This window comes from Chelmon rostratus, chromosome 19 (assembly GCF_017976325.1).
Source record: "Chelmon rostratus isolate fCheRos1 chromosome 19, fCheRos1.pri, whole genome shotgun sequence".
NCBI lineage: Eukaryota > Metazoa > Chordata > Actinopteri > Chaetodontiformes > Chaetodontidae > Chelmon > Chelmon rostratus.
In genome coordinates this window covers 11,065,444-11,125,991 of record NC_055676.1, presented here as the reverse complement: position 1 = coordinate 11,125,991, position 60,548 = coordinate 11,065,444, and the positions used below count along the sequence as shown (strand labels likewise).

At 44.0% G+C, this 60,548-nt stretch overlaps 1 protein-coding gene across 3 annotated transcripts; it reads left to right on the top strand.

Moving 5' to 3' along the window:
- The first annotated feature begins 7,894 nt into the window (after positions 1 to 7,894).
- sh2d3ca (SH2 domain containing 3Ca) lies at positions 7,895 to 60,139 on the top strand. Of its 3 annotated transcripts, XM_041960299.1 has the most exons (16): positions 7,895 to 8,058; positions 8,911 to 9,192; positions 9,284 to 9,803; positions 15,054 to 15,093; positions 48,207 to 48,335; positions 50,438 to 50,587; positions 51,527 to 51,804; positions 51,925 to 52,002; positions 53,079 to 53,206; positions 53,285 to 53,657; positions 55,273 to 55,402; positions 55,642 to 55,757; positions 56,193 to 56,364; positions 56,469 to 56,580; positions 56,674 to 56,880; positions 57,749 to 60,139. In XM_041960299.1, the coding sequence occupies exons 1-16, from the start codon at positions 8,040 to 8,042 to the stop codon at positions 57,922 to 57,924; spliced, it is 2,910 nt and encodes a 969-aa protein (XP_041816233.1). In that variant the 5' UTR covers positions 7,895 to 8,039; the 3' UTR covers positions 57,925 to 60,139. The 3 variants fall into 3 exon arrangements, with proteins under 3 accessions (XP_041816233.1, XP_041816234.1, XP_041816236.1); XM_041960300.1 differs by lacking the exon at positions 51,925 to 52,002; XM_041960302.1 differs by lacking the exons at positions 7,895 to 8,058; positions 8,911 to 9,192; positions 9,284 to 9,803 and adding an exon at positions 12,808 to 12,868.
- Positions 60,140 to 60,548: the final 409 nt, after the last annotated feature.

The window sequence follows — 60,548 nt, the reverse complement described above, 5'->3', positions numbered from 1 at the left end:
ATTTTGTTCAAGAGGAGTTTATTCATCTTGTTCTTCAGTTTTTTTCAAATGAAACAGCTCGTGTCTGTATCATGCGCCTTCCTAATGTGCCTTAAGTGATGGTTCCGAAGTAAAAGCATCCCCAGCCCAGTGTCCACGGTAGGAAGAATGCTAATTCAGATTCCTGGCTCTCCTCCTCCTGGTCTGCAGGGAGACACAAGCTGCCAGAAATCAAAGCTGGCACAGCTCCTGCAAGCTGGAGTGTTCTCAGGTCTTGTATTTTTCCCAAAATAACTCACTCAGCGAACATCTGAGCATCAGAGGGAGAGAGAGCTCCGGTGTCCCTGTCTGCGCAGAAACATGCCACATCACTCACCTTTTGTTAATCTTACTCAGGATGACACCCTAATCCACGCACCCACAGCCACACAGTTTATTTCGCCCAGTGTACTTCATGACTGATTGCTTTAAGTACATGCATGTCTGATCTACAAGACTGTAGATAAATTGACTTTGTTCATTAATATGTAGGAGTCATTAAAACCATTGACAGGTTATGATTACTCATGCACAACTTTATTTGCCTAATTAATGGCTTGGTGATGTGTTTGATCCCGCCGTGCGTAAAGGAGATTAGGTTTATACGAGGTTTATTAGGTGTGTTTCTTAAATGTCCGACTGTGTGTCATGCATTACAGTTCATCGCTTCGACTGGACCTCTTTCTAATATGAAATTCAATTATCTTTGGCGCCCCCTGCAGTTTGAAACACATGATGACACATTTTAGATATTTTCACCCTTTTTAATCCACAATCCAATTACATGTATGCTGCACATTTTTTTTGTAAACATGCCGATCGAAACCGGTTAACAGTCAGTTGTGTGAAAGCAGTGGCAAATTAAATCAACAGTAAGATCACGTCTGCATTTTGGAGTCCTGACCTCACAGCCACTCACAATATACGTTTCCATCACTTACGGGGACATTATGTAGACTTTCATTAATTTCCTGAGACTTACTCTCCCCATAACCATTACCACTACTTAAAGCCAGTGCGTTTGGCATGAACGTTTCTCAGACACACTGTTTCCTTCGCTTTAAAGAACCTGGAAGCAGAGCAGTTTCTCTGCAGATACTGCAGAACGATAAAAACAGGTCAAACATTAACAGGAATCTTTGTCACTCCTGCAGCAGCAGATGGTGTCTGGAGATGTGCAATGCAGCTACAATATATCTGAAACTGTGGGAGGACAAAAAACAACTGATAACACTACCCTCAATTAGTAAGAAAGTAAATACATACACTCAGTGAACACTTTCATAAGTATACACGTATGCCATAAAGTACACTTATTGTGTCTCTAATGGTCAGTTTTTGTGGCAAGTCAAAGTCCTCACAAGTACAGCAAAGGATGTATCCGTGCAGGCCGGGATAAATGTGCTTGTGTGTGTGTGTGTGTGTGTGTGTGTGTGTGTGCTGCCTTAATTTCACCTTGATGACAAACAGGGCTTCAATAATTCAGTTCTCTGCCTCGCCTGTGTGTGACAAATAGAGGCCACATCAATACAAAGTGACAAAACCTGATGACAACCCAATCCGAAACACTGTTGTCCTGACCTTTTCCTCCCCCGCCCTCATTTCAGTTTACCATTGTTGTCTTTTGCGGCATTTCTCTTTTATAGGACAGTATATAATGATAAGTGGCAGCTGGAATGCTTTTAAAATGGGGGCAGATGCTGTGACACAAAGGAAAAGGGAGACATACAGTAGAGACACGGTTGCCTGCACGCAGGACATAAACAGAGAGCTTCAAATATAGATAAAATGTGGAGGAGATTTGAGCTGAGTGGAGGAAAACATGCATACTATATATAAAATCTACCTCTCGCTGCATCCTACCGATGACTTTTCAATCTCCAGGGACGAAACAAAGAGTGTTCAGTTATGCAGCAGCCAGGATGATCATTCTTTGTCCAAAACCATGTTCATTACTTCTTCTGCTGCATTTTTATTCCAGGACTTCATTGGTCATTCATTAACAGCTACGAATCATAGGATTACTGCAGTTTATGAAATCTAAGCTTTTTAAAAAATAGATTAAACAACCTAAAAGTATTTAAAGCTCAATGAACCTTGACTAGCTGCAACATGAAAATGTTTCTTATACATTCATGCGTCATTCATAATTATTATTGATAGTCTCACATATGATATCATATTATTCAATTATCATTTTGTCTGCAGGACCCTAACCCTTTTACTGGAGTGTTTTTGCATTGTTGTTTCCCACCACTGCAACGGCCTACAGCTTTCAGAGCGTCCTCAGTAAATCAAAGTGAGAGCAGTTGCCATCGATCATCCACAGGTAAGCTGACAGCAGGATCGTCCTGAAGGTCCCAACCGCACTCTAATAAAGACAGTAGACAGTAATTCAGTTGGTCTTGCAGTAAAGTCGGGATAGTTGATTTTGTAATTTTACTTAGCATGAAACACATAGCGGAAACACAGCACATTGCACAAGTGATGCAGACATAAGTTTAGAATTTACATTCAAGGAGTCACAGCTCAGGGTAATTCACTCATGTACTGTTTAGGTGCTGCGTGGAGCGGTGTTTTGCAAATGTATTCTAAAGTACAACCGGCAAGATAATCAGAAAGTTTCTCACTATAAACCAAATTATCCCTGAGAATACAATATCAGCACTGCAAGAAACCCATACAGCCGTATGTTTTTATGTGTTAGAGAAAAACATTGTTTTATTTCTGACAACAGAACAGCAATGGAGGGTAGTAGGTACCTACCCGCTGTTAAATTATATTACCAACCTACAGTATTATTTTCTTATGTCTGGCAGCATGCAGCAATTTTACAATCATAAATAACCCTAAATAACCACGAAGTATGGAGCAGGTCCTCTTCTACGGACTCCGCCATGTTGCACCGGCATGTTTCTGCAGTAGCCCAGAACAGCAATCTGCAGCCTCATCACCAGGTGGTAAATCCTGCATACTGGTCCTTTAAGGTACTTCAGGCTGTAACCTTTTATATGATGGCCATGAAGAAAACATGTGTACATACTCTTCCTTCAGTCAGTAGAGAAACACGTCAAGCTTTTGTACAAACGGACCCAAATGCTAAAACTCAGATAAAGGAGGCAGGAGTTAAGTAAAAACGGTCATGGTTTTGATAAGGTCTTCAAAGAATGTCCATCCATCCATCCATCCGGAAGATAATGGGCATCCATTATCTTCCGCTTATCCGGGGCTGGGTTGCGGGGGCAGCAGTCTAAGCAGGGATGCCCAGACTTCCCTCTCCCCAGACACGTCCTCCAGCTCTTCCGGGAGGACCCTGAGGCGTTCCCAGGCCAGCCGAGTGACATAGTCCCTCCAGCGTGTAAAAACGGTCCTGGTTTTGATAAGGTCTTCAAAGAATGTGCAAAAGACAAATTCAGAGTTTCAAGAGCTCATGAGGCACAGACAGAGGGGGCACAGACTGAAGCAGGTGACAGTTTGGTACCTGAGCACAAAAAAACAAGAGTCAGGAAGACAGGTAAGCAGACAGGGAAAAGATATCAAACATACTTAATCAGTCCATCTGCGGTATCAGTTGTTACCACATACATGAACTGACGATTTGACAAATACTGGCCTGAAGCACTGGTGCTTATATACTGTGGCAGCAGGTGAGTCTTGATTGTCCGATTGAGAGCAGGTGTGCTCAGGAGAGGAGGAGGCCGGACCAAACCTGTCAGCCATGTACACATACATGACAGACAGCGGAGAGACAGACAGCAGACACGGGGAAACACAAAGACACAACTGGAAAAGGGGATAACGCTGCACATCCCCACAAAACAGTTACTTATATTTGGTGTTATAATCACTGATGGTGAGATGTGTGACAGTCTGATGAAGGATCAGAACAGTCTTTACAGGTAAACTACTGAGATGTCATTTTGTTGATAAAATATGATAAAGTGAAACTAAGCAGAAGGTGGGAGGGACGACGGCGTTTGCTTCTTTGTCTGAGTGAGGTTTCAGTTTTGTGTGTATCAGCGTGGCTTCGGGTCACAGTGACTGATATCCGTCATCGCACAAGGGGGCAGTTACTGAAGGCTTGTTTTTCACTGAGGTAAAATTAAAGCAACACACGCAGGCATAACACACACACACACACACACACACATTCACTGTAGCAAATTACTTCTGTGGAAAAAACTGGCAAGGACACAAAAAACACATGACTTCAGTATGTGCGTGTGCTCACGTGTTTACGACAATATATGATATTTATCACTTCACTCCATTTTCCCCCCATTCTGAGAGATTACAGAGCAGCGGTCAGCAGTCACGTCCAGTTGGTTCAGTCTATAGGTGATCCAAAAAGACTATGTGCTCGCCTCGGACCTTGCTCCCTAAGAGGACCTTGCTGATGGGTACGTGGCATCACCCTGAGGGCTCAGCCATCCGGTGGATCACAGAAAAATACGGCATCACAAAATCACATTCACATTCACAATCACATTTATAGTAGAAAAATGATTATGTGGGATATGCTATAGAGCACATATGTCAAAGTCAAGGCCCGCGGGCCGGATGCGGCCCGCAAATGATTTATATGTGGCCCCCCAGATGATATTTGATTAGTATTAGGACTGGCTGCAGCCGCCCGCTGGTGTTTTGCACGCACCAATACTACATTCCCCACAATGCAACGGTAGCCCGTGAACTCACTGCAGCGCAGCAAACGGGCCTCGGCTTCATTATTCATCAGCAGCCAGAACAGATGTTAACTTTCAGTTACCCACTCCCCAAAAAGGAAAGTATTGTTTTGTCTGTGTCCTATAGATTTTTGTATTTTAATTTATTTAATTTATTTAGATTTATTTTTCAATTGAACTCAACTTGCCTGCTGAAAATGTTTTCCCCTAATTACTGACAGAGCCATAAGAAAATATTGCTTTATTCATTTAATGCACAGGACTTTTTTTCTTTGAAGGAACTTTGTTTTTGTCTGTGTGCCTGTTGAAAAATGTTTACACTTGAAATTACTGACAGAGCCATAAAGAATATTGATTGTTCATTTAATCATTAAATAATATACATTGTGTTAGATCTTAGTTTAATAGGCTATGTGCAATTATAAAAATATGTTTTAATAAACATTGAACCGGTCCGGCCCTCGGCTTGTAGCAAATCTGTTTCTTTGGCCCTCGGTGTATTTTGACTTTGACATCCCTGCTATAGAGTATATGTATGTATGATGGGATCAAATGAACCGGCTGTTAATTATGCAACTATTCCAATTCCTCCAAATGAATCATTATGAAATGTTAATAGCGTTAATGACTTCTAATTGGGAATGTGCCAGGCTAATTCATCATTACCTGTCTACATCACACATACTGCGTGTATCCACAGGAATCGGTGGTGAAGCACATATGGAGGAGAAGCTCGTGTGGTTGTAACTCTGTTTTCTTTCAGGGACCTTTGGTGCCATCCAGAGGACGATGAAGGGAAGATACAGGAGGATCTTCGTCTGTCTCTGTATAAACTGTCCACACTGACTCTGAGACGTTCACTGAACCACTTTACACTGAGTCTACAGCTGCTGCCTGAAGGGAGCAACTTCAGGAATAAAATGCTGAAGTGTGTTGACAAAATACAACCAATCAATGTGATGGGGAAACAACTGAGCAGTGAAGTGTTTTGGTCTGAACTATGATCTTCAGGGCATCTTTGAATGGAAAAACAAACCCTTGTTGCTCTTTGAGGTTGCGGGATGATAAACATATTAAAATGATAGCATTAGCTCCCGTTTCAGCAGCAGATATTAGTAAAGGGGCTGGAGATTGATTGGTTTCATGTTGCTTTGTCATGGATTTTACTTCATTCTACGTCTTCACAGCTCACTGTTTCTTCACTACATATACCGGTGTGATATAGTGCTGACAGGAAGAAGCTTTTGTCGAAGCTGCACACCCAAATGTCGTCAGGAAGTGAAAACCCGAGACATATCTCACATGCTAAACACTGTATGACTAGTATAGACTATACAGTAACTATTACTCACGTGTATTACTGTAGCAGCAGCTTGACTGATTCGACATTTGAAATAACAAACCACAGTAAAGTTGAGTGCATATGAATTTTTTTTACAACCCCAATTCCAAAAAACGGACGCTATTTAAATTCAGAACAAGCATATAGTCACAAATATTAATGAAAGTGATGAGGTAAAACATTAAATACAGTGTTTTTGTTTTTAATCGAGCATATGTCAAAAAGGATTAGAAAGTTATCACATGCTGTTTTATTTATGTTTTACACAGCTTCCATTTTTTAGAATCAGGGTCTAAACACATAAAGGTGCACCTATACATATGTGAAATGTCAAATAGAATTGAAAAAGTGAAATTCTATTCTGTATTATGGTGACATGGTAAGAGAAATGATGCAGTAAATGCAGACAGTAAACAAACGGGGGAAAGAAACAAAGCAACAGAAGAAAGAAAGAAAGAAAGATTCTAACAAGTTCATTTCCTTTGAAGGCCAAGCTTTTCAAGATTATTATTATTATTATTTTAAGTGGACAAATGTTGAAATGATGACATGAAATTGTGGTCATGGTTGAAAGAAACCCACACTGACTGCTGGTAGGGGACTGCTGGTCTCTGGGGTTTAAAGTCACACCATTCTAGTTGCCATTGTTTCCCCTGAAGTGCAATATCTCGAAGACTGGACAAATCACCTTGTCTATCAGATACAAGTTTGTTCCAGCTCCTTCCCTGTAGTTATAGATTTATTTCATGTATTATATGGAAAACCAAGACTCCATGTTTTTCATAACTGCTCTAGTCCATCACATTTGAATATTCTTTTGCATCATTTTATACACACATACACAAAATGCAGCCTGAAATATTTGGTATCTTTAAAATCTGTTTCTGCTAGCACGCAAAATAAAGTTTGGTGGGTTTGAAAACTGCTGCACAGCATGATGACGTATCCACCGGTGGGCTTTTCAGGGGGTTTGAAAGACGGATGATTCTCAGATGCCGCAGGCTCGTGTTAAGCTTTTTGGAGTCATTTTGAGTCTAATCAAACATAATTGATGCCAAGCTTCAACTTAATCAAACCAAATGACTCGCAGCTCTCACACACTTGCATCAGATATCCAAGGAGATCACCTGAATAGCTGTAACTGCGATGCTTGCATCCTGTGGAAACAAAGACATACACGCCAGAGCTACTGCAGTAAACGCACAAGAACAATTAACATAACTCAGAAGCATTAGCATCCAGTGTGACTCACAGCCCCAGTCACAGAAATCAAATGCAGATTCTGGTTGCACTGCAGAATGTCCTGCAGTAAACAGAGACGTGCTGACACCCACCACATAAATACTCTTTCACATTTAATTGAATCAGACAGGCCTCATTCATTTCTTCTGAAACGTTAGGTTACCTTAGAATTCCCCTCGTTATGCATTAGTGTGCAGCAGCATTATGACAGAGTAAAAATGTCCACCCCCATCAGACATTAACTATGTATTTAAATGGCATGAAAGGACTCTTCCCAGGAAGTAAATAATCAGTGATATCAAAGGTCATAGTCATTATAACCTCTGGATGAGTTTATAACCAGCTTTTTATTTCAGTGGGACAAAAGTCACCAATCATCCTTCGTGTTTTACAGTTTTTGTTTTTTTCTCTGTCAAGACTTCCACCCTCACGTTTCACATATTCACATTTTTCTATCTTACCCTTTCAACCGCTGTCACCTCTTTCCATTTCCTCTTACCATTGGTCGTCTCAGCCTCACACAGGAAGTGTCACGTCTGCCCTGCCCCTGTCGCTGCCTCTCATCTCTCAGTTTTGACTCTCTCATGCATGCAAACTGTGTGCAGCGTCTCACCCACAGGGAGGAACTGTGGTTCTTCTCTTCATCAAGAAGAAGCGATCCTCCCTATCTGGCCCTCCTGTTCTGTTCCACTGCAGATGATCCATCTGTCACCCACCTGCAGCTGATCTTAGACCCACACTGCAGCCACAACATGAGCATACGGAAACTGAGTGAGTACTTGTGTGTGTGTGTGTGTGTGTGTGTGTGTGTTTGTGTGTGTGTGCAGAGCAGCTGTACTTTGTTCGCATGTTGATGCATACATCGCCCGAGTGTGGGCAGTTAGGTTAACCAGTGGTGACTGTCAGGTACTATCAAGTCACTTTTGCAACATTTTGGTTGCAGTTGAGTCAATGAAGTTACCCAGTGTGTCTTATATTTAATGCATATACACTCTATCAACTGTACACTGTAGCTCTTCTGTAAAAGCAGGTCTCTCATGCAAAAAAAAAAAAAAAAACTTGCACGCTTACTGGTATTGACACACACAGACAGCCAAGCAGGGCCATATGCACACACACAGCTGCAAATGGTTGACTGCTTTTACATCTTATCTTTAGGGAAACATGTTCAAAACACTGGCTCTGCAAAGGGGCTTTTTGCTGTAGCAGCTGGGCAGAGAGAGGAACTTGTTTATTAAGGCTGCGTTTTTTTGGTTTTGCCACTTGGGGTCAGCGGAATAAGCTGAGAACACACCATCTCACACATAAACAGACATAGTTGTTCTTACAAACTATGTGTACATCTAGCAGAAACAAGCAGCATTATCAGACCAATATTCACGCTCCTTTTATCTTTGTTTTTAAGTCTTTCTATGGCAGCAATGAGCTAAAAAAAAACAACATGCAAAGCTGTGTGGACATGAGGGAATGTGCAGAGTTGGGTTTGTTCGGTTTGAAATGAGAGAGGGCATACCAACACCAACAAAAGACAGACGATTCAAAACAGGGCGATGGCTGAACACATGGCCCAATATCATGCTGTACATTTGTTACCACATGTTACCCTTTTCTAACCCTCTGAAGGTTTCAAGTGGTTTGGCAGCCTCACCAACCTCTCTTTTCGCCGCTCCTCTGAGAAATCAGACTCCAAGTCGCCTCAGTTGAAGCCTGGAGCAGGAGCGGGAGGTGCGCCCGGAGATGATGCTGTCACCACGGCGATCCTGGCTCCAGTTGTTGAGACAACAGTGGATGACATGGGAGCCATGCGTGCTCGCACCTCCAGCTACGTCCGCTCCAGTGAGAACTACACGCACATGGGTACGCTGCCACGTCTGCTGATGAAGAGGAGAGACAAGAGTAATAAAGGTAAAGCAGCAGAAGTCATGAGCAGTCATTTCTTATCTGTTTCTTCATGTCTTTGTCTGCTTTGTTTAATTCTGATGCCCCCCTTCTCCAGGAGGCTCCAGCAGCAATAAGAAGAGTAAAGACAAGAGCAGCATCAGCAGAAGTCAAAGCCAGCGGCCTGCAGGGCACCAGGACCGCGGGCCCCTGAGGGTCACAGTCGCCTCATCCACAGTGGCCCGGGATGAAGCTGGAGGTAAAGCTGACACTGGGCTCGACCAAGACTCTGTCCCCGATCACAAAACCCAGCCCGGACCTACACCTGAAACCAACGTCACAAGCACCCAAAACACCATCTCTGGGCCCACAGCTGCAAGTGAAGATGTGTCGCCATCTGGTGGCTCAAGTGCTGCACTTCAACCAGAGATTTGTGACAAGAAGGATGCCACCCAGGCTGGTGAAGACTTGGACCCTGAAGAGACTTCCTCCCCTCCTCTCAGCCAGGAGGATGATCACACCCACAGGGAGAATGGGTTAGAGTCTGGAGCTGTATCTGAACCAAAGGAGGAGGCGGAGAGCAGAGATTTGACAGGAGGAGCAGAGAAAGGAGACCACAACTCAGACAGCATTTACAGGTAATTCATTTTCCTTCAGATTGATTTTTCTTAAATGTGAACGTTCCTTTCTTTTTTCGACTTTAAGGCATTGAAAGAGGAAAGGTTATTGATAAGGGATGCGGGGAGATGTCATTCTTTTAGGGGCCCATCCTGTTACAGTTTACTCAGATTTTCTTGGTATAAACAGTAGGTGATGGTCTGACAGGTCAATGTTTTAATGAGACTATGCCAATGTCACAAAGAAAGCTTCTATGAAACTACAAGCTCATGATTTCAGGCTACGTGTAAATTGATGGTTGCTTGTCTTATGATAATCCCCCCTTCATACTCAACACTACATATTATATTTTGATTCAACAATAAGAATCTTCATCTAAGACTGGACTTCCAAACAAGGAAACTGTGTAAAGTTGGGCACTCACATAAGTTCTTAGCCGTTTCACCAAAAAATGATTTTCCCATCTTTAGTCTTTACATGATTTCATTGCTGAAGAGGTAAAACTATCTAATATTTTACAAAAAAAGGGAAGACCTGCTTTTTAAATGCATTTCCTGAATCATTTTTTGTTACCTTAGAATGAGCTCTTTATAGCTATAAAGGGAGTGAGTCTTCTTCTGCGCCGCCTGCAATGGTACACCACCATGTTTCTACAGTAGCCCAGGACGGACAAACAAAACACTGACTCCTGAGTTTTGTGAGCAGGTTCTCCTACACCCTTGTGATTGATGCCATTTATTCATTGTGTTATTTATTATTTATTATTTCAGACCACCGGGTGTAGCCCGGGTCACTGGGTCCCATTCAAAAGAACGATTAGTTGATCAATAGAAGCTTGAACGTGGAGTCATACATAACACGTGTCGCATGTCCACATAGAACACAATGGTAGTGTCAGTGTCCTTCACATGTCTCTCTCTCTCTTCTCCTGTATCAATATGGTAACAGGGGCAAAACAATGAGTTTCAAATACTTATTGATGCTGAAGGTGTTGATACTTCCTCTTTAGCTCAGTGAGGAGGTTAAGCATTTGATTTATTGATTTGTTTGCATCATGATGGGCTCATCCTCGGTTATCAGAGCCTATACATAAGCAAACGTGGCAGAGCAAGCATGTTCGAAAAAATCCGCTTAGTGAAACCTCAGGGGAGAGACCTGCTGTAGTTTGTAACTTAGAGGGTTACGAACTGCTGACCCTCAGTGGTGATAGCAGGTTAGTGCAGCAGAGAGGGCAGCATGTGAAAAGGATGCTCACCTCTGTAGTCAGTGTGTTCTCTGCCTCCTTGTTAATAGCCTGAATTATATATTTGAATTCACTTCTTTACAAACTACAGCAAAACAAAGAAACACAGGCTAAGGCTGGTGTATTTTGGTGCAGTACACCCACGCCCAATGTCCTCTTGTTCCTCTTAAAAGCAGAGCATTTCTTTTTATCACAATGCTGAGTGCCACACCTATCACAGCTGTGGTTGTTTTTTAGGGAAGCTTGTTTCTTCTCATGGTGTGTTTCCTTCCCTGTGTTGCTCTCTTCTCCTTCTCCTGATGTTGACACTAGCCACCTGCAGCAGCTCTGTTGGAATCGGTTGGATGCTGATTTGAAAACTCGCGCTAAAGTGTCATAAAGTTTTCTGCTGAGCTGAAACCTCTGAGACAACTGATGTCCATGATCATTCTATCGTGTTCGTCCCTTTTTTTGTGAAGTATCACAACATGTGTGCTGATGCCTTCAAGGAACCATTGCTATTGGAAATTCATTACACCATATTCGTGTCATATTGCTAATCATTTCATCAAGACTACTGATGTTGCCTTTGCAGCAGAGGCACCTGCTTGCTGTCTGAAAGCACCTTGATGTTGCTAAATCCTAATTGGTGCATGGAGACCTTTTCAAATTGAGCCCTGAGATGAAAACAAACAAAGGTATCAATGACATCAAATTAATTTAAAAGTTTGACACAGCCAGAGAGCCTCAGCTCCAGGCAGTGAGGCAGGTCATCCAGTTGGCCTGGCCAGCTTATGAAAGGAAAATACCTGAGACAGTCAGGGACGTCTTCAAGGTGAGAGGAGGGCTGACAGATATAGAGGGTTTAGTGGTCGGGGGTAACCACATTGTGATCCCCAGCTCTATGGGAACAGAGATGACAGCAGGATTCACGATGGTCACCAAGGGTTTGGAAAATGCAGAGAGAGAGAGAGACGTCATCTGTTGAGTGCACCTGAAGTACACACACACGCCTGCATGTAAAGAGCATGTTACTGTAGAGGTGTCTGAGGATTCTGGGTCTGAAACAAACAACGATCAAACAAACACAAGCACCTTGGCTGCTGCCACCTGCTCAGGTCGAGTGTGCAAACCAGCCCCTGGCTGGACTTGTGGACTTTATTCCTGGTAAGGAACAAGAGCAGATACAGAAAGAAGAGACGGGTTACAAGGGAAAAGGGGATAAAAAAGCTGTGAAGAGAAAAAAGCTGTTAAAAGAAAAAAAATGCTCACAAAAAAACCTTATTACTAGTTAAGTGTTAAAGTGTGTTATGAAAAATGTTGTGAGAGTTTTATTTGAGGGGGAGATGTGATGAATGGAAGTTACCATAGCAACAGTACCTAGAAGGCATCATACCTCAAAGTAGGAGATGTTGGTTATTACTGGTTATGGAGTATTTGTATATTATTGTATTGTCACTTTTACCTCTGGAAAAGATTCTTCCACCACTGGGTTAAAATCTGAAACTGAAAACAGTATTTCAGTTTTGATGACACGTCATGCATTCAATCATTTCTCTACATCAAATCTGGACTTATATTATGTTATATTCCAGCATACAAAAACTGTATGCATTGAAGAATGAACGTGGGTGAGAAAGGCGCAGCTGCACCAGTTTTCCAGGGCCCTCAGAACAGATGAATCCGGCCATGCGCCGTGCGTAAACCAGGGGGCGCAAATCTGTTTGAACTGCGCGTAAACTGGGTGAAGTTGGACGGTTCGCAGTTTGTGCTGACTTTGCTGTGGACCGGACTCGTTCTCATGCGATGAGTGTGAGGTGAGAAGATCACAGGATTCATTACTTCACTTGTTAAAGGCAGCAGGTAACATCGATTCCTTCTATTGATCAGATGCTGCTGGAGAGCTGCCGCGCTATTGTTGTGATGTTTTTCTTATTTCGCATCGATTCGTTCGGACACACATGAGACCGACATAAATAAGCTTTTTTGTGCTCATTTCATAACGCCGTAGTCGATTTATCAACAAAGTCAGAACTTCATTGAAGAGTTTGAGGGAAAATGTAGTGAAACTCCTGAAAGGTGCCCCCCTGTTCTCCTCTCGGCCGAGCAGATTGCATTTTATCGCTGCTCTCCTGTGACACGCCAACGTCTCTGCCTCCAATATTCCTTGCATGATAGCGGAGTGCGTGGATCGTGTTACAGTGAAATTTGCACTGTGTGTGTGTGTGTGTGTGCGTGCAGGCTGCAGTTGCGCCGGCACGCACGGGCGCGCATGTGCGAGCGTGCAGCATCGGCCCATTAGTTCAGCTCAGGGATCGTGGGAAATATATGGCGTACTGCAAGTTCAGTATACGGGCACATCAAAGCGCTCTCTCCCCGCTCTCTGTCTGCTCAGCCCTAAATCACAGCGCCCTCCATCTCTCGGCCTGACTGTCCATTTCCCTCTCTTATCCTCATTCTGTCCAAAGTGCAGCTCTTCACCTCTTTGCCAGGGTTTGTCTGCTATTCTGCAAAACCAGTTTCATTCCCTTCTGTGTTGGTGGCCGTTAAGTTTTGGCTCTGGTGTCGGGCTGGCATAGTTCTGGTTCTGTTCTGTTGCCTCCTGGTTCCTCATGGAGTAAAGCATGTCAGCTGCTTTGTTGGGCGCTAGTTTGACTAGAGTTGAATCAATTTGTCAATTAATGGCATTTGAGCATCTCAAATGTCTACATGTGATGCTTTGGGTGTGGACCCTGTTTGGGCATTTGTCCCTATTTGACATTTTATAAACAAAACAACTGATTGGTTAATCATGAAAATTGATAGTTAATTGATAATTAAAATACTCATTAATTACAGCCCTTTTCAAGCCCGGTTTCAGCTTTAACTCATACAGTATAATATGATTACATACATCTGTATACATATCAATCCATATTACTCTCAGTAAAAGTGTGTAAGTGTTGCATGCAGCCTTTTTGTTTACTGTGCTGTTCATACTCAGTTGCAACAAACCGGCTCGTGCCTCAAACCGCTTGGCCTTGCTTGCCCAGTTAAAATCTGAAAAAGAGATTGCTTTTATGCTGTAATCAAACATGGGCATGGTGGTGTGCATGGGATTATGTGGAGCGACTGTTTTTGCACGTGGAAGATTTCTAATTATCAATCCAAACCTGACTCGTCAGAACAAATCTTTTAAACCGTTTTATACAGTTTCAGAGCGTAAACACGAGCGTTTGGCCACAGCTGATGTGCTTGATATTGTCTTCAGCTCTGCTAAAGTGCTTGTTGGCCTTGTGCCGATCCAGGTCTGATGTAGTTTTCAAAGCCTCATGTATGATTGGTATGCTATTGTGTTTACGTTCTTCTCTGGGTAATACTGACATTATCAGTGCAAATGATGGAGGCAAATATTTCACATTTGTTAAACCATTTTTTTAAGCACGGGAGCAGCTTGGGAGTGGAATGTAGAGCTGCTCTGTCGTGGGACCTATTAACATTCCCGAGCCCGCTGCCGTGATGGGACCCTTTGATCTGGCCTCTCTGCAGTCATGTGTAACATGGCTTTGCTCTGGGCCCTATGAGACCCATCATAGGGAACGGTGCTGATTGATCTTAAAACTTGTCTGGGAGTGTAATTGCCCCTTTAGCTCGCCCTGACTCCGTATCACAAAGCTTTCAAGGCAGTAGCCGCAGCATGGCTCCCAAGACTGTAGCACAGCGGGGTTTTTGACACATGATCCGGATCCATCATGAGCATAAAAGTGTGAGTTATGGTGCCCGAGAGGTTTGAGAGGCCGGCTCCATATTCAGCAACCTTGGATGCTCAGTAGGGTTTGTTATCTGTCTGTTTTCCACGAAACAGCGTTTTACCCACTGGAGAGGCTGCTGCAGAAGTGGGTCATGGGAATACAGCCGTTGCTTTTGTCTGTGCTGACACGCACGGCACCTGTTACAAGAGCACATCAAACGCAACATCGCAAGCATGTGTTCACGTGCATTCATGCACACAATTTCAACGGAGCCTAACATTTCCCCTCTCTCACTCCTTTTTCCCTCTTCTCTTCAGCCACATGGAGCCAGCAGAGAGCCAGGCGGAGTACGTCCAGGTGAGTCTGCTCTGTCCAGGTGTGTGTGCGTCTGCGTGTGCCCTCGTCCTGTCCCTGTCCTCGAATATGTGGTATGATTGTACAGATCAGTGCCGTCTTTTCAGCAAGTTTTCAGCTTTTTCCTGCCATAATAATTTTTTGTTTTCTTGCTGGGTCTTTTTCTCTCACTCATGTAACGCCTGAAATGTCGGTAGGTTCTTAGCCTACACAAGCAACTTCCCTCCTCTCCCACATTATTGAATTACCGTTTTTTTACTGTGAGCGCTCAGATGTAATTGTGGCTGATCATTAGCCCCTAGTCTTCAACACTTATGCTCATTTCAGCAGGCTCACTGTGCATTTACCCTAATTCAGTCTGCCATTTAGCTAATTAAATTTGCAGTTAGGCAGTGCAGCCCGTGAGCAGTCCGTGCTGCAGCCAGTAGATGGGGCCATACACTTGAGTTGTGATCTACTTAAAGATCACAGAGCATGTGAAGCTGTTTCATGACCTTGGCGGTGGATGATAGCGATTCATGCATCCTGTGTACCACAAGCATGCATTAAGGCAAATGTCAGACTTTAAACTGAGAGCAAAAGTGGGAGGAGAAGGAAGGAAGGAAGAGACAGAGAGAGGGAAGGAAGGAATTAAGTGAACTGTCGAGCTCTTGGGATCTGTTTATTTATTGATTTTACATCACAGGCGGGGTGGTAAAAGCCTTCTGCTGTGACCCTGACCTGTATTCCTTTTGTAAAACAAATATGTCTAACTTCCTCTGACCACAACACATGGGCTATAGGTAAATCCCACAGCACGGGCTCCCTCGTTCAGATGTCAGAGGCAGAGCAGCAGCATGTGAAGAGTGCACCTCTAATATATTCACTCTGCTTTAAGGCTCAATCGGTTATTTGTTTACCTTATAAAACTGAACTACTAAACACTGTCAGTAAACCCTGCTGTGCATTAAGGCCTGTCAATCAGCTTGGGAGTGATAAGTGCCAAGTGAATGCTGCAATTACGGTTCCCACATAAAACAAGGCGTTTCTTATCTGATTACGGGTGGGTGGAGGGCTGGACTTGCACTATGGGACACCCCTGCTGTAACCAGTACTTAACTGTCATGCTGACACAAAATGTTGCCAGCCTTTTTTTGGTTCAGAAGCTTTTCATTTCTCCATTCAAAATGAATTTTTGCAATATTTCACACATGTAATATGGGAGATCATTCAGATGTTGCATGATCATTGATGATTTTTTTTGCTTTAAAGCCCAACTTTCCTACTTGGTTCCAAATCCTCATACGTGTTTTGCCACCCGTGTTTGTTTCTTCTCTTCTTCTCTCGCTCTTACACGCCACAACAGCCCCTCCCACCGCCACCCACCGCCCCACCCACTCCCTGAGAGCTGCCAGCCATCCCTCCGTCTCCTTCCATTTCTCTGAAACATTTATGACAGCTGATGTTTAAATCAGGAGTTGGCCTCAGTGTTCCCTGTTAAAATGGGAAAGGCCAGGCCAGTGACTCCCCCCGCCCCCTTGCCTCCTGGTTGGTCACATGTGACGCCCACGCACACTTATTTACCCACACACACACTGTCACACACACTTAAGAGGAAAATGAGACAAAGTGAGACAGAGAGAAAGCCAGAAAATAACGACCTGGACTGAATATGCTCAAAGAAAATAAGCAATCAGTAAGAAAAAAAAAAAAAACAAAGCATTGAGGGAAAGTTATTCATCTTTTAGGCTTTATCAAAAAAGACATCCATCATCATTCATTTTTCATGAGGACGTGCGGCTGGTCAAGCAATATCCGCTGTTTTTGTTTGGGTGTCTTTCAGTGAAAGATGTTAAAAGCGGTTTTTAAAATGGTTGAGGTTGGTAGAAAAGCTGACCATACTGTGTTATTAAGCAGCTGATCCACATTGTTCAGCCTCAGTCGACGCGTGAGTTTGTTTTCGAATGTTGTGTATGACATGTGTGTGTGTGTGTGTGTGTGTGTGTGTGTGTGTTTGTTTTTGCCTGCAGCCCAGGCCGGCCCTGCTTTGTCTCCTGTTCTGTTTAGTGGTTTGGCGCTACATTGACGGGAGGGGCAGGAGGGGATGGTTTATATGTTATACAGAGACTTTCATAATTGACATATATATCACGTCTGGTGCTAGACTCACACCGGTGCTCTAAAAATATGTCTGTGTGTGTGTGTGTGTGTGTGTGTGTGTGTGTGTGTGTGTGTGTGTGTGTGTGGAACGGGCTCAGCTGTGTATCTGTGGGTTACTGCATGTTTGATTATGTGAATGGTTTGAATTTCCAAAATCTGTATGTGTGTGTGTGCCTCCTCATTAAATTAAGGCAATGCCCTGTGGGTGCATGAACGTGTGTGTGTGTGTGTGTGTGTGTGTGTGTGTGTGTGTGTCTGTGTGTCTGTGCGTGTGTGTCTATTACAGTAGATTGAATTAATGTGGCGCCTCTGTAAATGAGAGGGGGTGTAAACTGTCAGGCACTTGGTAACACACCCCTGGAAAGTCTTCAGTTACTGTTCTCAGAGCGCACACACACAAACACATACACACACACACATACAGTACGTTCACTGTGTTTACTGAAAGGCAATTTACATTTTACACCAGTTTATTTAGGTCACCAAAGGGAAAGGGCCTAGATATGCACGACTTCTTTCTATGACTCATAGTCATCTGTGAATTTTGACTCAGATTTCACTCTCAAAATTAAACATAAACAAAACACAAGAAACATCTTAAATGCAATACAGTACAAAAACCAGCAGTAAATACTGCCATGATAGACTTTTCTATTGCTACACATAGAAGTTTTTCAGTGTTTGCGGCTCACAATTCAGGCTAATAATGACAATGCTAGCATGTTTTCCATCATAGTTTAGCGTATTAGCATGCAGGCATTTCTTGATTAGCACATCTCTGGGTAGCCTCGGGGCGCAATCAAAGTTAGTAAGATTCATCCTCTGGGGGCCATGAATGTCGGCAACAAATGTTGTGGAAATCGATCCACCGTAGTAAATATTGAGATATTTCACTGCATGTGTGAAAACTTCAAGCTCAAATGAAGAGTTTAAAGTCAATGTCAGTGGGATTCATCCTCTGGGCACCATGGTAACCTGTGCCACATTTACCACCTGTTTCCATTGGTTGTTGAGACATTTTCAGTCTGAATCACAGTAGTAAGCCAGTCATGGCTGAAGCTTCGTCTCTAGTGTGGCTAAAAATGCTGAATCAGTGAGCACACTTTGCTAATTGGTTTTCAACTTAAAATGACTCACTGTCCAGCTGCCTTTGTAATGATGATTTACAATAGAGCGGTCGCTGCTTGAACTCCTGGTGCTGCAGTCATATATCACTGAAATAATGTATAATGATAATATAATAAAAAGAAAAGATCCTAATGCCACATGCAAATCCAGGAAAGCTGCACACCACCGGCAACACTCGCTGAAAGACACCTTGCTGGATATTTGCTTCACAAACTGCAACCTCAAAAATAGCCACCGAGTTGAATCAACACCTCTGAGAGTCTCAGAGAGAGAGAGAGAAAAAAGCTTTGACATTCACGGCAGGGCTATTGTATTCTCAGTTGTTTCTCTTATTTTGTCCACCCTCTTCAAGGTCAACACGCTCGTGCTGCTGAGCAGTGCACGTGGTAGAGAATAATGACACATTGATCTTTTCAAGACAGTATTCTAATTACACACCGCTTTATTCACGCTAAAGATGTGTCTAGTTGCTACAGCAACACATTCCTGTAAGGTTTTAAGTCACCTTAATGCGATTAAAGCAGGGCAGCAGATTTTTAATTGCGCTGTTTCACACCTATGAATATTTTTCTGCACGTGTGTGTGGACAAAGTGGCAGCGTTTCCAGCAGGCCTCTTCCTCTGGCTGCTTCATTACTGCACGCTGACGCTTCAAACGGGCTTTGAAACACATATCTGGTGGTTCGATACGGATTAACCAGTCAGTGAATGGGGTCCGCCCTGTGAAAACACACTGATGACAATAAGACACACACACACACACACACGCAGATCATTAGCTGTACCCTCCTCACCCCCAACAGAGCCTGGCCTTTGTTTTAAGACACGCACGTGTGCACACATAGACACGCATATGTGTGTTCATGTAATCTTGATCTGCCCTCTGTGCGTCTCTTTTCATCTCTCACACACATGCACATACACACATTTTACTCTCTCACACTCTTCACTATCTCTGTGTGTGTCTCTCTCTTACACACACACACACACACACACACACACACACACACACACACACACACACACCACTTTCATTAGCGGGATGCTTGCAGGCACATGCAGGGATTCTCCATTGTGCTCCCTATCAGCCTGCGGGATGGGGCTCACTAATTAATATTTAACTGAAGACTGCCTCTAAGCAGGGAAGGAGATGTAGCGATAGAGGTCTGGGAAGGAGGGGAGGGTGGAGGGATGGCTGTGGAGGAGAAGGGAAGGACAGAGGAGAGATGGGAGGAAAGGCGGGGATCGGACCGAGGAGGAGGTTCGGCTAGTGATGAGAGGTCTGTATAAGGAGGAGAGGGAGAGATGAGGGGAGGAGCGCGGTGATAAGAAGGGTTGGAGAAAGGTTGGATTCGATAGAGCACGGAGAGAGGGAGTTGAGGAATAGGGGAATCCTGAGGGTAGGTGCAAGAATGGATAGCACTAAGAGTAATAGAGTAAAAGAGGCTGGAGGTAACAGCTACCTGTAAACACGTTTTTTTGTCAGAAACACTTGTTGTGAATGTAGAGAACGAAAACAAGACAGATAAAAGGGTCTAAAGGGAAGCAATAGTGGAGACAAAGTGCAGGGTGAGGTGAGGAAAGGAAAGGAACAAGAGAGACGATTCAGGGTAATGAAGTGAACAAGACACTAAAGTAAGAATGAGAGTGTCTAGTTTTCCCGAAGGCACAAAATGGGACAAAGTTACGACCATTTTTCTTTCAACCTGTGATGTGGAGAGTTCAGGCTGTTCCATTAAAATGCCTTAAACGATGCAGAGCAGTGAGGGTTTGTCCTACACTGTGTGTCACATTACCACATTCATCTCCATAACAAAATTTGTTGCAATAGCAGTTTTTAATACTTAATCTCATCTTTCTTATATTGACTCGTGTCCTATATTACGTCTTAATCGATGAATTACAGGATGACCACATGAAAATCTGGACTGCGGGCTGTTCGGTTGGTTGTCACTGCTTGTTTAAGATGCTCTACTCCCAGTTAAATTATGTGGAATTGATTATATTTTGATCTGTGAGAAATTCATGATATTGGTATTTCAGTAAATCCAATTTAAGGCATATTTCTTCTCAGTTGCTGGAGAAAAGTCAGTAAAAAGAGCAAGTTACTGATGCACCAGAATATGAACCCTTGAGTGTTATATCATAGCGCAGAGCACAATATCTCTTGCTCTGCATCAAGTGTTTTCAGAGAACACGGTGTGACTCAGTTGGGGTGAAGCTGTTGCTTTGCTTTAATGTCACCGCTCCCCACAGCAGCCTTTTGATATCTGTTTGACTTAATTCATCCGAGGATGCAGAATGACATGTGGAAACACAGGCGAGAGCACACAGAGTGCGTTGAACGATGCCGTCTTTCACTTGTGCAAGTCAAAACACTAGTTTGAAAGGATTATGAGATGGAGTATAAAAAGCATACATTGTCATTTTGTGGAGCGGCTTTTCGCTAATGCACCTTACAGTGCAATACGTTTTCACTAGGACCTATCTGAGTGAGCATTGCACCCCTAGCGTTGCCAGTTTTAATGCTAAGCTCACAGCTAGCAGCCCACCTATGTTTCAAACTCTGCATCCATCATATTTCACATATGTTTTTCCGACAGCGCGCACTTTGTCTTGTGCTTGTGTGTGGCGCAGCAGCCAGATGTAACGCGCTGTACGTCATGATTGTTTTGGCATGGCATTACAGAGGATTGAGGGAAGGAAAGCACAGGGCCCCTCTTATGAGATTATTTGTGTCCCCACTGTGTAATCTGTCTAATCCAGCGCTGGATGGTTTGAGATTACATTAAGAGGAGACGCTGCAGTTAATGAATCCATCCTGCGTCTTGTGGCTCCTTATCTCTCGGCGTTCTCTCCCTGCCCGTGACCCGCTAGCATGCATTCAAGAGCCAGATTAGCAAAGTGATTGCTGGCGTCATCTGATGCGGGTGTTTGTGTGGCGCAGAGATGACCTCAAAGACGAAGTACGAAGGAGCACGCAGTATTTTCTGTAACCTCCTGTGTTTCTTCGTGTTTCTCCCCTTCCCCGGCTGTGTCTCTCTCTTACGTTATGCCTCCCTGCAGTGGTGCAGACCCAACTAAATGCAGTGTCAGAATTTTGGATGCTGTCAAGGATCTCGCTGTGTTGCTATGGTGAAGCGTCCTCAATGATGTCACTCACTCAGGCCTCTAGAGACAGAGCCCCACCCCTCCTAACATCTCCCTGCCGGTATGTGTGCCTGTGCATGTGTGTGCTTGTGTGTGTGTGTGTGTGTGAAATGGGCCGGTGAAAATCACGGCGTGTTATCCTTGAAACACCTGCCTGTGTGTTTCAGTTTATAATGAGCTGTCTAGCTGCAGTCTGCATTGCTTTTTAGAGACACATCATTATTTTCTGCTGCACACACACTCACACACACAAAAACACAAACACACACACAGTTGTGTTTCAGTCACTTCAGAGGGCATTACATAGACTTGCATTCATTTCCTGGAGACTTACCCTAACCCTAACGTTAAGAAGTCTGCAGCCTAAAAAGAAGGCAAGTCCCCACAATGTGACAGTTAAACAGACTTATGTCCCCACAACATGACTAATACAACACACATGCACACACACACATGCACACACACGCACACACAGAAGGAAAACATTTCTATCAACATTATTTCACCACACAAACCAAAGGCTCTGGAGCTCCTGCTGTCTCTAGTAATATTTACTGGTGTGTGTGTGTGTGTGTGTGTGTGTGTGTGTGTCGACTTGTAGGTGGAATAAAAGGTGTGAATTTGCATTCAAGCGTATGGTGGAGGGTGGGTGGGTGGAGGGTCACCCCTGTTGAGTTCCTTTCATGGCAAAAGAAAGGTTAGATTCCTTTGGGAGGCTGCACTCCTCCTCCTTTCTCTCCTTCTACCCTCATCTTCTCCATTCATCATCTCATCTTTTAATTATCTTTTCTCTCCCTCCTCCCATCTTTCCTCACTTTCTCCGTGTTTTACTACCTCCATCGTCCCCACCACCGCCCCACCCCACACGACCCCGTGTCAGCATTGTCTCAGCACCGAAGCGGGGGTCGTCGGGAGGGTGGGTGGGGCTTCTGCCTGCAATTCGACAGCACTTCTCTCTCTGCTTGTGCCTGCTAGCATTCACCCCCCCCCCTCCCCTCCCACCCTCCATCCAAACCCTCCCACCCACCCACCCTCTCTCCCTCTGGTCCGCCCTCCCCCCACCCACACTCCTTTCATCAGCAAGCAATGAGGTAATCCCTAGCAGCCGCGTGAAGTGCAGCAAGTGCAGTGAGAGGGAGAGAAGCGAGAGCAGCAGCGACCAGAAGCCGGTGCAGGGCAGGAGCAGCGGAGATGTCAGGAGCTGCAATATCTCTCGCTGTTATCAGTACCAGCTGTTAGCGGCTCACTCCTAGCTAATAGCTGATGTGGTAACCAGCAGCTGCTTGCAAGCTGTAGCTGTGGTGTTAGCGGGTATAGCTTGTAGCCTGGTTTTGTAGTGGTGGCACTATGTTGAGGGGCTGTTAGCCAGGCACAGAGGCAGGCAGGCAGGCAGGCAGGCGAGGAGGCTGGCAGGGGTGGGACAGGCTTAGCCCAGGGGCTGGGGTTTAGATCGGACACCCTGGGAGGGGGTAGAGAGGAAGAAGAGGACGGGAGACGGGGAAGAGAAGAAGAGGGAGAGGTGAGGTAGAGGAAAAGGAGGAAGGAGCGAGGGGGGGAAGGTTTGAGGAAAGGTAGCATAGGAAGGTGTGTGCCCACCATGACGGAGAGGTGTAGTCTGTGGAGTGCCCTGTCGGCTGCAGCGTGCTGCTTCTACCGGGGATCTTTCATGCAGGTGCAGGTGAGTGAGCAGCATCAGTGTGTGTTTGTGTGTGTGTGTTTGTGCTTCTGTTTGTTTGCATGTGTTGGGATACAGGCACATAGAGCCTGTGCTTCCTGGTGTGTAGCAAAGTGCTTTCTGTACATGATATGTCATTTTCAGGCATATGTGTGTTCTGATTTCACACACCGTCCAAGTTTCCTTACATTTGGCGCATTTGTCCATCATGCACGTGTGTGTGTTTGCGCTTGTGTGCATTCGTGGGAGGCGTGCTCGCTGTTGGCTCCTCTCCTGTCCCGGCAGCCGGTAATGTCAGCCTGCCTGCCATATAGCTGGCAGACTGATGATATCATAGATGCTGTACAGTGCTTGGGTGTCAGATGGACTGTGCGAAGCACCGTGTGGAGGGAGGTAGAGGGAGAGAGGAGAAGAGGAGAAAGGGCATATGGGTTTGTCATTTGTGCATGAGAGGGAGGATGTGAAGGGTACAGTAGAGTGAAGCGTACAGTATCACTTTGGTCTAATTCTGGCTTCGTGCCTGAAACCTAATATCTGACCTTATTCCCACGACAAAATGACACCTACAGTATATTTTATGTGTGTGCAGACAGTGTGTTTCGGTGTCTGCTGCGCTTGACATTTGATGCTCTTCGGCAAAAAGCTTGCGCTTTTCAAAATGTCAACTTTCCGGGGAGCAACAAAATCGAGTTTGCTTTAAGGGGATCTGGCAGAGTTCGGTTTTGCAAAGCTCAGAGGTTGTAGAATATGAGCCGAACCGAGAGTCTGTACGGTGGTAGTCGCAAGGATTTCACATGACAGCAGTGGTCAAAGAAGAGACTGCAGAAAGGGAACTGTCTGATAGTTGAGATAATGGGAAATAGTAGACTATGACGAACCAGAAGATGTTATTGCCTGGGGCTCTTCTCTCCTCTTCTCTTCACTTCTCTTCTCTTCTCTTCTCTTCTCTTCTCTTCTCTTCTCTTCTCTTCTCTTCTCTTCTCTTCTCTTCACTTCTCTTCTCTTCTCTTCTCTTCTCTCCTCTTCTCTTCACTTCTCTTCTTTTCGCTTCGCTTCTCTTCTCTTCTCTTCTCTTCTCTTCTCTTCTCTTCTCTTCTCTCCTCTTCTCTTCTCTTCTTTTCACTTCTCTTCTCTTCTCTTCTCTCTCGTTGTTTGACTGTGTTGTTATAATTATGGCTCTACTTTAAAGAGCGAAGCCACAGAGGTGTGTTTGTGCGTGTGGTTTAGCTGCGTTTGAGGGCAGTAATCCTGATGTTAGGCGCTGGCGTGTCCCACCTTGTCCCCCGGCAGCAGGACATTTTGTCAGTATGACAAAAGCGCCTCCATGCTGGATTATCTCGGCTGTTTTGCTGCTCTTACAGTAAAGCAAATATCTGTCTAGTAGAGAAGCATGGACAGACAGAGAGAGAGAGAGAGAGAGAGATACTCTTGGCTCTCTTCCCTCTAAGTTTTGGAGGCATCTGCTTTTGTTTAGAGTGAAGTGTTTCAAAGCTCAGTGTAATGAAGTTATTTTAATTGAATCTGTCATGGGGTTCCTGTGTAGTGGCGGTTGTGGTTGGGGTATGTGTGCGTGAGCGGGGGGTAAATTAATTAGCAGTCGCTCAATGGTTAGAGTTAAGTGGGAGCATTTCTACTGTAAAAAAGAAATAATTACTTAATTCCCTGCAACTTGGGGTTGTTTACAAACAGTGTGAGTGTGTCTGTAGACTAATATTGATCCCCCAATCCATTCTAATTAAACATAGCCTGTCAAGCGCAATTCTGTGTGTCACACAACCCAAACAGTGTCTGCTACCCAGAGAAGTGATGCTGTAATCATTACTTGTTCTGCGCATTCACTGTCATGTTGATGCTTTGTCTTTGCCTCTAAGGGGCAACCATTCGTTATAATATTTACTCTCGTAGAGCTTTTCTCTGCAGCTGGTGATTTAGTGTTCGTTTATCTGAAGGCACGAGGATCACTCACTGCCCGGCCGGAGGACGAAACTGTGATGATGATCTCGATCTTCTCATCAACAGAATACCTCTGCTCGGTGATAATCGAAGACACTGCTGTCACCTCATTTGAACTGTGATGCATTTTAATGAGAAGTAGTTGGTAGTCTGGGTATAGTTTTTAGTTTTACTGCTGTTTTGCTGCTCAACATTAATCCGAAGTGATTTGTCGTCTATATCTCCGATAAGATAAGATGATGATGTGTCCCAGATACTTAATGATAAACCCAGAGGACAACATCTGGCTGGTGTGGAACAATAATACTTCTTCCATAAAAACTGACTGTTCTTAGTGCTGCAGCCCGGGTTTGATTCCAGCCCAGGCCCTTTGCTGCCTCTCTCCAGCTGTTACTACCTAATAAGCAGGAATGACAAGAAAAAGAGATGAAACGTTAAAAATGTGATGTTTTTCAGGATGCTGGGAGAGTAATTGCTCACAGTGAATCTCTTGTGCTCCACTAATGACTGCACATTTTCTTGTTCATGCAGGTCGTTGCTTCATGAGTGTTGGTTAGAGGTCAGTGACCACAGCAGCTTCCGCTGCAGAACATTTAACCACTGTCTCTCATTTTAAACTGCAATGTTCATACTCCACAGTTTTAACACCTTAGTCGCAGAAAAAAATGGGTCAAATGCTGTAAAACAAGTAGTTTTATGAATGAATTTATAAGACTGTATTATTACACATTATTACATTATGAAGTGACACGCAGAGATGATGTTGATATAGCGACAGTGGTGACCTCAGCTCATCAGCTGTATCAGTGGAGAGAGATTACACTTGATCCCCTGGTCTAGACTGCAGTATGCTAACTATGGGCGCGCACACACACACACACACACATCTATAGACGGACATGCAGCTTAACCATTGTGTCTGCATTATACCCAGTGCTTCCAGCGAATCTCTGTAACTGGGACAATGTAACTGTCTGCTGGACTCCTGCAGCGGCGAAAACCCCCATTAGCCCCCAGAAATACACACACACACACACACACACACACACGCATACATGGACACACAAATACACAGAACTATCCCCCCCCTACACTTTGATTGTTTTTGAAGTTAATCCGTTATTTCTGCAAGCCACTTTCCCTCTCCTCCTCCTCCTCCTCCTCCTCCTCCAGCCCCCCCCTCCCCCCTCTGCTCCTCGACTCTGTGGCCTCGTTCCCTGCTGACCTGACCAGCATGTGGCAGCCATCATGCCAGCCAGCAGCCGGCCCCTCTGTCCTTTAACGTTCCTGCAGCCCGAATGTATCTGGAACATTGCTGTCGACCTCCAACCTCACAACATGGCACCTCTCCGCCATCCAGTCCTGTACGCTGTTAACCAAGTTTCGGTTTTTGCACACACATTTTCAGCCATCCAGCACCTCATGACATGTTTGGACACCAAATTTCTGTACAGTGCAAGAAAAATGTGCCATAGCTCTGCTTTTAGTCCCTTCCAATGACTCGTTTGATTTGATCACATACTGCGGAATAATGTAAGGCCATAATATGATCCTCTGACCCTGTGTGCCCAAACATTTGCTGCTGCAGGAATGACCCGATCACCTTAGTCTACAGGAAATGAAGGACTCGTGTGACAGCAAAGCTTGGAGGATCTTGTGGTTTTAGAACATGAAGAGACAAATGCTGCTGATTTTGCACCATCTAAGTTAGTAAAAATACAGACTGTGCGTCATACAGCTGAAATCAGATTTTTACATTGGCTTTTGTATTGTTGATTTCTTTTAATCAGAATTGACAATAAACACTGATAAATTCACACAGTTTTAGAATAAAAGAATAGTGATATAAAGAAGTTAGATGATCATAGGGCTCCAGTTATTACATGCAGCAGGAAGAGTTTTTCTAGAAATCCTGCAACAAATAGATCATACATATTAAACTGGCCGGCTTTATTGCATCGATGTCCCTTCTGTGTGTCTCGTCTGCACTTCATCTCCATTCCCGAGAGCAGGTCACGGTTTAATAACAGAAATTCAGCTGATACCAGTGGCAATGTGTCCTTACTATAGCACCTCATCTACTTTATGCACTGTATGTCTGCACGGTTCAGTCTGTCTTGTTATTTTTACACTAACAAAAAGCTGCTTCATAGCTCCTCGCCTCCCTCCGGTTAGATGTACTTTTAGTGATGTCTGATGCTGTGTGCTTTTTGCATTTCCTTGAATTGAAAGCTTGTTTGGTTTTGGTCCACTCAGTCAGTCGCAGCAGGTTAACCAGCAATCAGCTTGTCCATCAGACCCCCAGGAGGGCAACTGTGGTTTTGTATTAGCTTTACCCAGCACCCCCCTCTCTGTCTAGTCACTACTAAGCTAGCTGTAGAAGATATGGCCTCGCTAATGCCTGTATGTGTGTGTGTGTGTGTGTGTGTGTGTGTTTGTTTGTCTGTCCAAGCCAGAAAGGGAGCCCAAGCCAATTGGTATGTTTTAGTATTGAAATATTCACCATGTAATCCCCTCTTCTCCACTCCTCCTATCTCTCTCGCTCCCTCTCGCCCTCCTCCCCAAAGCTTTTCACCACAAATCCTCTTTTGGCGTGCCTGCCTGTCACACCCTCAGGCTCATAGTGTGAAGGGCAGCTGTGCATGTGTGCGTGTGTGTGAGTGTGTGTCTGTGTGTGTGTGTGTGCTTAAATTGCCTTGTTCCAGAGTCCATATCCTCATTAGAGCACTGTGATGTTTTTGGCAGTAATGAGGAGCAAGCCTGTGTGTGTGTGTGTGTGTGTGTGTGTGTGTGTGTGTGTGTGTGTGTGTGTGTTTGTATGTGTCAGCCATGTGCTGAATGTGTTTTTTTTCATGGTTGTGTATGACTGTGTGTGTGGCGCCTGTGAATTTGCTCTTCATTCACATTTCTCTGTTCTCAGATCTTCTTTGGGTTGTAATGTCAGGATTATACCAAGCGTCAAATCTTACATTTTAGTTAATGGCTTATAGTGGACATGTTAAACCTTTCTAGTTTGGGCATCATCTTAAGAGAAGGATTAGTTTAAGCCAGCGTAATCGATCAGCGCTTCTTTAAATTAACTACTTTATACAATTTGGTATGACACTTGCAACCTCTCTTTGATTTGGTGACAGTTCCTTGTAGTGAGATTTAAGTAATGCTCCAACTAAAGCAAGTCCTCCTCCTCACACCTAAACAACAAGACATGATCCGATCTGATCATCTGATGATGTTTGTGCCCTCACGAACTCACAGAAACAATTCATATGAATTAGCAGCATCTCTGTGGTGAAGGTTTGGTTACTTTCTAGGGAAAGATTGGGGTCATGTTTTAAAGAAACCAACATCTCTGCAACTGCCTGTGGGAGACGGGGTGCGATCCACTGTCGCCAAAATCAAAATCTTATCCTTTTACGCCTGACCATCCACCTCAACCTCCTCCTTAAGCGCATGTGTGGCACTATAATAACCAATCCATACGACGTTCAGGTGGAGGAAGGAGCTGTGGCCGCAAACTTCCATTAACGTATCAGCAGAGCAATAGAGTCAAGTGTCATGGTCGTAATGGCTGCACCTGAACATGTTTGGACAGTACTCGTCAGCTGATTGCTGCGCAGCTGCGAATGAGCCAGGCATGAATGAAACAGCTGATGCCGGTCAGCTAATACAGGCTCTGCTCTGCCTGAACCCATCTGACGTGTTTTACTAAATGATCGGCGCTGCTGATGTCTAGGGTGGACGGTCTCCTCTCCCTCTTGGGTTCTTCCTGGAAAGCATTCATGCTAACATGGCAGAAGAATGTGGTTATAGGTCGGGAGCTAGACAGAAACATCACAAGAAAGTGTTAGATCTTTGAGGTCCTGGTTTCAATAAGCCTAACCATCTGAAGGCTTATGTCGCCTTCACTTGAAGTTTTAAGCAGCTATAGGAGGTACTGAGTTACCTTTAAGAGCATACTAAAGAGTCCACTGGTATCTTATTCTTCAGCAGAGTTAAGTAGTCCTTCAGCTGCAGGTCACTATTACTGCTCACTCTGAAAGGTAGAAAGAGTGCTTTGATTCCTAAAGACAGAAAATGTGGATTAACAGATGTGTTGACATGTGGCTCATATGAAGTAATGTTAACTTGTACGCGAGGTTAATTGTTCAGTCACAGCTCAGCTCTAAGTGAGATCAATTGTTAGACCGAAGAGTGTTCGGGCAATGGCATTAATGAAAGAGGTAGAAATGATGTAATTTGAATAAATATGGCCAGGCTGGCGTGTAGAAACGTGTCTTCGGGCGCTTCTATGGTTCAGCAAACTCAAGCGCATAATGTGCTCACCATTCAAACAAGTGGAAATGCAATGCGCAGTCTCCTCATATCATGACTTCTAGCTGCAGGCCAGGATCACAGAGGTTTCCAGCTCAGTGCGTCATGTAGCCATCTGCTCGCTCTCTTCAGCGCGATAAAGGGAAGCTTTAACGTAGAATAACATAAGAACATAAACCTGTATGGTATTTAAACAGAGGCGAGAGAGGAGGAGGTGATTATTCTAAACAGTCCCTGCTTGCAGGTTAGAGATGAAAATGCCCTTCAACTCAGTGTTATAATTATCTTCTTCTTCTCTCTCAGCATTTAAGAAGTAGGGCTTAAAGTAATTGCTTTGGTGAATATTTACATTTTGCTTTTTCATCTCTTCCTGCAATCACAGCCTGCGCTCTGCTTCGTTCTCCCTCGCTCTGCTTACTGAATCGGATTCTTCATTATTTGATTTGGCAGATTAGTTTGAATCTGTGGATTATGAGAGCTGCGTAAAACATGACAAACGATAACAACCGTGGCCTCACAGGGATGCTCACACTGGAACGCTGAGTGCTCCTGCACCTGAATGGTGGCCTGAACGCTGGAAAACGCAGATGCTCCTTTAGATGAAGAGAAATGATGTATAGATGATCACAGATTGGGAAAGAGCTCTTGAATGGAAAGGTGTAATTTTTCATTGTATGTAGTTTATTGTAGTATGTACTTTATGTATCGCATTGACTTTGCTCACCATTGATGGAGAAGAAGAAGAACATTCACATCTCCTCTCTTCTTCTTCTTCCTCTGTCCTCCTTTTTTCTTGCTCTCTCGCTTCTTCTCTTACTGCTGCATTCATTCACAAAGTCTAATGGCAAAGTTTTAAGATGAATGAAGTCAAGTGTCTGTTAGTTTTGCAAGCAAACCTTCAGAACTGACACAGAGGGCTGAACTCTGTGTGTGCGTGTGTGTGTGTGCGTGTGTGTGTGAATCAGCCTCTGAAGTCTCTCCACCAGTCTCTTGCTGAAGAAATCACACATGCCTGTGGATCCACACACACCGTGCTCACATATGCTGGGAACGACACAGCTGAGAGGGAGTGTGGCATACTGAGGGGATTTGGAGCAGGAGGTTGGCAATTGTTTGCCCTCCTCATCTTTGACCTAACCTGACCTCGGAGAAGGCGGAGGGTGTTGGATCACAGGCGGCTTTAAAGGCTCACTTCTCCCGAATGAATCAAATAGCTGTTCCAGCGCGTTGAGCTGCGCTCGCGTGCTTTTAATGCAAAGCGTTTGATGCGAAAAGCAGGACCCTCTGGTTTAAAATGCTAAATAACGGATGCAATCGGGAAGCACAGCACCTTCTCAGACATTCAGATGGGCCTGATGTGGGCGAGGGTGTTGATTTAGTTAACGTTAAAGGCCATTGTTGATCTACTTTCAGCTGAATCATATTGGGATGGTATTTTGAAGCATTTTGACTCATGCAATTCAAAACAGTGCAACACAGTTCAGTACTTTAAAGTTCGATCATGTCATATATATCAGTAGCAGAAAATATCCATATTGTGGAAAGGATTTTTACCACATTGCCCTGTCCTACACTTAAATCGTATTTTCAGATTACTCATTTATTTATGTCGGCTGAATATTCAGTGCAGAGCCTGTTTTCCCAGGGAAATTGCATCTTCTCTAGGTTAAGGTTTTCCAGCTTTCCATGCTCTCTGTTATAATTTCTAATAAATCCCACTGGGCAGAGTGTGTTTGAGTTACAGAAGGCCCTGGACCTCTGTGGAGTTTTTAATGCATCATTTTCCTTTAAGAAAAGACCAGGGGCTGTTGGAGCGTCTCTGGGTGATTTGCAGAGAGCAGCTGAGAATGGCGACGCACACGCTTGCTTTCTCTTGCAAGCACACACACACACACACACACGCACGCACGCACACACACACACACACAGACATTCACACATGTATGCCTACACATGTAAGCATGCATGGATCCACATATTGAAGCTAAAATGGATGTTGTTTTTTAGATAAATATGACAATATATTTTTCAAATCACTGCATTATTTAGTCTCGAAGGTGTCAGAACAATTTGCATTTAATTTGCATTTTTTCCTTGTTAAACATCTTAAACGATCAAACGAAGTCAGCACGGCTGCAGGTGCACAAGTTAAACACAAGAGCTCTGTCACAGAGATGGAGAAGAAAGAGTGCCTTTTTGCTGAAGTTACTGATAACATTTTTATTATTTTATTTTATTATTAATGAGGCAGATTGGGGTGTTAATGTAGACCAGATACAGATACTGATTAGAGATTAAACAGATTTAATTGACTGAAATTTGATAGCTTTGTTGGACATAATTCAATTCAAATTAGATTGCACTTCTGCTAATAAGATAGAATTCATGCAGTGTGGACACTCCGATCGTGTGCTGGAACACATATAACTCATGCATACACATAATCACTGGGTTTTAGTAAAAGCAATTAGAGAGGCAGAGAGGTGGAGAGAAGACTGGGTCGATTGAACAGTAGATCTCAGTTATTATTATGTTTCCGGTATGTAATAAGTAAGCAATACAAGTGTCCGGATATGAGAGAGTAATGGACAAGAGACAGGCGAAGAACATCCTCCGGCAAGGCAATCATTTTCTGTATCAGGACATCTGAAATTGCATTGCCGTGGTTGGTGAAATGGCTTTCAGCATGTGGTATCTGGATTTGTATCTTTCTATATTTTGTGTGTTAGGGTTTTCACATAAACTCTCAATTACGGCTGGTTTAAATGAGACTCAGGGCTAGTTTGCATCTTGTGTTCACACGTGAAGTCTTGGAAGAAATCCCAACAGCTATGCTGGCAATTACAAAGCCGTGAGTGACATCATACTCTAAAAAAAAAGAAGTGGGGGGCGTTTGGGTGAGGAGTGGGAGGTGTGGGTGGTGAGAGGGGGAGGGGAGTGTACAACATGTAAGGAGGAAAGAGAGAAAGAGAAGGAGAGTGAGTGTGCAGCACTTTGTAACAGGCTATCACAGGCTAATTTCCCATGAGCATCTCTTAGAGGAACGCATCTAGCGTCTCTCCTGGGAGTGTTTACACTCACACCTTCGCACGCACACACCTTCACACTCACACACACTTCCAGACACCGAAAGCGGTCCTTTCCTGCCTCCTATTTTGGTCTGTTGCTTGAAAGCAGTTGCAAGAGCATTGCTGCTCTCAAAAGGCGTGCACGTGCACACATCAGTGAAAAGAGTGTGTGTGTGTGTGTCTGTGTGTGTGTGCAGTTTATTGCAAAGTCCCAGCTAGCAGTAAAAGCTCCATCTGCATCACCATGACAACAGCCCGGTAACAACAGGGAGACAACACCCATCTCAACCCTCCCAACCCCCATCAGCTGTGGGTGCACAAGAGCGTGTGTGTGTGCATGCTTGATTACTTGCATATTTGATAGTGTGCATTTGAGTGAAATTCCAATGTGTGTGTGTGTGTGTGTGTGTGTGTGTGTGTGTGTGTGTGTGTGTGTGACAAAGAGAGTGTCCATTAGGGAGCATCCCAGCAGGTACTGTCTGTGTCTCTGAATGATGGACATAGCCCTAATAGGTCTGCCTGTATGCCTCAGTGGGGAGTGGTCACACAAACACAAACACAAACACACACATGCATACACACACCTGCACACACACCTGCACACACACACGCACACGCTCCATTGCTGCCTATGTATGAATGGAATTGATACCTCAGCAGCACTCTCCCACTGTCTGCCTCCGCCAGCCAATTGTTCAGCTCGCTGCTCAACCTCCAGGAAGAGATGACATCATTGCTGGCCAATGGCATCACAGCTCCAGGGCGTGCTTCTTTCTGCCGGTCTGCATGATCGGGAGTGACGAGGGAGGTTGTGTGTGCGTGTACATGTTCTGGTAATAGGGAGATAAAACTGATTGATTTTCCTCCGTGGGCTACGTATGGGATCAAACTACTCCTCATTTCCATCTCGTCATGTACGTTCACCACTCTCTTTTCTTCCGTCCCTTTCTGCCTCCTCTCTTTTTTCTCCCGTCTTTCTCCCTCTGTAACTTTTTGGCTCTTCCTCTTTCCTGTCTCTCTATTGTTAACATCCCCCCTCTCTTTATTTCTGCCCTCTACAGTTTCATCTTCAACTGCATCATCATCATCTCCTCTTGCGCACGTGGTGCGTTTGTGTGTCCAAGTTCCAAGGCCAGTCAATAGGTCATTGTTTGTACTGTGACTAGGCAAAATTTATGTGCGTGTGTGTGTAGTGACACAGCAGGGAGTAGGATAAATTTGTTTATGATACACTTTGCTACTGTGACCTTCCATCTAAAATGAGTTTGCATCATGTATCCCCTGTCGTGGCAGTATTTGTATCTGTTTACTCTGGAGAAAAATGTATGTCTGCATTTGAAGCGGCTGTAAAATATTATGTTATATGTTATATGCAATTCATGGAAATGTGTGTTCGCTTGCTTCATTTTGAGCAGGCAGGTACGACAGCACATTTTGTACACAGTATATTTGTCAGTCTCGCTCTTGGACAGCGTAAAGGCAGACAGAGTCCTGTTTTCGAATGAATCCTGATTTTAGCCCATTAAAGATTAAAGTTGAGCCTAATCCCTTAACATATACAAATATGTTGAATTTGTGTGTGATGATAAAAAACAAAAGTCATCAAAGCGATGGGTGTGTTTGTCTGAGGGTGTCATTGTCTGTATTTAGATTTCGTTTGTTGGCTGTGTTTCAGCCAGCAAAGCTGATTAATCCTCTGCTGTCAGTCATTGATTAATTAATTAGATGCTGTGTCACCATATGTGTGTGTATCCATGGTAACAAGGCTGCAGCCTAGGCCACAACCTTTTTGAAGTTAAACAGCGGTATTAAATCTGTGTTATTTGTGTTTTACCCGCTCTGTAAAGTGTCCTTGAGTGAAAGGCGCTTCCAAATAAAATGTATTATTATTATTATTATTATTAAATGTATATCATGGATAAATGTCATACATACTGTATGAAAGGAATAGATATCCATAATTGTGTGGGTTTTAATGTTAGAATTAGAATTATAGCATGTGCACAGATATTTCTTTGCTATCCAAACAATGACCCTCAAATACAAGAAGAGGACATATGAATATTTTTCTGTAAGAGCACTTCTCTTAATATCACAAGTCAATGAGAGACACAGATTTCTATTTTCCATTTGAATCCAACCAACCCCCACCTCTCATTTTGCCTCTCTGCTGCTGGTCCTTCAACCGCTGCTTCCTCCCTTTTTGTCCCTTTCCTGTTTAACTGCGTTGGAGAAATGCATTGTGGGTTTGTGGTTTTCCTTTCACGCCTGCTATTGTCAACATAGATGGTACTAGTATGGATGGTAATGGTACCGGCTTGCGCTTAAATGGTAAAAAGTATGGAATGGATGTGTGTGCCTGTGCATCAGTGTGAACATCTGATTGGTTGCAATGTATGTTTAGATTTATTCTGCCTAGACGTGTGTGTGTGCCTTTTGTGTGTGTGTGTGTGTGTGTTAACAGAGGAGGGTTACTATTGATGAGCCCTTAGACCTTCCATCCATCAGTGTGATGACCTTTTACCCCCAAAAGCCAGCAAATTAGCCATTAATGGTTCAGCCCAGCGGATGGAGGAGAGGATGACAGCGAGTGGCACAGCCCTTAGGGGGTAATTGTGTGTCTGTGTGCGCGAGCGAGTGGTTGTGTGGCGACCAAGCTGGGCAAAGGCGTTTATCATTGTGAGTGGATGCTGATTTAACCTACCATAATTAACATATTTGTCATGATGAGGTCTGTTTTTAAAATAATCCTTTTCCCACTCGGCTGGCATTGATGATTGTCCCAACCCTCTGCCCTCGCCCATCACAAGCTCCTCTCCGAGCCGCCGAAATGAAAGGTTAGTCTTGTATTTCTGACTGAGTGAATAAACTGCCCAGAGCATCTTTCAGCTGTCCCAGCTGGTCCTGGTTGTCATAGACACTAACAGCTCCTGTTTCAATCAAAGATGGAAAGAGGATGTTGTGTGCCAAAATCAGAGAAATCCAGTCGATTTTGTACCTGACCTCAGTGTAACAATTTAATGATGAAAGACTGAGATGCCGTCCAATAAACAGGGACTAAGAGAGCATAATGTAACTTCATATCAAGGAAAAAATATTCTTATAAAATGGTTGATTAAACACCTTAAATGCTTGCGTTTGTGTACAGCATTTTTATCTCCCTCTGTCTGCCGCCTAGTGCATCACTTCTCGACTCTCTCTGTTTCCCTGATGGAACAAGCTGATGCTCCCGCTGTTGTTTTTACATCAACACACACACACACACACACGCACACACGCACACACGCACACACACACACACACACACTCAAACAACTACACACCCATGCTGACAGACCGGCTGAGTGGATCGGCGAGGGAAAGTGCACAGAGAGGGGAATGATATGATATGTGGTTGAGAGATGGCAGGTTGGAGCAGAGAGGGAGAGATGAACTGGCAGCCGAGAGAGAAGGAGCAGCTGAGATGATTTACTGAGAAGAGGAGGGACAGAGGATAACTTTGAGGGAAGGAATAAAGGAACGGAGGATGAGATGAGAGGGATGGATCGGCCGTGATGCTGGTGAGAAAGGGGAAATGAGACAATTAACCTTCCCTCCACTTTTTCCCAGCTCTACCTGGTCAACAGGTACAAATGAGCAAGTGTGTGAGATTAAAACAAAGAAGAAGAGTTCAAGGGGAAGACAAAAGGTGAAATGTTCAAATAAAGAGCAAGCTAAGCAAAAAGCTAAGAAGTCTGCAGTGTTGGCCTGAAGCACGTTAGGTGGAGAACGGTGAAGAGTGGTGGAAAATAAAGCAGTGAAGTCAAGGGAAGCCATATGATGAGTCAGACATGTGTGTACATTTGAGCAGTCTATAAATTGCACCGCAGTGAGGGAGAAGTATGAGAGGCGCAGGAAATCAGGCGGAAATGCAGTGAGTGAACAGCAAAGCCTCGATGCTCTTTGATTACTCTGAGCTGCAGCCAGCCGGGAAAGATGGACAGGTTCAGCCGTGCCAGTCAGGGCTAATGAACATCTTGAAAGGGAACTGTTTTAAACCGTTTCTGCGTGATCCTGACAGAAGAGTGTCAGGGATTTATTCTATGTCAATGCTTGAGCCTTATTGTTCAGACAGCAGGTCTCCAGTTTAGGCATTTGGTCACATGATGAGCAAACTGTGAAACTTCTCACACAGTTAGCAGCCCTACCAGGTGCTGATGCAAAGTCAGAAACACTGTGTGCTCAACGTCAGTTAATGTTGTTCTTAAAGCCAGCCTTTAACCTGAAACCTCAGTTTGCCTCAGTCAGGCATGGTTAAACATGATGTCACTGATGCCACAGTGTACTGAAAGTGTACACTGTGACATCACTACAGCAAGCTGAACCATTGTTTGTTCAGTTTGGCTTCATCTTTCTTTTATGTATGCCTTGCGAGTGTATTATTCTGTGCATTAATACTTGTATTCTGATAGATTCCACATTCATCGGAGTGAAACTATTGCTAAATCCCTCACTGTTCTTTGTGTAAGGACCTGCAATGAGTGATGCTGCTATAAACAAAACTGAGAGCACGACTACTAAATGTGGTACTTGTCTCAAATCCTCTCAGCCATGTTGGCAGAAACCCAGGTCACCACACACTGTAATGTGTGTAAATTTAAAGCATGAGTCATTGCAAGAAAATAGCGAAAAGGTTGCGTGATCGAGTGGGCTGCAGGGGTATTTGTTTACTCTGGTGTGGCTCCATGACTTTGTTGTCAGCTATTGTTGTGGTTGTACGATCAGATATTAATTCATTTGGATGGAGTTTAGAGCTTGGCGGTGCGTTCTTGGCAGTAAAGTTGATCCAAAGGGTCCAGTGGAATTTCATCTTCATTCACTGCTCTGTCGATCTTTTTTTTAAACGAAAGCTGAATCCAGATTTTTCAGGTCTCGTGGTCTTCTGTCAGGGGTGAACCGCTCGACCGACCAAAAGCAACACTGATGGCTGAAATATAGAAAGGAACCACAGACAAAGATCACACACACACACACACACACACACACACACACAATGGGATACCATGATAACTGCTCCCAACCAGCCATGTTTTCCTCTTCAGTACACCCCACTGCACACGACAGAGCAAAGCACACACGGGGCACATTAACCTCTCTCTGTCACACACACACTCTCTCTCACACACACACACACACACACACACACCCTTACATTTTTTCCTCAGGGAAACATGCAGAGTATGGCGTTACCATGGCAACAGCATCTATAGGTGTGGCATTGCTGAGTCGACAGTCAGGGAGTGGAGGGTGTGAACATGTGTGTGCCTCGTTTTATGCGTGGTAGTTTTACGCGAAGCATCTCGTGTCTGTCCATCCCATCACCACTGCAGCTGTACAGACAGACAGACAACAGCCCTGCACTCAATCACTGTGGTACCAGACTTTCCTGGTCTCACACATTTCTACACAAGTTGTGCAGATTATAAGCAAACAGAAAAAGAGACATTTGTTTTGTTCTTACAGTTTTCTAGTTGTTTTTTTAAAAAAAAAAGCTTTTGGCACAGTGTGTGAATATTTATTATGTGAAATCAACAAAGCAGAAACATTTCTGAAATCCTGGCATCGCATTGCTGCTTCCTACTTCATGTGCTTTTGTTTCCACATGCAGTGGAACTGAAAGATCCTTCATGGCCACAAACCTGAAAACAGGTCTGTTTTTCTTAGCCCATGAAAAGTTGAATTTTTGGAGATACGTGGTTTTCACAGTGCTACGACAATGAAACAAAGAAAGTAGAATCAGGTCTCACCATGTTAATATTTAAATGAAAAATCAGTTGTCATCATCTTTTCTTCAGCCTTGTTATTTTTCTTTATAAATCAGTCAAGCAAAACAATGCAATTACCTTTTGCAAATATGTCTTTTAAAGCTCCTGAAAACTTCCTTCATCAACGTATACATGATTAAATAAGCAACACCAAAGTGAAAACTTCTTCAGGTACTTTTTATCAGGAATTTGATTCTCACCAACTGTCATCAGATTCTTAGTAACTGTTGGTGAGTCCTGATTGGTACAGACATCGCCTTATTGCAACTGAGCCCTGCCCACTTCAAATCAGTGAGAAGAGCGGCGAGAAAGAAATAAATCCAGAAATCTGTCATGTAAAATAGCCAAAACTGTCCCGCCTTCGCTCAAAGTCTTTAAGTGAACCAGCTCAGATAAGACCCCACCCCTCAGCCTCCTCCACTCTGTGCTCCAGTCGTGGGGTAGTCACTGGTGTTAAATCTGTATGTGTATCCAATAACAGCAACGCGATGTGTGTGGCTACATTGCTGTGTCATTAGCAGCAGTATTAGACTAATTTGAATTGAATTAGGTTCATGCAAGGCATCTAATTTCATCCGGTGAAACGTCTAATTGAATGCGTGTAATCTCTAATCAGTATCTGCATCGCGCTCGGGGAGACATCGACACTCCAATCTGTTTCTTTACAAAAGAAACACGTTAGAGAGATACGTCTGTCATCTCTGCTTTTACCTACACATGCGTCTAACAGCGTGTGTGTGTGTGTGTGTGTGTGCATATGTGTGTATATCTGTGTGCGTTCCTATGCGGTGTTTGTTTACGTGCTATTTTTGTGTTTCTGTTTGTGTATTTGTGGGTAAAAGGGGGTTTGTGTCTGCACAGATGTTTTGGGGAGAAGGATGTTTACTTCCCTCACTCCTCTGAGGTGTGAGTGTGTGTGTGTGTGTGTGTGTGAGAGAGAGAGAGAGACAGACAGACAGACAGAGAGAGAGACTGTGTGTAGCCTATAGGCCTGTTTAACAGAGAAACGATGGGTCAGGAGTAGAGGGAGAGTCGTGCAGTCAGGAGTCGTACTCTACAGTCAAACATCATTAAAATCTTCTCTGCTCCCCTGTGTGTGTGTGTGTGTGTGTGTGTGTGTGTGTGTGTGTGTGTGTGTGCGTGCCTGCACCAGCATGTCATGTATATTCATATCTGCGTGCACAAGCGTTAGTGTTTCTCGGTCTGTTCACGTTCATGAGGATAAAAAAAAAGTTTCTTTTGCATGTCTGTGATATCTAGGTTACTTTTTTCTGGTTCCCCTCTCATCGTCGCCGACAGCGCTGTCATGTGCAAACACTCCGTACACAACAGTGTTTGTTTTTTTTTTTTAAAGACAGAGACAAATGAGCCAGAGAAGATACAGTTCAATTCACGGGAGTGACGGTATTGTGGATACATTCGCAGCTATAGTAACTCCCAGCACTGCACTCACACATGCATAGAGAGAGGAAGAGAGGGAAAAACAAAAGGCTGGAAAATGAAGTGATTCATAGCTCATTCATAGTTTGGTCCATTGAGACTTGCATTAATATATTAACTGACACTTAACTTTTTTACAACTCGTGTTTTATTTTCATTGTTGTGGCTTTCACTCATATTGGTTTTACTCTCGTTATTGATGGCACGCAGGGACACACTGTGAGGTCGCAGCTTTACAACTGCGTTAAACAAAGCGTCACTAATTCGCGCACACAGTTCAGCTGCAGTACTGAAACCAGTGGCGGGGGTTTTAAAGGTTATTACCCAAACTGATTCTGCAGAGCTGCTCCCTGGTTCAGCCTGTTTTGACGTGATGTGCTGAGATGCACCAGAAGCTGTGGCTCACACAGTGCCACAGTGCAAAGCATGATTCCAACAGACATTTTGGTCACATCCACTTCTGTTTTTACTTCCACACCGTTCAAAATCCCGCTGCAGCTGCTGCCGCCGTAATTCCGAAGAGAGGAGAGAGGAGTCAATAAAAATGTTGATATGATCATCAAGGTCACTTTAAGTTGTCACAGCAATTAAGCTTTATGAGGAGAAGAGAATGAACAGAGGACTTTCTTTTCCCCAGGGTGGTGTCTCTCAGGCTGCATAGAGGCTACTGCCCTTTCTTCTGATTGGTGGAGGTGGAGACTAACGGTACTACTCAGAACCTCAATGATAAGGCTTCAACAGACGCGGCTCCCTTTGGAAAAAATACAGTGTTTATCAGAAGGCACAGGGTCACCATCCACAAAAATGAAGCAACATAAGGGAGGAAATAGCATTTTTGTCACTGTCGCTTTTCAATAAAGGCTCTTGAAATTGAGTCAGTGGGCAGAACAGGGTTGAGAGGAGGGAAGAGATAACCTGGACAGTGAGAAAAACAGAGCTGATGGAGAAAACAGAAACATCCAGCAGAAGAGTGTGATTTTGAGAGGACAGAGTGGAGCCGTGCAGAGCAGAGCGGCACTGTGCTTCCTGCAGTCTCTGTGGGAGTGTAGCTGTATGTCATATCCTGTCCACCAGCTGTCACTCAATCCAGGGGGTCTTCTTCTCTGACTCCATACTGACTGACAGCTCCAACCACTGCTCCGTATATATGCATGCGTGTGTGTGTGTATATATATTTTAGTAGTAGGATATATAACGGCATCCAGCTGCCTCGAGGGGTGAATGTCCTGTGTGTGTTTGAGTGTGTATGTGTTTGTCGGAGACACTCATTCCTAACGACAGTAGAAGGTCACTGTTATCAGTCTCATTTTCTCTGTCTGTCTCTGCACCAGTCGTCACTCTCTCCCTGTCTGGAGAGCTGTGTCTCTGATACTGTCTGATCTAATGAGGCGTCACCACTGTTATTTTTATCTCCGTCTTTTTTACGCCCGGTGTATCCCATTTGCAGCAAGTGTTAGAATAGAGTGTAATCAATGCTGTAAAATGTGAACAGCTTTTGGTTCCACTGTTCTTACTTACAGTCAGAGCTTTGACTCTCATCACAACAGGTTTTTGAACACTTCTGGATCGGCCTTCTCTCCACTCCCTTGCGGATCAGTTTTAGTATTTGTTTTGGAATTTCTTTCACGTGAGATCATGTGAAACAGTGTGTGATGTTGTAAAGTCTGCTCCACAGGCGGACAGGTCTAATCAATGAAGGAAGCCTAATTACTGACAGCATTTTACACTTTACAACAGCAGTAAGCACATGTGTCAGGAAACAACGTCTAATAAATACCATGTGTGTCAGCTGATTGCTCAGCTGCATCAATTAGGCTGATATGAGGGAGACTCTTGACGGACCACTATGACCTGCAAGGTGAGGGCCGGGTGACGAGGATAGCCGTGCCAGCACTACTACCTTCCTCTACAAAGCTAATCTGTTAGTATGTGAGCTGTTGTTGTAAGGTTATCTAATATCATAGACAGTATAATGAGTGAATACAGCTTCCCGGATCTGAAAAGTGAAGCCAGTGCAGAAGTGCCCTAAACCTGTGTTGTTTCTAGTGGCCAGCAGGGGGCGACGCCACTGGTTGCAGTGTTAGATTGTATGTGCGCTTATGAGAAACTGACCCTATTTCTTACTTGATTTATTACCTGAGTAAACCATTTCCTAATGGGTTTATGGCCTTGGTTGCTAGTTCCAAGTCTTCTTCAAATCAGCATGATGTTTATTTTGTAAATTACAGTCCCATTTAGAATGAAATAGTCGATAAAGCAGGGTATGCCTTAGGATATGGCTAAAATTGCTACCACAGCATTTCCTCAGGTTCTCAGTCAGATCCAATCAGGATAGAGGCATAGTAATGCATATCCTCCCTAGTCCCACCCTCTCATCCAAATATGGTCACTTCTGGGTCTAAAAAAAAAAAAAAATGACAACGACTGTAATCCCAAACTCGAGGCTGCAGTCCACAAACCAATGGGTGATGTCACGGTGGCTCTGTACACTGTTTATTACAAAGCTTAGGGTTTGATCACCCAGTTTTATGAATTGATATTTAAAAAATGGTGCAATGGACACATTTCATTAGGAATTAATAGCTGAAAAGGACATTTTCTTGTCATTTTATTACACTGGCATTGAGCTGTGTCGTCTTCATTATCTGATATAGACTGAACAGGGTCAGTGGAGGTCTTTTGCAGAGCAACTCGTTCATTAAAGAATTTGAGGGACAGTTCTGTGAAACACATAAATCGTAAATTAACTTACATTGAAGGGGGCCATTAACAGTGGTTTTCAAAATGTGGTTAAATCGAGGTTACATTTGCATGAATATGAATTTAGGGAATAATGTCATACTTTGTGAAAACTAAAAGGAGGTGAAGGAATGAGGAAATGCAGCGGGTTGGTTAATAAGCATTTTTCCATGACGTACTCACACATTTTTCATGTATAGTTGTGTTGAGTCTCCCCGTGTAAGACACATGAACACAACATCATGTAAATAGCTGGAGGAATAATGTGGATTTTTACTTTTGAGGGGGTTTTTTTGTGTGGATTTTTGAATCCAAGGTTTGTGGTTGATATCTGACTCCTTCATGTGATCAGTGTGTGTATGTGTGAATTGTAAACCCTTTGTCAGCTAAAGTAGAAAAATGCTTTGTGCAGTTCATTTACCATAAGAATGGCTCATTGCCATAATTGTTTTAATACATTTCAGGCTTGTAAAGGCTGAGCCACTGCAGCTGAACACAAGTTGGTTCAAAAAGGTCGGGTGAGAATATGGTTTGTTGTGCAGTGTTTAAAATGTGCAAAGTATTGAGCTATTGAGTTTTTTTTATTGCATCTTTGCAAAAGCCGTTTCATTAGCTTTGATTGAATGCCATTCTCACTACGCCTAGAAAAAATAAAGGTTAAATATATAAAATCTAATGTTACCAGCACTCCCTCTAATGCTCATATCATCTTACATGTGTGTTAAAGACTATTATACCCGTGTGAACCAGTGTGGATGAACAGTGGAAATCAGGCTGGAGGGCACAGAGGGATTATTAACAGTCTGGAGAGGGGTGATATTGCCACGTATATACACACAACCCCTGTAATGTGCCTCTGCACGTATGTGTGTGTGTGTGTGTGGGGGGGGGGTGTAATAGGAGATAGGAGGATACAGGGGTCATTATGCCGTAATCCTTGTCTGTATCTCCCCAAAAGAGAGAAGACATAGAGTTAAAGGGTGGCAGAGAGAAAAGGAGAAAGAGAAAGAAGATAAGGGATAGAAAGGTTCTTCAAGACCTGGACCCCCCTGGATCCACCCCCCACCAGCCCACAACCCAGCCCCATTCCTCCCCCCACTGCCACCACCACTCAGGGCGTTGCCATGACAGTGGGGTTAGAGGCTAGCCCACGAGCTGTAAAGAAAGAAGATGCATTCTGACGTGAGCTTAGATCCGAGTGCTGCAGCCTGTTTAGAATGCGTTCCTCTCTTTTGTTGACGTTTTTTTTTTTTTTTTTTTTTTTTTTTTTTAGTCAGAATGTGTTTTGCATCCATGCTGGTAAATGCCAGAGACTTAATTTTCCTCCCTGCAGGTTTTTATACTTGTCAGCAATTACAGTATCTTCCATTTCATTTCTCATTCATGCCTCCGCTCTTGGAGTTGTTTGTTTTTGCTTTGCATCCCCTTAAATTGCTCAGGGTACTTGGCTTTGTGTTCCCTCCACAAGAATTAGCAAACAAACTAGTTCAGTCACAAACAACAACATGCTGACTTTTGCCTGAGTTACCACAACACTTGATGATGATGATGATGAACATACAATGATGAGCATTGTTCTGTATTTTAGGCCTGCAAACCCTGCACGCATGCACAGAAAATACAGAATACAGCAAACATGCAAACTGGTTATAAACATAACAAATAGTGACTTCAGAGTGGAACAGACAACAGAACAAAACCAAGAGCTGCAGAACACTCTCACACACACACACACACACACACACCATACTAAAAAAAGGGGTGTGAGTGTGTGTGTGCATAATATATGTATAAATATGTGCATACATTTAGAATTTCTCCCCATTATCATCCCTTTCATTTATTTTCCTTTTAGGTGGTCCATTTTTTCTGATGTTGAGTGATATCAGTGTCAGTTTTCACTCGCTGAGGGTGTGGTGATGTCATCAGACGAAACCGCCTAATTGGCTCGCTGGTAGGAAAAGAGCCTCAAGTGCACGTTGGTGTAAATTAGGTGATGGATCACACTGCGTTGCTATCTAGAACTCATATTCACCCATACCCCCTATAACCTATTCCCAGTCTCACCCCCATCCATTTCAAACTATACCATGTACCCACCGGTAAGGTGAATATATCTGAGCCTGTCTTTATATTAACAGTGCTCTTGTCTTTTATAACCTGGTGTTACTTTCTCTCCAACTCAGACCAAAAATAGACCCCCATCCATTAATAGTGCCACCCATGTGGAACACACAACACACACATGTGCACACACGCCTGCATGGATGAATGCACATCCTGCATGTGCACCCACACCCACCCACACACACCAATCACTTTCCTCTCTTCGCCCCCTGGGGAAACAAAGTCCTGCATCAGCTGGTAAATTGCCTAAACTCTCTCATCTGCTAATGGGCTACCTGTCTTCCTGCATGTCTGCCTCTCTGTCTACATTAATGAGTTTCTGCTGTCTGTCTGTCTGCATGCCTCTGTGTCTTCCTGAATGTCTGATGTCTTGTCTTTATGTATGCTGTCTGTGTTGTTTGTCTGTCTCGGACTGTTTCTGCTTCCTGCCTCTTGGTTCATAAATCTGTTGGTCTCTGTGTTTTCATCAGACATTCTTTGCTGCTCTGTCTCTCATGCTTATGCTCTCGATATGCAAGGAAATATGATCATGTGCTTGTATGCTGCTACACAATAAAATAAATAAGGGAGCCTGCTGTCATTTGTATTTCAATATTTTCTTTATATATATATATATATATATGTGTGTGTGTGTGTTTGTGTGTGTGTGTGTGTGTGTGTGTGTGTGTGTGTATGTATTTGGAAAATAGTAGCAGTACTAAAACTAGTTGTAGAGCAGAACTAATAAGTGGAACAAAAGCAGTAGGAACAGCTATAGAAGTAGCAGAAGTGCTCTACTACAACTACTTCTACGTGGTAATGGTAGTGGTAATGCTATTAATACTAAGGGTTATTATCAGTAGTATTTATAGCATTACCACTGCTACAGGTTTGCATGTTTATAGTAGTAATATTAGAAGTAGTATCAGATTAACCATTAGTATTAGTAGCAGCAGTAGTAGTAGTACACAGTAAGTTACTGCCACTGTAGTTGATGAGAGGTAGAAGACTTTATTCTTCTTTGCACACCAACAGGCGAACAAACACAATATGTTGCTATGGTGACCAAGGACTCAGCATCACAGGGGTATATGAGTGGCATGCGGCGAGTGATTGTAGATACTCTGCTAATGTCATATCTGTGTCGATGTCTTCCATTGTACTCTTTCTCCTTTTGTCCTCAGTCCACACATTCCTCCCGAACAGGATTTTCTGCTCTTTATTCTCACCGCTTTACTTCATCTCTGTTGTCTTACCCCTCCTTTAAGAGAAGTGTGTGTCTGCCATTACAGCACCTACTCTGTAGCTGAGTTGAAGTCAAGAGGGGAAGGAGTTTACCAGAGAAACAGGCACACAATACGTACAAATAGCCCCAGAGAGGATTTTCTCTGCAATATTAAACATGGGATGGATGTAGATTGATAGCTACTGGTAAGGGAAGAACAGATGGGATGATATTCTTGACTATATGAAAAAAAAAACACTAAAAATATTTCTGGTTTAGAGCTCACAGCAACTACCCATATGCTAGAATACAGTAAAGATGATGTTTTCTGTGTCTTTGTCTGTCCTTGTCAAATCACTTCTTTTTTACCGCTCCTTTATTGCCTGTCTCCCTCTTTCAATGTGCCCCCTCCGATGTCAGCCTAGTCCATGAACCGTATCATAAATAGAGACCCACTGACGTTTCAATTTGCCCCACAACTCTTCATATATTTACTCACACACACACATATACACACCAAGTTCATTGTTGAGCATCAGTTCAGTGGCAGGCCTCTCCTGGGTTTCCACGGAGACAAGGAAAAGCAATAACTGCACACTTGACCCCTCTGCTCTTTTACTGGCCTCTTCTCCCCTTCACACACACGTGCGCACACATACACACTCAAATCTAATCTGGGAGAGTGAGCCTCAACGGCGATATTCCTCCATCTTCCCCTGAGGATTGGAGAGGAGAGGCAGAGGAGAAGGGGAGAGGAGGAAGCTAATAATTTCATCTCGCAGTGACCTGGAGACGATAAGATCGATTGTTTGGCTCTTGTAGTCTCCTCATATCACACACGCACACTCATGCAGGCAGGTGAAAACACACTCCACACACACACACACACACACACACACACACACACACACAGAGAGAGATAATCATGGTTTTCCGTTTGCCTCTCTCAGTCTGTCGCACGTGCTCAGCACAAGTCCAACAACTTACTGAAACTTGATTGCGAGGGATGATGAGAGGAGCTGTGGGTAATAGGGAAAAGAGTGTGAGGGAGAGAAAGCAGAAAAAAACACTGGGCCAGAGGTAGAGAGGGGGGAGAGAGAGATTGAAGGAAAATATTAGGAGGGACGACAGGCTAGCCTTAGCGACAAGGCTGTTTACTGTTTATTTTGGTCTCCAGTCTCATTTCTCTTCATACCGGCAGACTGGAGATGATTTCCTTCCGCTGTTTATTCCTGTGTGTATTTCTTTGTGTGCGTGTGTGTGTGTGGGTGTGCGTGTGTGTGTGTGTGTCCTCTATTTGCCTCGTCTGAGATGGTCTATCTGAACTCAATCTTTCCGCAATCATCGGCTGTTATGGTGTCTTCATGCAACGCCGAGGTCCCAGTGTGGGATTCCCTATTTTTCTTTCCACGCCTGCACACATAGTTCCTGAGTAGAGTTTATGCAGAGTGCCTATTGAATCGCGCATGTTGTGTGGATAAATGCATGCTAAATCAAGCACTTCAAACATTTCTGTGAATTGTGCACCGTTTGCTTTCTGAGTTAGATGGTGGATTCAAACGCAGACACACACAGCTGAAGAGTGTCTTTAAATAGCCGTGAAAATATTCAGTGCCATTTATTTTGATGTTTTACAACTACAACTACAACGCACACAAGGCTTTGAAATCTGAAACATGATCCGTTTGCCGGTGTGTGGAGTGTATGAATGTATGTGTGTGTGTGTGTGCGCATGTGTGTGAGTGCAGATTTGGCATTATTGCAATCCATCCTGAGTGACCACGCTCAAAAGCTCAAGCTAGGTCTCCATAGTACATGAGAACAATAAGAGCTTACACACGATGATTTCTGCCTCTTAGTAATCAGGTCAGGGTCGATTGGATTGTTTCTTTGTGTGTGTGTGTGTGTGTGTGTGTGTGAGCGTGAGCGCATGCATGCTCGTGTGGAAGGCAGCACACGGTGTTGCCTCCCTGCAGCGCTGCCTTCTGTAACACAGGTGTGTGTTTCTGTGCACGTCTGTGTGTATTTGTGTGAACGACACTTTGCTGTAGCTTTGCACCATACACTCGTATTACATTATGACACTATTACATGGTTTTTATTTTTTGCCATAAACTTGTGGTATTTTTTCAGGGTCTTTCTGTATTGTGAATTCTAAATTACGTAGTTGTAAATATATTTATGTACTCAAATCCGTCTTGAAAATGAAAACCTAATCTCTGCGGGATTTACCAGAATAAAGGAAAGTTATATATAGATTGCATCTAATCTACGGTCCGTTTCTGTGTGAATGGGCTGTATAAGCTACATGCGATGCGTCCCTCGTGTAAACTCAGTCCCACTGATGTCTTGTTCTCCTCTCATGTTTGTTCTGTGCAGTTCTCCAAGGAGAAGTACCTGCTGGAGTCTCCTCCTGAGAAACTTCGTAAGGAGCTGGAGGAGGAGCTGAAACTGAGCGCTGCTGACATCAGGAGCCATGGCTGGTACCATGGACACATACCCAGAGAGGTAAACGCACACCGTGAAGTACACTGTAGACTCTGTATACATGCACAGGTGAGCACATCCAGTTAGTTACAAGTTTCACTGAAGGCTGTTCGCTGTTTAATGTCATTGTAAATTGAATCTCATTGAGGTTTTGAACAGAACAAGCAATTCAAAGGCGTCACTTTGGGCTCTGACATTTTTTAAGCTGAAGAATTCATCGCTGAGTCTAAAATTGAAAATAAAAGTTAGTTAGCGGCGTTGCAGCCCTAGATTTAAGTTGGTTAAATTAAATCAATTGAAGTCTAATGTGTATCGGCTAACACACAGAACTTTCATATAACCAAAACTTATTATAAGTCCGTGATCAGTTTTCAAAGCTTCAGTTATCAAGAAGAAAATCCAATAAGCCCTGACTAAAAAGCTTCAAGTTAAACCTCGCGTCACAGCCTGTCAGCCCCTGTGGCAGTGAAATAAATTATGAATAAATAAATAATTTCTGAAATTGATGTATTGCTGCTGTGGTTTGTTTTTCAATCCCCCACGTTTCGTGATCCGTTTTTAAAAAGCCAGAATTAAATGAGATAAAAGCACAAACATAATGGCGTTTCTGTGTGGGCTGATGTGGTTGTCAACCAATAGTATTAGTTGAGCGATCGCTTGGCCAAAGTCTCTTGGCTTTGAAAGCACAGTTTAAATGCTTTACACACAGAATGACACTGATTACTGAATCCCATCATCTGTCACAGCTCAGTAGAAATTGCTTTAGCGCTCAGGAGGAGGGGAACCTCTGCCAAACAGACAGCTGCGCGTGTTGCTGATGTACGCAATTGCATTTCACAGCTGGTGACTAAGACGCAGATACACGGAGACACACGACAGACCTGCACCCACCTACGCACACACACAAACACACACACACACACACAGACTGCATGCACATGTGGACAGTCCTCATTCATAAACACGTCCCCTGTCTCTTGATCAACCTCTGTTCTCTGTCACACACATAAACACAGACACAGATTCAAATGAGCCATCTGTGAGTCTTTCCTCGTTTAATTTACATAAAATATTCATGGATTCATGGATTTGCCCCTGTGTAAACTTGGGGAAACCCTGAGCCCCCTGGTTACCAAAACAACACTTAGTGACTAGATTTCAGCAGGTACTGTACATTAGCTTCCTTAAAGCACACCCTTCCTTCCTGCTTCTTCCTTCTCTTCCATTCTTCTTCCTTCCAGTCATGAGTTAATGGACCAATCTGGCTTTCCCTGTAGTCATATTGCTTCATAGATCTTGGCCCAAATTGTCGATGTGAAACATGATGTGTTCTTAAAAGCAGTGAGGAAGCAGATAGTAAAGAAACAAAAACTCACCATTATACTCAAGTTTAGAAATTTGGGGAGATTAAAGGATGCTTGGTTTGAGCTTTTGATCTGTGGATATACTGCCTCCTGCTGGTGTGGAAGCATAGTTTACCATGTGTTATACTGCAGTGCATATTTTCCCTGCCTTGTTTCCTGTGTGGGGTGAATTTAAAGTGTCACAGCCCTCATCAGCAGCCTCTTTGCAGCTGATTTTAAAGTGAATACTGCTTACTTTGAAATATGTGTCTCTTTAACTGCACGGCCGCGGATCAATATTTGTGACCTCTTCTCACAGAAGCCAGACGCACATCCGCAGTGGTTTGAGTCAGCAAGATGTACAGCCTGAAGCTGTTCCATTGACCATGAATGTGGAGATTGCTTTTCTTCATTGCTTGTTTTGTCAATAAATTCAAAATAACTGTCATTTTTACAATGGCGGCGAACTGGATAAAATGTGTCCTCAGAGCGTCGTTGGGGCCGTGGTCGCTGGCGTTTTATCCATCATTGCCAGTTCAAACTGAGCAGAGCAGAGAGAGAGAGAGATAGTCGTGTTTGTTCAGAACTGTCCTAAGGCAGCGTCATAAATAATCACGATTCTCTAAATTCAATTATTCAGCAGTCAAAGTGTCAGAAGCAAAATATTCACACACATGCTGTAGCTCAGTGAGCCGAGATGGCCTTCAGCTCTTTAGGATTGGAACCTATTGTCTCCATTTACTAATTTAAAACCATGTGCTTTTTTTTTTCTCTGCCTAGGTGTCAGAGACTCTGGTTCTACGTAACGGGGATTTCCTCGTGCGTGACTCTCTGACCAGTGTGGGTGACTACGTGCTGACCTGTCGATGGGATAATGAGGTGCTGCACTTCAAGATCAGCAAAGTCCTGGTCAAATCCAGCGAGACCAAGGTTCGTATCAAAGCTTTTACTGGCTGCTGCTGCTCATATGCGATGCCTTTAACCTTGTTTTTAAATGTCCTCTTCCATTCTGTGATTTTGACTTTTAAACTTTGTGGTGCTTGGCATTTGCTCTATATTCTGCAGGTGTGTTGTTGTGTATTATCTCTGCTTTATTTGATTATCAATCAAACATCAGACCTTCATCATTCATAAAGTCTGTCTTTTCTAGCGGGACAGCAGGTGTAGCTAATAGCGTTAAAAATGCTTCTGTTCCAGTTAAGTTTCTCAGCCTGTGCTTGCAGCATAGCGAAGTGGAATCCAGCCATTAGTAACATTATTAGTCACACCTTTGTTTAACCTGTCAAACGCTCACTGTGTGAAGGGTCTAGTGAGTCTGACTACAGTCTTCACTCTCCTTACATGGCAATGTTGCCCTCCTCTTCCTCTCATCTCACTTCAGACCCTGAATGTAATGCTTTTTACATTCGGCATGTGGCAAGTCCAGATCCATCCTAAGCAGCCTATTTTCTTTTCTCTTGCTGCTAATGATGGAAATAGTTGCGTAGGCAGGCTAATCTGGTGCAGGTGTGCCTTGTTGACCAGCTCTGTGTCTCTTTGTCTCTCTATCCGCCTCCAACCTCAATTCTCGCCCTATATGCTGATTGCTGCTTCATTTTATTTTGCACAAAGCAGTTATTTGATAAAGTCTGCTCTGTGTAAACGGGGTGTAAACGCTATAGAAATAATAGAATTTAAGTGGAGCAGCAATAAAAGAAATATGTAACTCTGGTTGCAAAACATGCAGTGATTTTGGTACAAGAGGGAACACAGATGCAGAATACAAGACCCTGCAACTCACTACAATATATTGTACATTATAACAGGTATGCACAAAATAAATAAATAAAACAGATGTTATATTAAATTCTGTTGTCTTTTCATCCTCAGGTGCAGTACATGCTGGAGTCTGACAGCTTCGACTCAGTCCAGGAGCTCGTGCGGTTCTACGTGGGCCAGCGCAAACCGGTCTCCCAGTCCAGCGGTGTCCACATCTACTGTCCCGTCAGCAGGACTCTCCCTCTGCGCTACCTGGAGGCCACCTTCGCTCTGGCCAACAGCAAGCACGGCTCCGCCTACTCGCCGTCCAGTCAGAGGGGAGCGTACATCAAGAGGAGGAGCGTCACCATGACGGATGGACTGACGACCGAGAAGATGATGCCTCACAGGTGAGCCGGGAGGAAGAGGAGTGGAGCGAGCAGCCAGTCACAACACCCTGACTTATTTTTTGCAGTCTTCATCATATTTGCCATTGTTTCATTCTTGCTTTGTGTTACATACACGATCAGTGACTCAGACAGTCCCAGTCCAGTTAAGACGCCAGTGGCAACGCCAGAACCAGAGCCGGAACCTTTGCCCAACTGCAGGTTGTGTGTGTGTTTGTGTGTGTCACACTAGTTTTGTGTTTGGGCACTAGACAAGTGCACTTACCTCCCACGTCCCTGCAGTCCCCTCACTTCACGGACACCATTAGCACCTCCTGTAGTAATGAGCATCAAGTCCCGTTAACGCTCATTTATGCTCAACGTTACGGATACGGACTGAGCCTTCTGTCCGTGCGTTCATTTCATCTGTGTTTGTGCACGTTTTCTGAAAGTTTATAGATACAGATAAAACAAAGCACTTTTTTTAACAATGGAGGAACTTTTTGAGGAGGGGGTATGCGAGTTGGTAAGAAATTACAAACATCTGTATGATGTTAGTTCGCCCGGGCACAGGGACAAGAACAGCTGGGAGGAGACTGAATGGAATTAACTGAGAGTCTCCATGTTTGTTGTTATCAGAACCTCTTGACTCTGGGCTGCCCTCTAGTGGATGTATTGCTTAACATCCGTGCCAACGTAAAGGACGCCTTGCGGCGCGTGGGCAGCGACGGTTGCATCATTTGAAATGGACGCGTGCTTTTCTGTACGTAAAGGGAGCATAAATGAGCCACTAGCAACCGCGGAGTGAAGCAGCAAAATGACTTGTTCACTTGTGTCAAACAGAGCGAGACTGTTTGAAACTTTAATCTGCAAAGAAGGAGCCGACAGATCTTTTGTGTACAGTGGAAATACATTTGCAACAGATATTTGGGCACGATTGTTGAAAAAATTTCCCAGAATTGAAATGCACTGTTAACATTAGCTAAATATTTCCCTTTTGCAGTTAATATTTTCCCAAGAAAGCACATTGTACTACAATCTGCTCCTGCTTTGAAGTGGTTTTAACTCATAAATAACACAAGAATTTGTGTGTATCATGAAGTAGAAAATTGTCCTCAAGGTTCCACCAACTAAAATGTGTCCCTCTTCTCTCACCCTGAACTAATTAGCATTTGCATCCATAGCAGCACAATTCCTCTCCTCTGAAACTGATAAATGTGAGGTTCCCTTCAGAGCACTGACAGCTTTTAAATCCATACCCAAAGATTTCTAACATCCTGAAAATGCTGTGTTTGCAGCCCGTCGACAATCCACCACCATAAAGACGCAATGCGGAACTGTGCGATGAGCATGGACCAGATTCAGGAGTATCGCTGCCCCTTGTCACCTGTTGGCGAAGCCCCACTGTCTCCTGCATATAGTGCCAGTAAGTGCCAGAAACACACAGGCTCAGGCAATAAAATGTTCCATAAGAAATTGTGAGACTCTTTTTTTCTTTCTTCAGTCACCAGGCAGAGAGCCCACTCAGGTGGGCGAGTCCTGGCCGTCGTCCCGCCCTCCCCCGTGATGCGTCGTTCCAGCGACCCTCAGCTCAGCCCCTCAGCCAGCAACAACCCGCCAGAGCATCCCGCACACACCTCTCACTCGGCACACTCCTCTCCCGCCCATCATCCCGGCTACCAGTCGCATTCCTCAGAAACAGCAGGGAGCTACTGTGACCTCAGGCCTTGCGCCGCTGGGCCCCCCAAACCCCCGGCGAAGAGCTACGTGGAGCGATTGCGAGTGGAAGAGGGGAGGCAGGACGGCGCTAGGGAGGAAGGAGAGGGGATGTTCAGCGTCCCACAGGTGGAGACAGCGTCCTCGTTCAGGCCATCCAGGTACACATCCACTTTTCGAGTGATAAAGGACATATAGTACGGAGAAAATCTGCCATACGCTGATCAAGTTTCATTGTCCCTTTATTGAGGCTGAACATACATTTAAGGTGTTGCCACGTCCATAGGAAGAAGAGCAGGAGCAGAAATATAGCTGAACATTTGGCCTTCCCTTGACGTCAGGTTACTTTATGGCTGGACTTTCTGCTGAGTCAGATTAAAAAACTGAAAAGACTGCTGAAGGCCGCTAAGAAGAAACAGTTTGAGTGCATCAATACACCACAATTAACTTAAGGCAGGAATGTAGAGTCTTCAATATTGGCAGAAGCCGGCTCGTGCAGCAAATACAGAAGTGCAGCTGACTGTTGCTCAGCTTTTACTCCACTAAAGCGTATTCACTCAGGATGTACTGTATCTGTGTCCTCAAAGGTCAACATACCTGCCGTCATTCTGTCGTAGAGGGCAAAAATATGGGAGAGAGGCACTGCGGTACAGCCGTGAGTGAGCAGGGACTGGGAAATAGACTTGAGTAAACAGCTGATAATCCTGTGGGAAATAGCCTGAGGGCAGATTTGTGCTGTGGTCAGAGACGCAGCAGATACTGTATTTTACCGGGTGCCATGGGAGGACACAGCAGATGAGGCTCGTAAAAGGAAAATTGTCAGGTGCACTGAGTTGGCAGCAGCGATGGAGCAGGCAGCAGCTTTGTACGCCTCAGCATCCGCTGTGAAACTTTGGTGCAGGGGGATTATTGTCAGCACTAACACCACGGGGGAAATTGACAGTTAAGGCGGGAACGGCCACTTGTGTTTGAGGCACCAGTGTGAGCCGGTGAGCGGCTGTCTGAAGAGGAAGCAGCATGATTAGGACGCAGTGTTGGAACTCGTGTTGAATGTCACATGCTGCAGAATATATACCGTGTATTTGGTTTGGTTTGCTGATGTATTAGTCCAGTTTGTCAATACGTCCAGCGGTCTCACAGATCTATGACTATTGCCGCCGTTTGTCAGTAACTCGCTGATGCACCGGATGATGCATTTGCTGGAAGATTGTGTTAGTGGTAAGCTTTCAGCTCTACATTATTAGTTTTAGAACGCGTCGCATCAGTTTATACAGGCTTAAATTACAAATACACAAACTAATTCAAACTAGGTAATTCAACAAATAATCTTAAGAGTTTTAGGACCAATTCCACATCTGCATGGCCGATCTTATCAGCAGATTTTAGCCTGTCACAGATGTACGAGCATCAGCGAATATGATAACCAACAAGAAATTGTTATTTGTGCACCCGAGAGCACTTTCAGCTGTGAAATGCCTCACCCAAAACATACTTTGTCCACAATTCTTTAATAACATAATTTAAGGGATCATTATTATGAAATGTTCTGTGTTTATGTTAAAACAATCTGTATTGTTTAAATGTGAAAAATTAGTGGACCCCAATTGCTACTTAAAGTTACAAACTGTGCATCTTCTTTGGACAAAACAATCGGACCCGTGGATGAGCATAAACCATCCTGTTAACTTATTCATCTGTGCAACGCTCTTCTTGCAGTCCTCGCCAGCGCTCATGCCCCGTCCTGGTTTCTAATACGCTGTAATCGCTCCTGTGCAGGTACGAGTCTTGCCTTATGCCGGCTGAGAATAAGCCTCTGGAGATGTCAGTGCTGAAGAGAGTCAAAGAGCTGCTGGCTGAGGTGGATGCAAGGACCGCGGCTAAACACATCACCATGGTGGACTGCACGGTACACACAAACGCACATACACACACACAGATGTATGCAGTTCACTTGCAAGCACGAATGCATGCAAAAGCAATTGAATGCACGTTCGCACATGCTGACTTGCATAACCACATGCGGTAAATGCACAAATATGAGCAGTAGGCATCCATGCTGGCACACGTAGATGTAAGCACAATAACAAACAAGCTGCACACACACCACATATGCAGCTAATTGTTTTTTTTTCATTCTTTGGACAGGTGGCCAGAATATTAGGCGTAACCTCAGAGATGCAAAGGATGATGGGAGTGTCCTCAGGGTTGGAGTTGCTTACACTACCACACGGACACCAGCTCAGACTCGACCTGCTGGAGAGGTTCCCACTGTCTTTCTTTATGCATCACTCACTAACTCGTCCATTCATTCGGCTAGGAATCATCAGTTCTCCTCACTTCTCCACCATCTCCTCTCTTTCCTCGTCTGTTCTTATCATCACCCTGCAAACCACTTGTCCTCTTTGCTCCCTTCCCATCTTCTCTTCCACAACAACATTATGAATGGTTCTCAATCATTGCAGCAGCGTGCTACTGAAAGCAAACTCGCAAGTGAGGCATCAAACTGTGCTTTGCAGCTTTGCGTGACTTCCTCTTCCTTGAGTACTTGAAATGATATATATTTCATCAACATCTGAGGGCTCCGTCACATTACATCACTCTTATGATACAGTACAATCTGCCACAATGTGACTTTCCAGAGTGGCTTTCAGAATCGGCTCTGACTTAACATCTTCTACTTCGCCCTCTGTCCTCAGGTTCTACACCATGTCGATCATGGTGGCCGTGGACCTTCTCGGCTGTACAGGAAGCACGGAGGAGAGGGCGGCTTTGCTCCACAAGACCATCCAGTTGGCAGCAGAGCTGAAAAGCAGCCTGGGCAACATGTTTGGCTTCGCTGCAGTGATGAGAGCCCTGGAGCTGCCACAGGTAATGGAGACACAGATAAAAGTCACCACCGTTAGCACAGAAACCTCCGTCAAAGAATGTTTTTTTCAATCTCAATTTTTTTGCTGTATTGCTCATTACCTCAGATTTCTCGCCTGGAGCAGACGTGGGTGACGTTACGCCAGAGACACACAGAGGGCGCCATTCTATACGAGAAGAAACTAAAACCTTTCATGAAAAACATGAACGATGGCAAAGGTGAGATCCTAGTTTATATGATTTCTGTGTGTTATATACAAAAATGTGCCAGCGTGTATTTACTCACAACCCAAACCTGTCCTCTGCTTACAGAGTCTAGTGCCCTGTCCAACACCTCCCTCCCCCACATCATTCCCGTCCTGTCCTTACTGGAGCGGGGCATGGCTCTCGGGGAGGGGCTGGAGCCCTGGGAGAGTGCGGAGGTGGGAGTAGACGTAGTCATGTACCACCTAGAGGCAGCTCGTACCATCGCACATCACGGGGGGATCTATAAAACTAACGCTGAGACCAAACTGCAGGGTAAGGACAAGGGCAATGTTTGAAAGGAGGACCTGAGGTGGCTGCCAACTGGCGACCCAATAAAAACGGCTCTGTTTTTTTGGGAAAGTCTCCTTTAGGCTCTTCTATTAAATAAAAATGCATCATGTTGTGAAGTGTATTTTTCTGCGGTACAGTACATTTCCTCACTGCCCCTCTACCATTAATACTGTTTCTTTTAACCTCACTGATGCTGTCAACCTTCACACTGACCTTCAGATTGATTGGAATAAGCCATTTTCTTGCCACAGCTGGTTTTGTGATTCATCTCATGCTGTTAATGTACTGCTGTTTCTAATGAGGTGTTTTCAGTATGAGTGTCATCACAACATCACTGATTTGATGAAACGGCTCTATGTGTGTGTGGTCACTATGTTAACTGTATTGATCCCTAATACCTCCCCAATGGTTATCAGTTTGAGGCCATTACTGCTTTATTGAACCGCGTGTCAATAGCTATCAGCTCACATCTCTGTTTTCTGTTATATCTCACTATCGATCAGCTTGACCTCAGTGTGCTCCCTTCATCAACAGCGCTACGAGCAAAGCTGAGATGCTTCCTTCATACAGCTGTAGAGTTTGGTTTATGTTCAAAAGCTGTCTTCAGTTCATCTTTAGGGTAGGGTTCTGAACTTTGAACTGAAATTGTTTGGGCACTTGAGACGAATGCACTTAGTAAACAGCAAGGCACACAGGTTAAATCCCCTGTGGCCTTATTGCAATGAGCTGCAGAAGGATGATATTTAAGCCCACTTTTCAGGCCTTTTTTAACCTGCTGTCGGTAAACACAGTTTGTTTGCTTTCTGCTTTAAAGTTCACAAAGAGTCACACCCTCCCGTCTCCTCTCCAGGGCTCCAGGAGCGAGCAGAAATTCACGAAATCTTCCGGACAGAGTTTCAGATGCGTCTTCTGTGGGGCAGCCGCGGCTCAGAGGGCAGCCAATCGGAGCGCTACGAGAAGTTCGACAAGGTCCTCACCGCCCTGTCACACAAGCTAGAGCCTCCCGTGCGCCACAGCGAGCTATAGCACCCGCCCCGACACCCGCCGTCGCCAAAAACATGCCCATTTGCACTCACCACTCATCGTGGGCTTGTTTTGCATCGCGAAGGATGATATGAAGAGTCCAGCGTGAACAGCGGGAGGGGTGAGAGTGAATGAAGAGGCAGCTAACAGGTGCAGCGAGCGACAGGAATAGAGAGAAGAGGGTCTCACTTCTAACACGTGTTGCACTCACTGAGGACTTCTCTTCCTGTTCCTCCCTGTGGACTTCCTCACTTAGCACTAAGATATTTGAATGGCGTCAGAGAGGAGACCAGCTGAGTGGATAAGAAGATGGGGACAGATGGGTGACCAGCTCCTCTGTGTGGTACAAACAGTAACATGTGTACGGTGTGTCCAGAGGGCCAAACAGAGCCGATAAAACACGGACACTCTCTTGTTTCAAACAACTGCTGTCACACACTGTAGCAGAAATGATGACAATAACTTCCATAGCTCATATATAGATGTTTTGTCTGTGTGAGTGCGTGTGTGTCTGTGCGCTTGTTTACATTCCTCCATTTTTTTATGTTTCATGTTTTATTTTGTTTTTTTTTTGTGTTATCAATTTGTTATCATCAGAGGATATCTCAACATCATGGATGTTGCTTCACCAAACTCGTGAGAATCTGTCAGTGCTCATTCTGAGGGAACCATGTTCATAAAACCTCATTAAATATGTATCAAGCAGTCCCATTGAATCCCATTAAAAATGTATCAGGCATGCATTAATAAATGTATCAGAAATGAAACATTTGGAGAAGCAGTGCTGCAACTTCAATATGAGGGCTTTGCGAGTTGTTGAAAACATTACGAGGACAAAGCAACCTCCCTCTGCTTTTTGACTAATGCATTTGATATCGTGTGTCTTGTGCACTAAATTTAGCTAAAAACAGCACAATGAGACGGGAAAAATGGGACGTGTTCTGTTTAAATTTAGTTAAAGCAATGTTTCACTTAGTATACAAACATTTATGAACATGCTTTGGTATGACTGCCTTCGGTTTGTGCATTTGCGGAATAATTCAAATGGTCGATGCATGCAGCTGTAAATGTTATACCAAGTAAAATGTTGCTTTAAACAGCAAATTTAAATGTGTTAATTGTGTCAAAGTTGAGAAATATACAGCTGATACAGTGAAGATCTGTCATGTCTGTGAATAATCTTGAATGATGCTGAACAGACAGAGAAATCTGTCATCTTTCGTCTTTGTTTGAAAACCAGTGAATGATTTAAACAAAAAAAAGTTCCCAAACTGAATCAAATAAGGACACAACCCTGCCACAGAGAATATCTCTTCTTTGTATGTTTTGAATTTGTGTTTCAGCCGTGGAGCTAAAATGATCCTAATCTTGTTATTGCTGTGGGATTACATTTTCGTTGGCTGCTCAGTGTTAAATCATTGCTGTATTTACAGCCTGGGCCTGAGAGGGCTGGAGCCGACTCTCAGAGCTATGCAATCATTTCAACCAAGGGCTGAGACCCCCGTCTAGAATATTTTAGAGAGCCAGTTTTCCACTTCTTGCCCCTTACGCCCCCTTCTTTTTAAAATGTCTATCTTCTCTCTAACCCTATCCAAACTGCTAATATATATATGAATAAAAGTCTTATCAGATATCAATCAGAAATACAGAAATAATTCTAAAAATATGCTTCTATCTGAGATTTGCGTATCAGAGATCCTTAAATGGATGTTTGATTGTCCCGCTTTCTAGTCTAAACCATGTTCAGGTTCAGCTGTACAGATCAGTTCACGAGGTGAGGAGCCATGTGCCAGTTCCCCCTGTGGTCCGACAGGGGGCAATCTTTAGTCAGCAAAAAAAACACTGAATCATAAATTGTAATATGATATAACAGGAAGACACACACACACACACACACAGGGGGAAAACGTGTGTGTATGAGACCAATGTTTGCTGTCACTGCTATCAGATATCAAACCTACTGGTTTAGGTCCGATAACACTGATGAAGACAAAGTGGTGATGATGATGATGAAGATGATGTAATCTGTTTTTATTTGTCCTCTGCTGAATGCTGTACAGGAATGCTCTGACCGTGTGTGGATTCTCCTGTTTTTTGTAACAGGGCTGTGTGAGATGACCTCGAAAAGCAAAAAGACAAGAAATGTTTTAGGACTGATCTCATGTTTTTTTACGTACTGTACATAGCGATTCACTTTTTTCCAAATAAAATGATTGCTCGTGTCAAAGAGTTTGATTTTGTTTGCAAAGAAAGCAAACATGTACATTCCTCTGATAGACTTCAGTGGTTGTCCAAAAACTATTCAAACTACATCAGTGAGCCACACTGTTGCATTGGGCAACATGTTCCTTCATTACAATGAACATCTGGCACTTTTGAGTCAATCCCTATATAACTTCCATAAGTACTCACTATAGTTTCATTTGCTGTGGCTGGAGTTATCCCAACAAATGCGCTACTGACTCCTGTTTGATTAGTGTTTGCTAAAAATACAGTACCCAGCTGGTTTGGCAACAGCTACTTCCGAATAGATGAGTATGAAAAGTTAAAGCAATGCAATGCAGTACCAGTGCATGACCAATAGAGGACAGCATTTCACTGTCAAACCATAGCTGGCCCGTCTTATA

Coding starts and splice junctions, on each gene's coding strand:
- sh2d3ca (XM_041960299.1), top strand. Junction 55,403..55,641: donor TCACCATGGTGGACTGCACG/GTACACACAAAC, acceptor TTCTTTGGACAG/GTGGCCAGAATATTAGGCGT. Junction 56,581..56,673: donor AAACATGAACGATGGCAAAG/GTGAGATCCTAG, acceptor CTCTGCTTACAG/AGTCTAGTGCCCTGTCCAAC.